The 55,137-nt window shown below is 33.9% G+C and overlaps 4 protein-coding genes and 1 pseudogene across 11 annotated transcripts; 4 read left to right on the forward strand and 1 right to left on the reverse strand.

The window, feature by feature from the left end:
- The first annotated feature begins 8,691 nt into the window (after positions 1-8,691).
- LOC142621620 (protein RGF1 INDUCIBLE TRANSCRIPTION FACTOR 1-like) lies at positions 8,692-11,003 on the forward strand. 8 transcript variants are annotated; one of them, XM_075794920.1, is made up of 5 exons: positions 8,692-9,046; positions 9,179-9,292; positions 9,387-9,587; positions 9,685-9,900; positions 10,260-11,003. In XM_075794920.1, exons 2-5 carry the CDS (start codon positions 9,272-9,274, stop codon positions 10,572-10,574), a joined length of 753 nt encoding a protein of 250 aa, XP_075651035.1. In that variant the 5' UTR covers positions 8,692-9,046; positions 9,179-9,271; the 3' UTR covers positions 10,575-11,003. The 8 variants fall into 8 exon arrangements, with proteins under 8 accessions (XP_075651035.1, XP_075651041.1, XP_075651040.1 ...); XM_075794926.1 differs by having other exon boundaries at positions 8,794-9,051; positions 9,179-9,274; XM_075794925.1 differs by having other exon boundaries at positions 8,794-9,046; positions 9,179-9,274.
- A 20,973-nt stretch (positions 11,004-31,976) lies between these two features.
- LOC142620520 (uncharacterized) lies at positions 31,977-32,519 on the forward strand. Its single transcript, XM_075793903.1, has 2 exons — positions 31,977-32,241; positions 32,362-32,519. Exons 1-2 carry the CDS (start codon positions 31,977-31,979, stop codon positions 32,517-32,519), a joined length of 423 nt encoding a protein of 140 aa, XP_075650018.1.
- A 9,554-nt stretch (positions 32,520-42,073) lies between these two features.
- On the forward strand, positions 42,074-43,064 carry LOC142606208 (uncharacterized). Its single transcript, XM_075777594.1, has one exon. It carries the CDS (start codon positions 42,242-42,244, stop codon positions 42,869-42,871), a length of 630 nt encoding a protein of 209 aa, XP_075633709.1. The 5' UTR covers positions 42,074-42,241; the 3' UTR covers positions 42,872-43,064.
- Positions 43,065-45,437: 2,373 nt separating this feature from the next.
- LOC142620669 (uncharacterized) lies at positions 45,438-49,749 on the forward strand. Its single transcript, XM_075794024.1, has 7 exons — positions 45,438-45,476; positions 46,138-46,284; positions 46,493-46,928; positions 47,817-48,015; positions 48,390-48,575; positions 48,687-49,266; positions 49,414-49,749. Exons 1-7 carry the CDS (start codon positions 45,438-45,440, stop codon positions 49,747-49,749), a joined length of 1,923 nt encoding a protein of 640 aa, XP_075650139.1.
- Positions 49,750-54,423: 4,674 nt separating this feature from the next.
- On the reverse strand, positions 54,424-54,596 carry LOC142622990 (U2 spliceosomal RNA; annotated as a pseudogene).
- Between the last annotated feature and the right edge of the window lie 541 nt (positions 54,597-55,137).

Here is a 55,137-nt window from a genome sequence, read left to right on the forward strand (position 1 = left end):
ACATATACATAGAAATCACAAACACAAAAATTTTAGATTTATGATTTTCCTTTTCAAAATAAAAAACACAAATACAAACACAAACAAAGAAAAAACAATGAGAGACGAGATGAACCAAAAAAAAAAAAAAACACAGCCGTGAGGCTGAATGAGACCGTGAGCTGGAGGGAGGCCGTGAGAGGTAGCTGAGCGAGGTCATGATAGGGGCGATTGAGTGAGGTCGAGAGAGGAGGGCCGGCAGCAGAGAGAGAGAGAGAGAGAGAGGCAAAAGAGATTGAGAGCTTGAGAAAGAGAGAGGGGCTGTTGAGAGCATGAGATTAGGTATTTAGGTTTAGTTTATAGGATATATATATATATATATATATATATATATATATATATATATACACACACACACACTAAGGGAATTTATGAAAATTAATATATTTGAGCTGGATTTGGGTGGGGTTTTATAATTCCCGCACCTGACCTGAACCCGCTATGGGTTGGATTATAAAAACCCAAACCCGACCCTAATGTTTCACGGGTCGAATTAGGTCGGGTTATATTTGCCATCCCTAAAATAAAGTGAGAAAGAGTCTGAAATGATAATCAAAAATAAAAAAGAAAAATGCAGAGAGATAGACAAATATTATTTGCTACAACTGCGAACCAAATTGCTAAGGAAAGCAAAATTGTTGGGACAGTAAAGCCAAATAGAGTATAACTGTCGGCATCGCCAAGGAAAATTTACAACTACAATATTTCTCTTGGTACCCTTTTTTTAAAGGAAATATAAAATTAGAGATTATTTTTATGTAATAGGTTGAACAAGTTACAAATTGAATAATTAAGGATTTTTATTTTGAATAGGTTTTTGGTTTAATAATTTTTTTAACTTCTTGTTATTGTTCTAGTCTTGTTTTTGTTTGAATTATTTTGGTTGTTATTTGAGCTAATTTTTATTATTATTATTTAAGCTTTTTTTTAAGGGGTTAAGAACTAAGTTTTGGAGGCCAGAATTATTTTTGGAGTAATTCTACATGCACAACAAATCTTATACAACAAGTTATTGATATAAATAAAAAAAATGATGTCAGTATTGGGCCCAATTAGAATCAGTAGTAGTTTATCACATAGAGATTGTTATGAATTTATTGTGAATGTGGCATTATTTTTATTTTTGTTAAACCCAAATTCTTGTGATTTTCAAGTCTAACTATTCAACATTTTTATTAAGTGGTCAAAAACTCAAAATAGAATAACTTAGTACATAAATTTTTTTTTTCAAGTATATATATACATTTTTTTTTTGTAAGCCAAGATGACATAAACGTGAAGCATCTACTGAACCCTATCACTAAATTAGTTACCAACGTTTTTGCCTAATCAAAGCCTTTCTTTTGTTTTTTATTTGAAGCCAAGCTATTAAAGTCTTAGAGGTAATCCAACCAACTTATACTACAATCAGTCTAAAAATACTTACCAATATTTATTGGTTCAATTGCACCAATACCCCCTTGAACTTTTGTGTCATTGCACTTGGACCCCCTTATCTTTTTTCTTCTTTGGTCAATTTGGTTCACTAACCTTGGTAATTTACCAAATAAACCCCTTATGTCAAATGCCCCGTCAATTTCAACCAAAGAATGATCATGTGGCGTGTGAACCTTAAATTGTAGAAACAAATCATTTTAAAAATATGGTTTAACCTGCCACTCATTTTAAAACTCTCTCTCTCTCTCTCTCTCTCCCTCTCTCTCTCTCTAAAACCAAACCCCACCTTCCTCTCTCAACCAACCCCAATGGAGTAAAATCACAAACCATTATAAAATGAGCCAAATTTGTGTTATAAAATCAATCAACAAGAGGACAAGTAAGCAAAAAGAGTCAACCCATTTCTATGTTATTTGCCTCCCCTAAGAAACACTCCATTTCAACTTCTACGAATGGGACATAGAAGCAATGCACATCTTAGAGGTTTATGACTTTATTCTCTCCTCTCCTAATCAAGCTAATGTCTCTTAAGCTTTTGGTTAATAAGAGACTTACAAAGACTTGCACCCATTAAGCTTCTCCAGAAAAGCCTTTTGTAGACCAGATTCTTTGCTCTACTGAATACTTCATGCAAATTGCATTCCAACTTGGTAAATTCGGGGACCACAGTTGATCAGCACTAGACTATTGGGCCCTTTTCACTCTCAAATTTAAATTCTACACGATTTTATAAATTTGTTTGAGGATAATTACGAATTTGAAAGTCTTAATGGTTAGAATGTTCTCCAAGTAATTTTTAACTTTTCCTATGTTGTCTAAGGGTTAATTTTAAAAGGTTTTAGCTTATCTCATCCTTTAGTTTAGCTTACCTCCAAGTGGGTTTTAATCTCCAACTTTTATTTAGTTAGTGGGTGATGTGGCAATGTCTTATTAAAATAAAAGGAGATTTCTTTAAAAAAATATTGGAGGTAAGCTAAACCCATTTTAAAATCATACTTAATTATCTTTTGAAAAAAAAAAAAATCTACTAATTGTAATTATATTCTTGTTCTAAAAATTTAACTATCTAATTTGTAACCTCATGCAAATACATGTAATATGTTCACAAATAAGCATAATTAAATACATATGATTTTTTTTTCAAGTTTATATATAATGTTTGTATATTTGAAAAATACAAATAGCTATTCATAAATAAATATAAGTTTATTTAAAACAAATGTACAAAAAATTTGTTTAAATTTTTATCTATCAAATTCTTAATTTTAGTTTGTCCAACAACTATTTGTATAATAATAATAATAATAATAATAATAATATAAGAAAAAATATATATTGATAGCAAATGTTGTTAATTATCATTTTTTTAAAGTTTACATTGATCTAAATTTGGTCTAGATGGGAACGAAACTTAAGCTAAAACCTAAGTCCAACATAAATATAAATTTCATTTTTGTTATTTATTATTTTTATTATTTAATTTTCTCCAAACCTTTCTTTTTCATTTTCATTTTATTTTTGACTCTTTGGCTTTTGCGCTAATAACTCACTTGGCACAATATATATATATATATATATATATATATATATATATATATATATATATATGTGTGTGTGTGTGTGTGTGTGTGTGTGTGTGTGTGTGTGTGTGTGTGTGTGTGTGACACAAAACTAGACTCTAATTGAAACGAATGTAAAAAAAAAAATCATTAAAATTGTTATCTATTAAATTCTTAATTTTAGTTTGTCCAACCACTATTTTTATAATAATAATAAAACTATATAAAAAATATATTGATAGCGAATGTTATTACTTTTTTGTTATTTTTTAGTTTAAGTTGATCTAAATTTCGTCTAGATGGAAGCGAAACTTAAGTTCAACATAAATATAAATTATATTTTCATTGTATATTTATTTATATACTAAATTTTGTTTTTCTTTTCAAAATCAAATCAAATATTTCTGTTTCCTTTTTATTTTATTTTTGACTCTTCGGCTTTTACACTAATAAATCACTTTGTACAAAAATTAAAAAATTACATGGACATGTGACACAAAATTAGATTCATATTGAAAATAAAATAGGATTTTTTTTCCTCAACTTTGGCTTTAAATATATATATATATATATATATATATATATATATATATATATATATATATATATATATATATATAATTTAAGAATGATATATGATAAGATTTTGGCATGCACTCAATTTTAATGAACCTAATTAAAGAATAATGAGAATAAATTGATCATAATCATTGTAAGGTTATTGGACCCAGGAATATGTGTGGGGTTGGCCCAAGAGTATTTCTTTGGGCTAAAGGCCCAATCCAAGGATACAGAATGGTTCGAGGATGTAAGAATGTCAACTCACAAAGCAATACAAATAGGAAAAAATGTGATACTTGAGCAAATATATCCAAGAGGATAGTCCGAGGATGATTATGTCCTCGGCCATGTAAAGCCGAGGTAGGAGAAGGACTGGATAACATCCATAGGCAATATTCTAGAAGACCCTATAGGTAAGGGTAATCATGGTAGATGTAGAAGATAAGAAGAAGGACAGTGAAAATATCTAAGATAAAGCTGTTACCACTGCCCCTACATTGAATGTTCTGCAACTGCTTCTCTGGCCGCATTAATGGAGAAATGATACCTGAGCATCAGAGTTTAGCCTAATACCTACCTCCAAAAATTTCAGGAGAGGTGGATGGGACAAGTATCTAAAAAAGCAATTGAACCCTTACGTGGAAGATGAAAAGAGAAAGAGGGATGATATAAAAGGGAGAAGGGACCTTTAGGATAAGAAAAGAGTAAGGAGAGAGAGAGAAAACATTGTATACATCATCGTCCTTAGTGGTAGTCTATCTTTGAAAAGTAATAAGATAAATCATCATCGGCTTGTGTCCGAGAACTAATTTCTTTCATTTAAATAGTTCCTTGTGTGCAATGTTGTGATCAAGCCCATTATTCTAGTTATCCAACATCACTAAAACCTAGATTTCAAGCCCACTCTCTACAAATTTCATTGTATTAGGCTTTTGGGCCTATTCTCTTCTCACTATTGGGTTTGGGCTTAAATTGTGTCCTTACAATCATATTGTTTAAATCCTAATTTACAAGAATACATATCAACCGTTATAACTTTATGTAGCTTGGTTTTTTGATTGGATGGTCTGATCGTTGCATTCAACATGCCATTTTGATTATCCAATAGTAAAATATGATGTCTATAAAAAATAGAGGATTTAAATGATGATTCTCTTAATAAAGGAGAATAGATTATATCATTTATCTAATAAAAATACTTCTTACCTATTAAAGAAATATGGTAAGCATTTGTATCAACTCCTTCAAAATTTTTCCTATTTTAGTATAGGAGCTTACTTTTTTTATTTTAAATACTTACTTTTCAAAACACCCCACATCAGATTATTTATTTTACATTAAATTTTATTAAAACATCAATTTTTCTTGATTTTTTTTAAAATTGTTTCTTTTTCTTCACATACTATAATTATCATTCACTCTCTTCCTTTATTCTCGAGAGACATAAAAAACTTAAATGCAAAATGAATAGAATCAGTGTAAATTTACAATGTTGCTTGGAAAACACCCTAAGTTTGAATTATCTACTAATTGTAATTATATTCTTGTCATAGAAATTTAACTAACTAGTTTGTAACCTCATGCATATACGTGAGATATATTTACAAATATACATAATTAAATGTGTATGAATTTTTTGTTAAGTTTATATTTAATATCTATAATGTTTGTATACTTGAAAATATAAAATAGCTATTCATGAAATAAATATAAGTTTATATGAAACCAATGTATAAAAAATTCATTTAAATTTTTATCTATCAAATTTTCAATTCTAGTTTGTCCAAATGCTATTTGTATAATAATAATTATTATTATTATAATACTATATAAGAAAAAAAATATTAATAGCGAATATTATTAATTTTTGTCTTTGATGGTGGAATAAGAGATTTGAGGTTCAATTCTCGCCTACACCAAAAATCGATTGGTGTCTTGGTATGATGATAAATGGGGCAATCACTAGAAGCAGACGTCATAGGTAAGAACTCTATCAAAAAAATATTATTAATTTTCTATTATTTTTTTAAAGTTTACATTGATCTGAATTTGGTATAGATGGGAAAAAAACTTTAGCTAAAACCTAAGAAGTCATTAAAATTTTTATCTATTAAATTCTTAATTCTAGTTTGTCCAACCACTATTTTTATAGTAATAAAAATACTATATAAGAAAAAAGTATTGATAGCGAATGTTATTAATTTTTTTGTTATATTTAGTTTACGTTGATCTAAATTTGGTCTAGATGGAAATGAAACCTAAGTCCAACATAAATATAAATTCTATTTTCATTATTTATTTATTTATATTTTAATTTTCTTCAAACTTTTTTTTTTCTTTCTCAAAATCAAACCTGATGTTTCTTTTTCCTTTTTATTTTATTTTTGACTCTTTGGCTATTACACTAATACATCACTTTGCACAAAAATAAAAAAATTATATGAAAATGTGACACAAATTAGATTCTATTGAAAATTTAAGTGAATTTTTTCTCAGTTTTGGATTTAAAATAAATATAATATAATATGATATAATATAAGAATGATATATGATACGACTTTGACATGTAACCAATTTTAATGAATCCAATTAAAGAATAATAAGAATAAATTGATCATAATCACATTGTTTAAAACCTAAATTACAAGAATGGAAATCGTTAAAACTTGATGTAGCTTGATCTTTTGATTGGATGGTCCGATGGCTGCATTGAACACGCCATTTTGATCGTTGAATTCAACATGCCATTTTGCCCTCGAATCAGGGACGGACCTACATGTGGGCTTGGGGGGGGGGGGGCCATGGCTCCCCAAATTTTGAAAAATCACATACTAGCATGTATATTACACAAAAGTTTATAATTTTGTCCCTGAAATGTATATTTTGGCCCCCCTCCCCCAAAATACTTTTCAAATTGACCCATGAAATCAAAACAAAAAGCTTACCTGACCATTACTGCATTCCATTTGCCCAAGAAAAACAAAAACCTTGAGACAATCCTTTGGACAATTCACAAAACTGGATAACAAAAGAACCTTTAGACAAAATCAACAAAACCATCCACAAATTCAAATAGCAAGAAAAAAACCTTTAGATAAATCAAAAATACCAATAAACAAATCACAAATCCAGTCGAAACATAAAAAAAATAAATACTAACAACACAATAAATGTTTGAGCTGATCTTTTCTTCTCTTTGATATCCCTCCTCTCTCTATCTCTTTATGTTGTGGTGTGACTTGTGAGGCTGGGCAGTTGCTCTACCTTTTTTAATTTTTAAGTGATAAAGGTGGAAGCTTTTATTTCAAAAACTATTAGTGAGAGTGATCATAAGTAGCTACAATATCATCAGGTTACTGACAATCCAATAAAAGGGGTGCACCATACCTATAGTCCTTTTTAGTTTTTAGTTTATTTATTTATTTATTTTATATTTATTTTAAAAGGGGAATAGTCCTTTTTAGTTAGAACAAAGTTATTAGTAATGTAAATTAATGTACTGTGGGCCCGTGGCTACTTCAGAACACACCTAAAGTATTAAAATATCTTCTCTCAAAAAAAATTATTATTTAAATATCAGTTATGGCTCTTGATAAATTAACGAAAGACGTTGCTATTATTAGTATTAAAAAAAGAAAAACTATAATCTTTAGTTGTCAATATATCATTATAATGATATTATTATCATGTATATAATAATATGAAAATAATAGTTAATTGATTTTCTTTAAAATTTAATGTGAAAAGATTAAAGAATAATTCTAACCCCAATCCAACCAAAGAACCATGAAGTTTAGAACCACTCAATTTTTAAGATAGTTATAGCAAAAATGAGTGGAGATTTGAACTTTTATTGGACACATTAAGAAGCTTTAGTTGAACTACGAAATTATTGATTATAAATCCATATAATTAATATGATTTTATTTGATTCATAGGTTATGGGAAAGTCAACTATAGTGTTTAATATTTTTTAGAGAAAAAATAAAAATAACACTAATGATGCAACATTGTCAACCTTTAGTGTTGACATACCGATTTTCAAAAAATTTCAAACAAATAATTTTGGCCCCCATAGATTCAAATCCTGGTTCGTCCCTGCCTTGAATGGCTTGAAATTATGATTTTGTCCTTGAGTGATTAACCAATAGTAAAATATGGTGTCTAAAAAAAAAAAAAAAAGATTTGAATCATGATTCTTCCAATAAAGGAGAATAGATCATATCACTTATCTAATTACAAAACTTTAAGAAAAATTGTAGACATTTACCTCAACGTACAAAATTTTGTTTATTTTAGCATAAGAGCTTACTTTTTCTATATATACTAACTTTTCAAAACACCTCATATTAACTTTTCTATTTTACACTATATTTTATTAAAATATTAAATTTTCTTAATTTTTTAAAAATTTGTTTTTATTTATTTATTTACGTACTATAATGATCATTTACTCTCTTCTTTTATTCTTTGAGATATATAAAAAATTTAAATGTAAATTGAATAATATCAGTGTAAATTTATACCATTATTATAGCAAACTTGTAATTTTATATTATTATATACTAATGTAGATTAGTTTTAGGAAAAAATAGGTACATTTTACACATTATTCTATTATATTATAAAAAATGTGTGAGCTTGTAATCTGTTTGAAGTGAGGTTCCTAGATGCCTGCGAAACCGACCTGACGTCCTGTATTGGCGGTTAAGTCTATATGATGATGGGTACCGGGCTTTCTCGAAACCAATGAAATTCATATTGACTTCAAGACTTTGGGACCAAGACGTCGGTAAATTTTTACGGCTGCCCCTATACACACGTGGAAGTTTAGGTAGCGTTTACATCATCAATAATTAATATTATTTTATTATCAATCAAACGGTGGAGATAAAGAAGGGCCGACATACATTAGCGGCGGAACTCAATCATACGGTACAGAGCAAATGTGAAAGCCACAAATTTAATCAGACGGGTAAAAAAGGAGTGAGAATCTAGTCATTGCTGTCTCCATTGAACCCAAAATATATATATATATATATATATATATATATTTAATGATATTTGGCCTTGTTATAAAGTGTGGGCATGTTTCGATTTTCATTGCCTTTTATTACTACTAGTACTATTCTACAATTTTATTTTATTTAATATAGAATTATTATATTTGTCGTTAGTGCTGTTGTTTGTGACCGCCATATAAATTTTAATTAATTTATTTGTTATATACGCAGAATTATATTTAATTGTTTGTTTTTTGACCGCCTTATAAAATAGTGTGCTATTGTAACCTCTGGGGGTTTTTTTTTTCTTCTCTTCCTTAGACTTCTAATTCTTCCCACGCAGCAATATCTAGTCCATTCCTCTGTTCTCTCTTTTTAGAAATACACCCTTTTTTCTTTCACACTTCCAATCTTTGAAGGCGATTTCTCTTCAGCTCACTCAACCCCGTAAGGTTTTTTGTTTTTTCAGTCTCTGATAATGAATTCGATTTTTGTTCTTGCTGATTTTACAGCTTTCGTTTTTTGTTAGGCTAATATGGTATTTTTGTTTTTTGTGTTTCCAGATTCAATCTTGTAAAGTTTTGATTCGTTCCTGCGGAACTGGACAGGCTGACTATAGATAATCAAGAACAAAAAAGTGTTGGGTTTGTCAAGGCCAATCATAAGCAAGTCATGGTATTTGTGCCAAACACAGTTAGTCCTGCTCACACTGAAAAAATCCTCTGTTTCTTTTTCCTGATTTTGTTTGTGATTGTTTTCCTAATTGATTTTTATATTGGATTCTCAGGTGAGTCCGATAAGCAGAATGGGGAACAATGATTTGGGTCCTCCATGGCTTAAACCAATGCTGAGAGCAAGTTACTTCAACCCCTGCTCTATTCATGGAGATTCCAATAAAAGTGAATGCAATATGTTCTGTTTGGATTGTATGGGGACTGCTCTTTGTTCCTACTGTTTGATCAACCACAAAGATCATCGTGTTGTTCAGGTTTTTTTTTTAATTTCTTCTTCTTCATCTTCTTAATTTTATATATAAAACTAAAAATGTGATTTGTAAAATTTTGTTTGGTTGGTTGGTTTTGTAGATAAGGCGTTCCTCGTACCACAACGTGGTGAGAGTCAATGAAATTCAGAAGTACATAGACATATCATGTGTTCAGACATACATTATCAACAGTGCAAAGATTGTGTTTTTGAATGAGAGGCCACAGCCTAGGCCTGGAAAAGGGGTTACTAATACATGTGAGATTTGCTGCAGAAGCCTCCTTGATTCCTTCAGATTTTGCTCTTTGGGTTGCAAGGTTGGTGATTCATTCTCTCTTATCAATAATGTCCTTTTTTGAATTTCATATACCTTCATTTGACTTTGTTTCTTTGTTTTATGTAGCTTGGTCCTCTAGGAATTGTCGCAGCTAGATTAGTTTTTTAATATTATATGATTCAAGAAAGAAGTTTCGATTTCTTGTTGATGTAATTTTGTGTAATTTTTACTCCCCGTGAACTCTGATTTGGTGGGCAATTTCATGACTTCTTTCAATAACATTATTTTGTTTGCTTAGTTCGTCTTTTGCTCTCACCTACTCTCTGTTTCTTTGGTGGCATTAGTATGCTTTTGTTGAATGTTTGAGTTGACTAATGTGTCCCATGTTATTTTTGTCAGCTTGGGGCAATGAAGAGGGGAGTCCCAGACCTCACCTTTACACTGAGAATGAAGCACAATAGGGATTCATTTCATGGTGGTTCAGAATCTGATGAGTCATCTACCCCTAAGAAAAGCCAGAGGACACATATGTTCAACCGTTTGATGGTGGATAGCCCTGCAATTTCATCTGATGGACACTACAACTATGGCGGAGAGAGGTCTTATAGTTCTGGAGACGAAGCCATTACCAACATTTCTCCAGGGACTCCACCAATTTTCAACCACCGCAATGCTAGGAGGAGAAAGGGTATACCTCACCGAGCACCATTTTGAGATTGCTCCCATCATAAAAGGGAAGTGATACTATGTACATGGTCAATAATTAAAGTAATAAACTTTACAAGAATGAATCAATGTAACCAAAAAAAAAAAGAACTAAATGTGGAAAAAGTTATTTAACAAAAAGAAAAAAAAGGAAAAAAGAAAAAAGAAAAAAAAAATGATGTGGGATAGGCTTGCAATATATAATGTCCTGTGAATAGGTAAAGAAAATATAGGTGTGTTTTTTAGTTTTTACAGCTGAGATTTTATTTTATAAATTAGAGAAATTTTAGGATATTTATTGTTAGCCTTTACTTTGTACAGAGGATGACACATATGGGTCTTTTGGTTGTTGAAAAGATATCAATAATGGAGTGGTATAATGCTGGCATATGTACAGAGAACATATTTTGTGCATATAGATAGTTTTGTTTGCAAAAAGTTTATATTCTTCTGTGTGTGTGATTCGTGGTTTATCCCATTTGCGTTTTGATGCATCTTCATGTTGGAGAACTTGTGGAATTAATCATACACGTGAAACTTGATTTGTGGGACTTAGATACATATATTTTAAGGTCCATTAAAGTAATAGCACGAGTGGCCTTTTAATGTGAGTTTCGATCGTGTAGCAATTTGAGTGGAAGTATGAGCTGGCAATTGCATATTTCAAGCATGAATTTGTACTAATTTGGTACATTAAATTTTTGTCAATGGTGCACCAATGTCGTAAAATGTGAGTTAATAATATATATCTTCATACATGTTCATATATAATGAATGAATGATAATTTAATGAATGTAATGATAATGATCCCAGGCATAGTGCTGATTATGATTTCCATTTAAGAAGAAAATATTGTGCTATTTGGACCGGTTTGTGATTCATATTCTTGGTCATAAAGTGGACTACTTTTTGATTAAATGTTAAGACATGGAATATCTAGCCAGACAATTCAATTGTGTATAATTCTTTAAACAGAGAAAGGCACCACCTGAGTCAAATTCACTCGATGTGATAGCTATTCTGATTTTTAATTTTTATATTGTTTTTCAAGATAAGAACCATTATTACTAGTGTTTATCAACTTGGTAGTATGCAGATTACTTTTCTTTGCACTAAAAAATAAGTTGATCTTGTTGTCAATTTAAAGTTCCTTTAAGCTTTACCCCATAAATTCAAGTGATGTGATTTGAATTTAATTTTAGAAAGTTCATTATATTAATAATCAATGAGTGGTTCTTGATTGATACAATGTAGCTTTACGGTCGCGTAGAGTTTTGGCTTGATATTTCATATTAGACTCAAAAAAAATTTCTTAATTTTTATTATTTAAATTGGGCTTGAAATTTCACTATCCATTGCCAAAATTTGTGCGGATAGATCATAGAAATGGTTACATCTAACTAAAATGGGATAAAACAAATGAGCCGAAGGAAGTAAATATCATGTAAAGCTTGGGGGACACGTAAACCCCACATTGGACGAGAACAAAGACAAAAACAAGTAGTCAAGTACTTCTCTAGATGCTCCACCATCTATTTCTCTATCTCTATTAATTTATCTTTGAATATTAGGAGGAGAGTATACAATAAATAACAATTATTAATAAATAAATAAACAAATGGATTATTATGAGAGCCGTGAAGAATCTGAAAGGCTGCGTGTAACTCGATTCTCCTTCATCCTCTCCCATTTATTTTATTTTTTTGGGCTTAATTGTCCATTTATTTCCTACCTTTCCTTTTCTTATCTTTTTCTTCTAGTAAAGGATGATATTATGATAATTGTTTAATGAATTATTGGGGGCCAATTGCTAGGACCTCTTTGAAAACATCGATGAGTATTGGGTGACGTTTCCGATGAAGAACTTAAAGACTAAAAATAAAAAAATCAAACTCAAACCAAAAAAGGTCGATGGAGGCTAGTTTGTCTTCTTCTTTGGTGCTTACATGAGTCAGTCTCCTCTGAGGTGCTGCCACGTGTGATTCATTTCCATTCTATGATGTACACGTTTCATTAAGGCCCCTACATCTTGGATTCAGATCCTCTAGAGTTCCTAGGTACTCTACCAAGTAGAGTTCATTAAATCCTAACCACTCTTTAATGATTTAATGGTTTAGATTCTGCCATGTCAGCATTTCATTAATAATATTCTTAAAATAATAAAATAATATTGTAAACAAAACAATTAAGATGATTGTTAATGAAATCTGGCGTAGGAATTAAATCATTAAAAAAGTGATTAAATTTAATGACTCTCTAATAAATCTAGAACTCTAGATGATCTGAATACCTAAATATTATATATATATATATATATATATATATATATATATATATATATATATGTATTTTGACAAAAAAGGGTTCCATTTTATCTCCTAGAAATTCGAGAACAATAACATTACTATACGTATGTTTTTTGGATGAGATTTGGATTGTATTAGTGGGACACGGTGGGTGGGTGGGTGTCACTGTGGATAATGGAGTCTTTATTCCTCTTTCTTCTCTATTTTTTTTCTTTCAAATTGTTCCATATACTAGTTTTTATTTTATGTGTCTTTTTTAATAAGATAAAAACAAAAATTACTCCACCAAAAGAAACTAATAAAATTAACTACTTTTACCTTATGGCTCAGAGTGTTGATAAGGCTTGCCTGTGGTGCTTGTTTGGCATCAGGCATGTCGTCATTTTTCTCTTTTTCATAACCTATAGACTATAGTTGTGTTGCATTGAATTTACATAAACATCCATTATTTATTGAATGATGATGATTATTGATCAGTGAAACGTCCCTTTACCACATTTTTTTTTCCCTGCTATACAAATAGTCAGATTCTGCCGCATGTTTGTTTTGGCAAAATCATAACACCAGTACTCGGCTTCAAGATAAGCTTCCGGGAAATTGGGACAAATAGGAGTGGAAATAGAATTTTTACTTGGGAAATGAGGTTACACGTGTACCTCAATGATGCGTGGAACTACTCGTGTCGTGTCAACTTTTAAGTTAGTTGAAGAGTACTGTACACTTGGATAGTTCGATCCCACTTTGAATTTGAAATGTTAGGCTTCTCTTATCGGGGCCTTATCCTTTACTAGCGAAGCAGAAGAATACGAGAATAGAGGGTCTGCTTCCATTCTGTTCTTTAGAGGTATTGAGGAGTGAGGACATTCTTTTGAAGCCTATGTACCTTTTAAAATACTTGTTTAAAAAATAATAATAAAAAAAGGAACCTCAAACACATGGATGAAGCCCATATGTACACCTTCCTTAGCTGTGATTGTGCTAGCATTTTCTTGGAATATGCTTAATTAGATGAGCCTATAAAATAACAGCAGTGCAAAAGCTGAGTTACACTAATCTTGCAAATAGTTTTGGAGATAGAAATTTCAAAATTCAGAAGCTCATGAAGAATACACTCTAGAATACACACAGACTCTATTGCACCTGTTAGGCGTGAATTTGTCCCTGTCAAACCACAAACACCTAAAAAAATGTTTTTTTTTTAATATCGCTCAAATTTATCAAATACAGGTTCTCCTTATAGAAGCAAACAGAATCGAACTAGCTCGAACGGATTGCCTTGTTCAATGCAACATAATCTCTCCAAAGCCCACTGCCACCTACAAATTCACTGCCCAAAACCTAATCAAGTTCTCGATATTAGGACCATGTTAGAAACTCCCTTTACCATTGGCTCACAAAATAATGTGGAAACTCCCCCTCACACCTATGCACGTGGATCAATCTTAATTAGTCAGCCAAGGGCTCGGACAAGCTTGGCACATGTTTGGGTTAATTAGCTACAAGTTAGTTTAAATGTAAATTGGGTTGGATTGAGTTAGAGCTCAACTAGGAATACATTAATTACATGGATTAATTCGAGAATAAGTTAAGATGGGAATAAATTTACAAAGGTCGTCCATAAGGCCAACGATCATCCATAGCATTGAATGCACTCAACAAAAGAACAATAACATGTGGGCCCAAAGAATGAATGACAGTTGAAGACAATAAGTGTTTGATGTTAATAAATATTTTACTTTACGAATGAAGGAAAAGGCTAAAAAACCCACATAATGGGAAAGAAAAAGGTACGCACTCTAATATCTACACTCTAGCCATATTATTCTCTTTGATTGATCCTATTAAGTGAATCTTTTCACAATTCTAACTTGATCATCGAAGGACCTTTGAACAATACCACATAGGTGTTCTCTCCCTTTTTCCATTTTCCAACTTTCCTTGTAATTTGATCGTCGCAAGAAGCCTTATCATCATCCATCATATAAGTACAATGGATGATTTTGCATCCTCCAGATGTATAAAATATTTCCATGTAAGAATAATGAAGTTATTGCCTTTGTGCAAGTTTATTTCTAGTATTTTCTTTCTCTTCAAATTAGAGATTAATTGAGGTATTCTCATCATTGAAGAAGGCAGCTCTTTTGAAGAAGTCACAATCTATTCCCTACTCATCATATTCATGCAATCCTTCCTTTAAATTCATCATCAACTAAAAGTCTAAAACCCTAATATTCACTAAACACGGACCCTCATCTTTTCATCATTAAGAACCCTTAAAAACCATACACACATGAAATCCTATAGTTCTTAAGACCAAATTCTAGTAACTCAACCATCAAGAAACTCTTCTTATCATTTTTTTTCTTCCCTTCTCCCCCCTTTTATGCAACTAAGGTATAAAGTATTCCACAAGGTTTGTATAAGTTGTCTAAAAATTCCCCCATCCTTTTTCTCTTATCTCCTCCCCCTTTTATGTAACTAAGGTAGAAAGTATTTTACAAAGTAGAAACTTGACTAAAAATTCCCCTATCCTAACATAAAGGCACACCACGAAAATCACTCAAAAGTTAGGGTAAGTTTTAAAGAATGGTGAGGCAAATTATACTACACACAATATACTGTCTTAAGTAATATATGACAATTACCTTTTTTTTTGGAAAAACAAAAACACACACATACAAAGAAGAGACAATGGATTCTAACACTAAGTATTAGTTGAAACAATAAGATAACTAACTAAATAGAACTCTCCTACACTATAAAACTCCTTGATTTGATACATTACCAAAAATCTAGCATTTCTTATGAAAATGCCATTGGCAGATTATTCCCACAAAAGAGGTTCTTGCTAGTCGTGGTTATATGGGAAATGTGACTTGTCAGCTTTGCAATGGTGAGAGGGAATCAATCATTTATCTTCTTAAAGACTGTCCTTATGCTAAGGCCTTTTGGGAGAGCTCATGGGCTTCTGATTTTGTTCAAAACTTCTTCTCTCTAGATCATCCTACTTGGCTTAAGATTAATGCTGGCAACAAATCAATATGGCATGAGTTTCTCCCATGGATTTTTTTTTTTTTTTTGTTGGAACCTTTGGATTCACAGGAACAAAGTGATTTTTGAGAACAAATCTTTGAGGGGTAATCTAAAAAGAGAAGTTCAAGCTACTGCAAATGAATTCCTTTTTAGTGCTTCTCGCACATCCATGCCCAAGAGGAAGCAAATCCTCTAAGTCAGGTGGTCCAACCTCGAACCTGGATAGGTAAAGCTCAATACAGATGGTCTCTCTATAGGCAATCTAGGGTTGGCTAGTGGTGGAGGTTTAATCTGAGACCATAATGGGACTTGGATTAAAGGTTTCACCAAGTCCATAGGCCGAGCCTTTAGTGTAGATTCCGAGCTCTAGGCGTTGAGAGATGGACTTATACTCTATGTTAATTTGAATTTATTGGCTGTTAAGATTGAATTTGATGCTATCATTATACTTGGTTGGGTCTCTGGTAATCATAGTAGTAATTCACATCAATTCTCCCTTATTTTGGATTGTAGGACTCACACCAACCAAATTCCTCAAGTGAATATGAAGCACTACTACCATGAAGCCAACAAATGTGCAGATGCTCTGGCAAGAATGGGGGCCGGTTCAAACCAAGATCTTTTGTTATTTGATAGTTCACCTGTAGACCTTTCTGTTAGGACATATGTGTTTCACTTGTTTAGAACATATGTCATTCATTATTTATGTAATTGGCTAATCTTTTTTCAAAACGCACTTTACTTGTAATTGGGTAGATTTAGGATGAGGTTAATGCTTCAAGAAACAAGGTTTCAAGATCAAGTGTTAAAGCCATGCAAGTTTGTCCAAGAAACAAGTTGAGAAGTGCTCTTCATTAAAGCTCGAAGTGCGGCAAGTTGCAAGTCCTAGACATATAAAAGGATTATTCTAAGGGCCATCGAAGTGTGACAAGTTGTACAAGTATTGAGAAATCCTTGTTCATGCAAATTGTAACTTGAGATGAAGTTCTTGCCCTAATTCATCTCTTTTGTGAAGAAGTTGCTGTGTCTTTGCACCGTAGGGTTTTGTAACCAAGCATCTCCTTGATCTTTATCGTGTGGATGAATTAAAGAACTTTGCAGCTAACAATTTTCTCTAGTTGGTGATTGAAGTCGCGTACTGGGATCCGCGTAATTGGTTAGTCACATACTTAGGAGCCGTGCATTGAAAGGAGAAACTGTCACTATAGGACAAGTCCAATTGGGTATTGGGGTAAGGGTTCAACTGCAGGTTGGTAAGATACTTGGGATTCCTTTACTTGTAACCGCTTGTTGTAATAATAGTGGAGTTTCGGGAGTGGTGACCTTAAAATCACCCGGTGGGGTTTTTGCTGTGTAGGTTTTCCCCATTCGTAATCAAATCACCATGTCTTTTATTTTCCGCTGCATAATTAGTTTAATTAGTGATTTGTTTGTGTTACCACGCGTTTGCATGTTAATTTGATTAATTAATAAACTTGGCTAATTAATCAATCAATCAATCACAAGGGGTCAATACGTTTTTGGCCTATCACTTTCTATGTTATTATTTTATGACTCTACTGGCATGTATTATGAGAGACCCCAGTCTCTTTATGTAGACGCTGTTTAGTTTTTTTAATGATTATCATTTTCTACCCAAAAGAAAAAACTCCTTGATATTTTTAATATAATACTTAACCAGTGATATTATTTTATGCTTAAACTGTTAAATATATATATATATATATATATATATATATATATTATATAAAATAAACACTAAGTTGCTCACGTGATAACAATGGCATATTTAGAGGAAGTATTTTCACATAAAAAAAAAAATATTCTAAGCATGCACGGACTTATATATTGACTTTTTGGGGGGGGGGGGGGGGGGGTGGGGGACGGTCCCCTAAAATTTTTTAGTATATTAACGGGTACTAATTTTAGTAATTTTATTCAATAAAATTACAATTTGTCCCCCTTAACAATGCCATCAATTTTTTAAAAAGTAATATTATACTACAAACTTTTTTACAATATTTTTACAAACTATTAAGATAGAAAATTCTTATTGTTTCACACACTTGTATCACTTTTTATTTAATAATAACCACTTACCACATTAGCAAAACAATTTGTAGTTTTAGCATTTTCTACACTTTAAAGGCCATAAAAAATTAACATATTAAATCTAAAACAAAAAATACAAGCCCAAAAAAATTATCCCAACAACAAAATTACCACTAATAAAGCTAAAAAAAAAATTAAGTCCAATCAACCTATTTTACCAAAAACAAATAACTTGGCCCTTTTAAAAGTTTTAAACAAAAATCCTTATTGGTAAAACAGTAAAAGTAAAGGTTGGAGTCAGATATTGTTCGCTTTGGGGCCCATACCTCTCACTGTTTTGTTTTCCCCAAAGCACATAACAGTGGAAAAAAAAGACCTCTACACATTAAAGGGAGGTTACTTTTTATAGGCACATCCCTATATGCTTCTCTAGGCAATGTAGGATTCCATAGATTACAAGACCCTCTATCCCCTTTATGGGCACACCCTTTTGGGTCACTACACAGCTCTCATAAGTCTTAACTCCAAGTGCTAGCTTCGTCCCTGACTTTAAGAGAGTTTTTTGTTGCACTTAAAATCCCCAATGAGTTATATGTTACAAAAATAACTGTTTACATACCAAACAATGTCCCAAGGGGTTAAATCTCATACTAAAAATTAAAGGTAGTTTACGAGGAAAAACAGCGTAAGCTTTTTATGTGTTTTTCCCTCGATGTTTCTTGTCTCAGTGTTACTCATCATATATCTTTGGCCTAGCTCTTGCACCTGCTATGTATATAATTTCAATCTATGACACCCTTTCATTCGTATATCTATTGTTTAAGAAAAATTCATTAATTATAGAAAAGTGAAAGTAGGCACAAAATCGGTTTCTACGTAGGTTAGCAAATGCAACTGAAATGTATGAGTATGATCGATGATATGTTGTTGCAACCTTATTGTAATGCAAATCATATTTCTAATAAAAAAAAAAATACTAAGCGTATTTCTAGACTTACAAGTGTGAATCGAATGACCCCGGCAGCTCCAACTAAAAATACCTAAATCCTCCTACCAAATGAGAATACTTTAATAAGAACTAAGTGTCGAAACCAAAGTCCCCACCAAATATAGAACGAGGAATAAAAAAAAGACGTCTATGTTGTTTTCTTTTTGTGAGAATCGGTCCACTTCTCGCAAAAATTAACTATACAAATATGAAAAAAAAAAAATTCTAGCAATCATCAAATTAATACGGGTTGGTATATAATGGTAATGGTATCAAACAACTAAAAGAAAGGGGAACAAAGAACAAACAATTGAAGCTGGTCTCAACAGTTGTATGGCAACGATTCTTTTGGAGTGTTAAAGCTTCAAAGGTTAAGCTTTGACTCAAATGGACTCACAAGAAGTTCCCCCAAAAATATATACATGCATATTGCTTAATAACTTTTCATATATCAGTATACTCATATTGAATCATGTCAGGATAAGAAAGTAATTCCCTAAATTTTAATATCTGTATCTTATGAAGAGGCTATAAAACTACATGAAGTTCGAAGAATTAATATGTAATGGGCCAAATGGCATGTGGATTTTGGGAGAAGTGAATAGTGATTACTTGCCGTTTTGAGGTGTGAGTGCATGCTGTTTATGGAGTCTGAAAACCAATGTAAGAGTTAGTGGGCTAGGCTCATCCTAACATGAAAGGGGCCCTAGTTCATGGCTTAGTTCTTGGGCTACTTCTTCCTTTTTTTTTCTTTTTTTTTTTTCTTCTGAATATTGCTAGCCATCACGCCTCGATTAAATCATGAAAGGTTTGACCCTGATCCAACCATTAAATTTGGATTTTATTTATTTATATATATTTTTCTTTTGGAGAATCAAATAGGACCGGGTATTATTCATTTTCTAGGAAAATCATAAATAACAATATTAAAAATGTATCCAAATTTCATCTAAACTAACAAAGGAAAAGAAAGTCTAACTTTCTTAACTAAAACATGGGTTACAGGTCACAAATAGCTCGTTGCCTATTGTCTGACAACCCACCAGGCCAGTGGACGGCCTAACCTATTGTTGTTGAGGCCCATGGATAGCCCACTAGTCTAGTGGGCCAGGCTGTGGGCTAGTTTTTGTATCCATGGGCACCCAATGGGTAGCCCATTAACCCAACTAGTTGGCTCAGCCCGATAACAAGACTATTTTTTTTTTTCAAAGTAAGCTTTTATTTTTACTATAGTATTTCTTTGCCACCTAGTATGAGAGAATGAATAGTTCACCGTCAAACTAACAATGGACTTTTTGAGGTGTGAGTGCATGCTGTTTATGAAGTCTGAAAACCAATGTAAGAGTTAGTGGGCTAGGCCCATCCTAACATGAAAGGGGCCCTAGTTCATGGCTTAGTTCTTGGGCTACTTCTTCTTCTTCTTCTTTTTTTTTTCCTGAATATTACTAGCCATCACCCATCGATTAAATTATGAAGGTTTGACCCTGATCCAACCATTAAATTTGGATTTTATTTATTTATATATATTTTTCTTTTGGAGAATCAAATAGGACCGGGTATTATTCAATTTCTAGGAAAATCATAAATAACAATATTAAAAGTGTCTCCAAATTTCATCTAAACTAACAAAGAAAAAGAAAGTCTAACTCTCTTAACTAAAACATGGGTTACAGGTCACAAATAGCTCATTGCCTATTGCCCGACAACCCACCAGGCCAATAGACGACCTAGCCTATTGTTGTTGAGGCCCATGGATAGCCTATTAGTCTAGTGGGCCAGGCTGTGGGCTAGTTTTTGTGTCCATGAGCACCCAATGGGCTAGCCCATTAACCCAACTAGTTGGCTCAACCTGATAACAAGACTATTTTTTTTTTCGAAGTAAACTTTTATTTTTACTATAGTATTTCCTTGCCACCTAGTATGAGAGAATGAACAGTTCACTATCAAACTAACAATGGACTTATCATATGGCTTAAATTAACTTAAACAAATAAATTTATATAATGTGGATTATTTTAATTACTCTCTAAGAGTCTGTTTGGGAACAACTTATTTAGCATAAACTGAAATTTTTTTGCTAAAAGTACTGTAGATAAAGCTAAAAATTAGTTGAAATAGTACAGTAGAACTCATGAATAGTACTAAAAAATGCAACAAGACTCATATATAGTAGTAAAAATAAAACTAAATAGTAACAAAAATAAATTAAATAGTAATAAATAAATAAATTGCATTTTTCAGCAAATGACAAACGAAACATAAATGCTTGAACCAAAAAATTCCTAATTGTGCAAAGTAGTTGTTGGACCACATTAACATCCATATCATACAAGAGAACTTGTGCTTTTTTCGGTCATATTTCCAGATTAAGTGAAGGATGAACTTGGACAACACTTTGTCTTGACTCTTGAGAGCATGGAGAGACCTCTTTCACTGTAACTGCACCTAACTTCAAGTAGTACTCCTTCACTTTCCTGTATCAATGTATCATCTTTATCCTCAGGTTTGCTTCGTGACTTTTTGGGGTTAGTTCTTTTTATTTTTTCTTTTTTTGGTAAAATACGAGGATAATTATATTAATCATAAGCAATTGGAGCTCGAATAAGACGGGTACAAGGTACAACACTAGAGTAAAAAACAAGAGCCTCCATAACAACAAAAGGAGGCGTTACATAGGACATAACCGATTCAGATTGGCAGCGGCCAAACTTTGCAAGCAAGTCAGCGGCTTTGTTAGTTTCCTCAAAGTAGTGCTGAATGCGGTACTCCTGGAAAACTTGGAGCATGTTCCTGCAATCATCCACGATAGCCGATAGGTTGGGTTAGCCGGTTAAAATAACTTGGTTTAGAGAAAAGGTTAATGACTTTAGCAGCATCAACATTTATAATAAGTTTGCCAATGTTGAGGCTTTTGGCCATAGCAATGCCATCTCTTAAAGCCCATAACTCGGCAAGAAGGCAACTTGAGGCGCCAATTAATCTAAAAAATCCCTTGATTCATTAGCCATTTGATTCTCTTAGAAGCCCACCCCCACCAGCACAGTTTGTGGATTGTAGAACAGATGTATCCGTGTTTAACTTATACCATCCTAGGTCCGGTTTGGTCCAAGAAACAGAGTGCTGGATTTTTTGGGGTTGAGTGTCAGATCCTTGAATAAGGAAATGAAATTCGGCAGCTTCTGCAATACAGTATTTTAACAATAGCGAGATTGGATTGCTTTCCATGATAAGCCACAGAGTTTCTATTCAGCGATAGGGTCCATAGCCAGAATCGGAAAAGAGTTTCCCCAGGAATATGGAAATGTCTCGAGGTGAAGCCACAGGCCAAATTGGCCATTTACTATTTTTTGCAAAAATTATTAGCGACATACCACCGTTTACAAATTAAGTAGCAATACACCACATTTTTTAAACTCGAGTTCTTGAAACTTGAGTTTGTTGTGTAAATAAAGTTTTAAACACTTGAGTTTCATAACAAAAAAAAAAAAAACACTTGTGCTGACGTGGATTTTTTAATTGAAAAAATGCCACATAGAACTCAAGCTTGGTAAACTCGAGTTCCATGCAACACAATACTCGAGCTTACCAAGCTCGAATTTTTTGTAAATACAAAACAAGAGCGTAATGCTCTTCTTTTTTTCTTCTTTTTTTTTGTTTTTTTTCCTTCTTTTATGGTACTCAAGCTTACCAGGCTTGAGTTCCTTGTAATATGGAACTTGAGTTTGGTAAACTCAAGTTCCTTATACTTGTTTTTTTTATATATATATAATCAACAAATAATCATAAACATCAAAATAGCTATTTTTTTTTCATTCGAACGCACAAGCATATGTTTTTATTTATTTAAATAAAATCATTATAAAATATAGAAATTTTAATTTCAAAATATTAATTTTTAGGCCACTCATACCCCTTGTTCATTCATTTTTAACACACTCATCAATTTCTAACTTCTCGGAAGCATTATGGTCAAATTGGTTGAAATATTGGGGGTTACAATGAGAAATTAGAACAACATGTTAAAGAAAAATCTCACTCCATTTTTAGCCACGAGCACACCGAAAGAAATTTAAGCTACATATTATTACTTTATTAATCTTGTTTCGATTTACTGTATGGTCAAATGATTGATAAGTATTGCCGAAAGAGTGGACCACTTGGATATAAAGAACTTACATCTTACCACGTCTGGATATGTAAGTTCTTGACTTGCAGTGTTTCCAAGAAAAAAATTGTTAAAGCAAATTTCACATCATCAACCAAACATTTAGATATACAGAAAAAATCTTTCACATTCATCTTAGAAACACTACAAGTCAAGAACTTACATATCCAGACGTGGTAAGACGTAAGTTCTTCTTTATATCCAAGTGGTCCACTCTTTTCGCAATACTTATCAATCATTTGACCATATAGTATTTTGGAACAGGATTGATAAAGTAACAATACGTAACTTAAACTTCTTTTGGTGTGCCCATGGCTAAAAATGGAGTGAGATTTTTCTTTTACATATTCTAATTTCTCATTGTAACCCCTAATATTTTAACCAATTTGACCATAACGCTTCCGAGAAGTTAGAAATTGAAGAGTGTGTTAAAAATGAATGAACAAGAGGTATGAGTGGCCTAAAAATTAATATTTTGAAATTAAAATTTATATATTTTAAAATGCTTCTATTTAAATAATAAAAACATATGTTTGTGCGTTCTTACTTATTTTTATGTTTACGTTTATTTGTTGATTATCAGGAAAAAAAAAGTATAAGGAACTTGAGCTTACCAAAATCGAGTTCTATATTACAAGGAACTCGAGCTTGGTATGCTCGAGTACCATAGAAGAAGAAAAAAAAAAAAAGCATTACACTCGAGTTTCAAAAAAGTGGTATATTGCTATTTATTTTGCAAACAGTGGTATGTTGCTAATAATTTCCGTGAAAAGTAGTAAATGGCCGATTTGGCCTAAAGCCACAAGTGCTGTTAAAATACAGCCAATCCAATAGGGGAAGGCCAAAGGATTAAACGGCTTTTGTAGGAAGCCAATCCAATAGGGGTTGGTTCTTTTTCATTTCTATATTTCGAAAACTATTTTGGGGCTGCTCATGCTTTAGCAACTCATACTGGGGCCTAGTAAATAGTGATCTTTTTCAACAAATCAATGGATGGAAAAGCAAAAGGCAAAATCAAAGCCTAAGGTGCACAATACATCATTATTTTTCCGCCTTTTTTTGGGTTCATACATTTAAACTGAGATAAAATTAAATTTGAACCTAAGCAATCGAACTGGGTCGTGATAAACTGTATGCCTACCCAATGTACATAGCTCGGCCCAAGGAAACTCAAGGGCATAATCGTAATTTCAATAGGAGGGGCAAAAACATTAATCCCAAGGGCATAATCATAATTTCAATTGTTAGATATTCAAATTGGGACACAAAACAAATCTTGATTTCCTAACAATCATAACAATATGTCATGGACCTCAATTGGATCACCCAATCAAAAGATATCATCAAAACAATTATCCACAGTTGTGAATTGTGATGCACTCACACAATGGACCTACAATCACATATGATTTTAATCATTTAATTTTGATTGGTTCCAATAAGAATTAATATAAATATAATTAATGGTACAAACTTGATTGGATTTTGCTTTTAAAATTCATGTGGATGCATACACCGGTATAATAAAATTGGATCAATTTAAGACAAAGTTATTATTATTATTATTATTATTATTATTATTATTTTGTAATAAGCTAGTTACGCTAGCATCAAATCTCATAGTCTACTCAAAAGCATTTCACACTCGTAATATGTTGTAATTCATAAAAAATATACATATGTTGTTGTTGGAAGAAACATTGTAATTCAAGAGTTGGCTTTGGGAGGAAAAGGTAATTAACATTGCATAAAATCAAATACCTACAAAAATTCATTCGAACGATTCTGGTAAGATCATCAATCCATCTTCTATCTAATATGTGGTTTTCAATCCATAATTATCTCTTTATCCTTATTGTAGTTGTGGAGGGCCCGAGGACAAAGTATGTACTGAAGGGTGGGCTGAGGATCGAGTATGTACTGTGGGGGGCCCGAGGACGGAGGAGGAAGTTTAAAAGTCACAGTATGGAATGCCAATGTCATGACCCACGGGCCACGGGCCCGAGGAAAAGGGCTGCTCATGTGGATGAAGAGATACGTCAGAAATACTTTGAGGCATACCAAGTAAAAACCAAAAGTTAAGAGAAGACTTTCTGATTTGGGATAGCCTATAGCCTCCGCATTAAATGCCCTGCGCTTGGCCTCCTGGCCGCATTAAATGGTGGACAACAACTTTATTAGCTACATTGATGAGGAAGTGACCTGAACAGTGCAAATCACAGCTATGCAGGCTCACTCCACTACCTTCTTCAAACAGAAAATGTGACAAGTGTCACGAGAGGAGACTGGTTAGGTGAGAAATAAATGGTTGAGATGCGAGGAAGGGATGAGTATATATACAAGAAAGAGGAACTGTAGCTAGGGAGGAAAAAAATATCAGAAAAAGAAAGAAGGGGAAATAGGAAGAACATGCTGAGAATAGTGTAATGAACAGTACTATTTTGTTGTGCCTTAAGCCTCCTCGAGAAAGATTTAAGGGAGTGATTGACTCACTTAATCTAGGGATTTTGTTTTTTTCTTCCTTGTCTGACCCTCAGAATGGGCCAATTCTTTGTTGTGTCGTTATCTCTCTACAAATTTTTTGTTTTGGGCCATGAATGAATTGATTCAGCCACTGTTCTAAGTAAGTCGTGGGCTTCAAGAAATTCTTGTCCTTACAGTAGTCTCGAGGGAAAAATCAATATCAAATATAAGAAGCTAGAAAAAGACAATCAATTGCATAAAAGTCAAATTGTCTTTTGACGTACCTTTATCTCTCTGTTAGGAATGCCACCTTGATCTCTTCACATTGTAGAACACAAATAACAAATTAAAAAAATACATAAACAAATTAGAATTCACATTATCATAAGAAAATCATAACCAAAACCAATTCAACCAAGAAATGTGGCTTTATCATAAATGAGTTTTTCCTAAACAAGTTCTAAATCTTGTTCCTAGGCACAGTATGGGTATGTTTCCTAAAATATGGCAGTAGTTTTTAAGACTCCCATTTCTCATTATAGAAAATGACCTATAAGCTTAGATGTGACAAGATTAGAGCTTATTTAGAAAAAATTCTAAAATAACTATTTCTAATAAACCTTTACATTATTGTCTTGTCTTTAAATTCCTTTATTTCCCAAGCACTTTACATTACTGTCTTGCCTTTAATGCTCTGTTTGTTTTAATGGAAAATACTGTGTAAATATAGTTTTTCGTGTTTTCCAGTATTTGGTAGCATTAGAAAAAATAAGTCAAAAGAAAATTATCTTTGGTTAACATAAAAAGTATGGATTATTTTTAGAGATTGTTTTCCACTATTTTTTTTTTTTTTTTTGGAAAATAACTCTATCTCATAGTAAGCTATATAAGGAAAGTTAAAAAATTGTTTTTCAACTCATTAAAAGTTACTACCAAACATAAGAAAATGGGATAGTTTTATAGAAAACATTTTTTGAAATATGACTCATTTTTTGAAAAATGACTCATTTTTTTGAAAAATAACACAGTTTTTAGAAAATTGCTCATTTTTTAGAAAACATTATTGTCGAAACAAATAGAGCATCCTTTACATTTCAAGCACTTTGTTTTATTGTCTTCCTTTACAAATTGTTAGGGTACATTTTTTTACACCTAATATTATTTAAATAACACTTATTTATTTTCAAATATCACCCACAAGTTATTGGGCTTTCCTAAATATTTTTTGACTATTATCATGCAAGCCCACAACCATTCTTCTTTCCATCACAAAATTAGGTTACAAATATAAAATGCCATAAGTCCCAATATTTTTGTAAAGCCTAATCCCAAATTATTTATTTTATTAAGCAAGTTAAAATCTCGTTCCTTTTTTAAAGCCCAAAAACTTTTACACCTAGTAATATTTGAAAAGCTCATAATTCAAATGTAAGGCAAGACAATTTTATCAATGGAATTCAAATCCATAATTAAAGCCCATTGTCAGGAGTAAAAATGCTTAAATGCACATTTGGGCCTTAGGCCTGGTTTGTTGGTATAAGTCTGTTTAATCAGAGTCTTCGAGGCCCACAGGCCAGTTCGCGCTACAAGGGCAGAGGAATTATCCGAGGAAAAGTATCTTCTCGGACGGGCCCAGTAAAGGCCATGGGACGTGCTAAAGGATTTAGAGAAAAAATTCTGGAAGATCTGTTGGGTAAAAGCGTGATCCAAGCACTCGTTAGAAGGAGGAACATGTGAGAAATATCTGAGGAAAAAAGCTGCTACCACCGCATTAAAGGCCCTGCATCTACCTCTCTGGCCACATTAATGGAAAAATGACATCTGAACAGTAATATTCAGCATTCCAGCTATTATTTGAAGACTTCAAGAAGGTGGTGGATGGGACAAGTATCTAAGAGGAAAATATGTGCTACACGTGGGAGAGAAAGAATAGAAGAAGAGGGATATAAGAGGAGAGGAGAGATATGAAGAGCGGGGAGGAGGAAAAACTTGAAGACCAATTGTAATCTTTTGCTTAGAGAAAGAAAGACAATACAAGTGATCCTCGGCTTACGTCCGAGGAGAGTTTTTTGTCATATTCATCTATTATTTGCATAGATTGCGGCATTCTAGCCTGTTTATCAACTCTCCAATATCCCTTAACCTAGATTTCAAACTCATACTCTACAAATTTCATTGTATAAGACTCTTTGGGCCTGAATTCATCTAGTGATTAGACCGGGTACAAATTGTGCACTTACACCCATGATTCAAATACATGGCAAAACAAATTTATCAATGGAATTCAAATCCATAATCAAAGCCCATGATTCAATCTCATGGAAAATTATTTATCAAAAATCCCAGTTCTCATTAACAACATCAAAAAGCTCAGTTCTCACTAGCAACATAAAAAAAGTCCAGTTCTTACTGGCAACATCAAAAAGCCTAATCTTCACTAGCAATATCAAAAAACCTAGTTTTCACTGACAATATCAAAAAAACCCAGTTCTCGTTGGCAACATAAAAATAAGTCTAATTCTCACTGGCAACATCAAAAAGTCCAATTCTCACTGGCAATATCAAAAGCCCAATTTACATTGGCACTATCTTATCAAAAGCCCAAGATTATTAGCACTTGGCAAAAAACACAATGTCATAATTATTTCACTTAAAAGTCCAATGATAAATAATGTTTTAATTTCTTAAAATAGCTATTATCTCAAAAATCATGGCAATCATCTTATAAGAGCTCATGGAAAGTTATTTATCTTAAAACTATGATATTTATCTTAAAACTATGATATTTATCTCATACTATATTATAAACCCATGGAATTTATATAGAACCCATGGTCACTATTTATATCACAACATACATAATGTTTATTTTCAAATCTCATGGTAACTATTCATTTTACAAGCTTACCATTTAAATTATGATGTGAGTATCAGAAACCATAAACATTACTTATGATATGGAATTCATCATTTCAAAAATAGTAAATTTTATTTACAAAAGCATTTTGAAGTAATTAAGCTTGTAATCTTATTTTAAATATTACAACTTATTGCCCATTACAAATATTCATCAAAACCTAAAATATTTACTAATAATAAGAGTCCATGAGGGATGAAACCCATGGCAATATGTGTCATTGATGTCTATTTTTGTAGGGCCAAATATATTATAAAAAGAGAACAAGAAGGAAGTGGTGTTTTGTATTCCAGGTCGACCTAAATTTGTATTTCATGGGTCAAGAGAGAGCATGCCTAATATTATTTCTGCCATTCATGCTAATAAGTTATTTAGAAAACGTTGTAAAGGTTATCTTGCATATGTGGTCGATAACCAGAAGGAAGGGATTAAGATTGATGACATTCCTATTGTGAGGGACTTTGTTGATGTATTTCCTGAGGATCTCCTTGGGTTACCGTTTGATAGAGAGATAGAATTTGCCATTGATTTAGTGCCAGAAATTACACCTATTTCTATGGCACCATATCATATGGCACCTACAGAGTTGAAGGAGCTTAAATTGCAATTGCAAGAGCTTTTAGAAAAGGGATTTATTCGATCCAGTGTATCTCCTTGGGGTGCTTCTGTTCTTTTTGTAAAGAAAAAGGATGGGTCTATGAGATTATGGATTGACTATAGGCAGTTGAATAAGGTCACTATGAGGAACAAATATCCTTTACCATTTAAATTATGATGTGATTATCAGAACCATAAACATTACTTATGATATGGAATTCATCATTTCAAAAATAGTAAATTTTATTTACAAAAGCATTTTGAAGTAATTAAGCTTGTAATCTTATTTTAAATATTACAACTTATTGCCCAAAGTCCCATTACAAATATTCATCAAAACCTAAAATATTTACTAATAATAAGAGTCCATGAGGGATGAAAACCCATGGCAATATGTGTCATTGATGTCCATTTTTGTAGGGCCAAATGTATTATAAAAAGAGAACAAGAAGGAAGTGGTGTTTTGTATTCCAGGTCGACCTAAATTTGTATTTCATGGGTCAAGAGAGAGCTCATGCCTAATATTATTTCTGCCATTCATGCTAATAAGTTATTAAGAAAACGTTGTAAAGGTTATCTTGCTTATGTGGTGGATAACCAGAAGGAAGGGATTAAGATTGATGACATTCCTATTGTAAGGGACTTTGTTGATGTATTTCCTGAGGATCTCCTTGGGTTACCGTTTGATAGAGAGATAGAATTTACCATTGATTTAGTGCCAGAAATTACACCTATTTCTATGGCACCATATCATATGGCACCTACAGAGTTGAAGGAGCTTAAATTGCAATTGCAAGAGCTTTTAGAAAAGGGATTTATTTGATCCAGTGTATCTCCTTGGGGTGCTTCTATTCTTTTTGTAAAGAAAAAGGACGGGTATATGAGATTATGGATTGACTATAGGCAGTTGAATAAGGTCACTATGAGGAACAAATATCCTTTACCTAGGATTGATGATTTGTTTGATCAATTGCAAGGTGCTAAGGTTTTTTCGAAGACTGACCTTAGATTAGGTTATCATCAACTCAAGGTTAAGCAAGAAGATATACCTAAAACTGCCTTTCGTACCCATTATGGACACTACGAGTTTTTGGTGATGCCATTTGGAATGACTAATGCCCCTACTGCCTTCATGGATTTAATGAACTGTGTGTTCAAGCCTTATTTGGATCGGTTTGTTATTGTTTTTATTGATGATATTTTAGTATATTCTAAAACTCAGGAGGAGCATGAAGAACATTTGAGGATGGTGTTGCAGGTCTTGAGGAAGCAAAAATTATATGCCAAGTTTAAGAAGTGTGAGTTTTGTTTAGATGAGGTAAGGTTCTTGGGGCATGTAATATCTAAGGATGGAATTTTTGTGGATCCTAAAAAGGTGGAAGTTGTGGTAAATTGGCCTAGACCAACATGTTTCTTGGGTCTTACAGGTTACTATAGGAGGTTTGTTGAAGGTTTTTCACATATAGCAGGTCCCTTGACTAGGTTGACCCAAAAGAATGCTAAATTCTTGTGGAAAGATGAATGTGAAAAGAGCTTTCAAGAATTGAAAGACTGGTTGGTTTCTGCTCCAGTTTTGACATTGCCAACGGGTTCAGGAGGGTTTGTAATTTACAGTGATGCTTCACAGAAAGGTATTGGTTGTGTGCTTATGCAGCATGGAAAGGTGATAGCATATGCTTCTAGGCAGCTAAAAAGGTATGAACAGAATTACCCTACTCATGACTTGGAGTTAGCAGTAGTGGTCTTTGCATTAAAGATATGGAGGCACTACTTATATGGGGGGATGTGTGAGATTTACACTAACCATAAACGTTTGAAATATTTGTTCTCTCAAAAAGAATTGAATATGTGGCAAAGGAGATGGATTGAGTTGTTGAAAGACTATGAATGTACAATACATTATCACCCTGGTAAAGCAAATGCGGTGGCTGATGTCTTGAGTAGAAAATCCTCTGGTAGGGTGGTAAGTATAATTTCGAGGAAAAGATTTTTTTTTTTTTAAGAGTTGAAGGAGATTAATGTGGAGCTCCAATTTAATGAGTCAAGGGTACTCCTTGTTCATTTTCAATTGCAGCTTACCTTAGTTGAAAAGGTGAAGATTGCTCAAGGATCTGATCTTAATTTGGTAAAAATTATGGAAGAGGTAAAGGAAGGTAATCGAGCTGAGTTTGAAATTCATGGTGATGGTGTTTTACGATTTAGAAATCGATTATGTGTTCCCAATAATGCTGAATTTAAAAGGGAAATTATGGAGGAGGCTCATAAATTTGCATACACTGTTCACCCAAGTAGCACCAAAATGTATCGAGATCTCACAGAAGTGTATTGGTGGAATAATATGAAAAGAGAGATTGCAGATTTTGTATCCCAGCGTTTAATTTGTCAGAAAGTTAAAGTTGAACATCAAAGGCCTGCTAGATTACTTCAGCCTCTCAGTATTCCGGAGTGGAAGTGGGAACATATCTCCATGGACTTTATGACTGGATTACCTAAGTCAGTTAAGGGTCATGATGCTATATGGGTAATAATGGATAGATTGACCAAGTCTTCCCATTTTTTACCAATGAAAAAACTATGTTTTCATTGGATAGATTGGCTCAATTATATGTTATGGAAATAGTGAAATTGCATGGAGTTCCTGTCTCTATAGTTTCTGATAGAGACCCTCATTTCACCTCTAAGTTCTGGAATAGTTTACACAAGGCTATGGGAACCAAGTTAGATTTTAGTACAACTTTTCATCCTCAAACTAATGGGCGGTCAGAAAGAATGATACAGACACTTGAAGACATGCTAAGAGCCTAGGTGTTAGACTTGAAAGGTAGTTGGGAGACTCACTTGCCTTTAATTGAGTTTGCTTATAATAACAGTTACCATTCTAGCATAGAGATGGCTCCTTTTAAGGCATTATATGGCTGGAAGTGTAGGTCACCTATTTGTTGGAATGAAGTGGGTGAAAGGAAGCTGCTTGGTCTAGAACTAGTTCAATTGACTACGGAGAAGATTCAGTTAATTCGTGAAAGACTCCTAGCTGCTCAGAGTAGGCAAAAGAGTTATGCAGATAATAGAAGGCGCGACTTAGAGTTTCAAGTTGGGGATCATGTATTCTTAAAGGTGTCTCCATCGAAGGGTGTGATGAGGTTTGGGAAGAAAGGCAAGTTAAGTCAAAGGTATATTGGTCCTTTTGAGATCTTGGATAGAGTGGGCAATGTATCTTAATGGTTGGCATTGCCACCAGTTTTGTCACATATTCATAATGTATTCTACGTATCAGTGTTACGAAAAAACATGCCTGATCCATCACATGTTTTGGAATATGAGCCGATCAATGTTAGAGAGGACTTGTCTTACGAGGAGCAACCAGTGCAAATTCTTGATAAAAAGGATCAAGTGCTATATTCAAGGAGTATATCCTTAGTGAAAGTGTTATGAAGAAATCATGCAGTTCAAGAAGCGACATGGGAAAAAGAGGAAGACATGAAAGAAAAATACCCCCATCTATTTTCTAATTGAGGTACATCAAGTTTAGAGGACTAAACTTATTTTAAGAGGGGAAGAATGTAATACCCCACATACTTTTATTTGAGGTTATTATTAAATTTTAGTTTAAATATAATTGATGGGTCATAGGTATTCTTTTTATTAGTAACTGCAGCCCGCTACCCCACTAAGCCCACATCTCTAATACGAACTACAGGGTAGAGGAAGAGATACCCAGGGTTTTCATAAAAAATGTTTTATCAAAGAGGCTAAGAGGTTTTTTCTTGGAGTTTAAAGCACATACAAGTGAAGAGGCAATCAGATTATTCAAGGTATGATTTCTCACCGTTAGAAACAAAGAATTAAGGAGTTAGAATTTTATCATAGAAAACTTTAGTGATGTGTAAATTGTTGAATTGATAATTTCTTAGATTACGATTTTACGCTGCTTCAATAATGCTGGAATCCTAGGTTGCCACTATTCGAACTCTAGAACAAAAGCCGAAATTGTTGAATCCATGTATAATGCTTACGTTGCTTTATGGTCTATAGGAACTTTTGGGCTGTTGATCTATGCCGTAAGGTTAATTATGATTTGCTGGAGAATTTGCACCCGACCCCACACATGTTTCACTAGCTAGCTCTCATTTTGTCAAAGTCCTATTTTCTCTTATTGATAGCCTCGATAGTCTATGCCTAGGTGTTGACTATTTCCCTAACACAATGAACCATTAGGATGCAACACATATACAATTCTTTCAAAGGATAAGGGCAGACTTGTTTCTTTTATCCAAATTCTAATTACAACCCCAAATGCTTAGATATTAAATACATTAGGGTCAATGATATTAAGTTCATGAACAAGTCATATTAGTTTTGGCCAACGGTTTTCATTGGGGTTATATATTAAATCCTAGGTTTGCCCATAGTGTGCATTTTAGAACAAAGTTATGGTTATAGAGCCTAATTCATGTTTAAGGTTTTACTTTTGTTTATGACATATATTAAATCCTAAAGTATTGGCTGTTGGCTTTGAGTTTTGATAAATTCAAGGAAACATATTCTTGGGTAAAGATGCTTTGCATTAGTGTTATCTTTTAGTTCAACAAAGTATAATTTTAGTGAGTCAATTTGTATAATTCAATAAGATTTATATTTTGTGGAGGATATTAAGTAATTTTTATGATTGAATACAGGTCTTATTTAAGAGTGTTTTGAGGCTTTTTGGAGGTTGTTTCGGCTGCACTTTCAGAGTGATTCAAGTGTTGTAAGTAATTATGCATAATATGCACAAGCTTCGTTATTTAGGTTCTTAGCAGTTAAGATTTTCAAAAGTTATATTTTTTTTAAGCTTACATTTTTAAAAGTTTATCAAAAAACATTCTTACATCATTGAAAGAGAAACTTTGACCTTTTTTTTAAAAAAAAATTCGAATTTTAAATAACGTTTTGAATGTCCAAATCTCATCTAAAAGATGATTTATAAACTAAACTATTTTCCGAAAATAATTGAGTTTCAAAGTAAGTTTTCTAAAAAGGTTCTTGTTCTTTAAATTTGTTAAAACCAAGTGATTTCAAAGTCATACTTCTATTCTCCAAATGGTATCTAAAATGTTTCTTTTAGCAAATAGAATTTTCAGATTTACTCAAGAATTGTAATATATTTATATAAACTCCTCAGTTTCTTATTCATTCCCTAAGAGAGTCAAGCATCCTTTGATTCGGTTTCAATTCAATAAAGTGATATTCGATATGTCTCTATATTTGGAATAATTGTTAATATTAAGAAAATTATTCTATTTTGTATATATTTTGTTTTGTGAATGTGACTCAAAATAGATGTTTTATAGAATTGATCAGATATATGTGTAAATCCACTCACGAAATTGTATGTAAGAATACGTGTTGATCCCTCACCAGCAGGGGTTAGATGTTAGTATCTGCTTACAGGATTGTATGTGAGAATATATGATGTGTATATGTGACACTATGCTCTGATCAATTATATGTATGTGTTTTCTAATGATTTTAAGATGCGATTACATATGTATTAAGTGATTTGTTATATGTTTTGGAATAATTATTTTTGATTTCATTGAATGAGTTTGTGAAAAAAATCAAAATATTCGTGTCTTGCTTGACTCTATTCCGTTGTGTATTCTGTATAATTGCTTATTAGATGTGTGGCTCACCCCATCAATTACTATTTTTAGATTAAAGTGTAGTTGGGAATATAGAACCATTGGATCGCTTTGTAAGGTGCAAGGTAGAACGTGGAAGTTGTAGGTGACTTCAATATTACTTGAAGACTTACAGAATTTTAGTTACCTTTATTTTGTAATTCATGTTTTATATAGTGGAGATTATTTTTGATTTTGTGGAGTTTAGTTTGTTGTAAGAGGTTTTTAAGAGTACTTGTTTCTTTGGAGTTTTAAATTTATTTGGATCAAGTATGTTTATTGGGTTATATAAGTTCAGCTAGTTAGTCATGCATCTAAATTCATATTCCTTGGATTCGAGGCACAAGTTATTAAACAACATGAAAAATACTTGGGTCTGCCTTCTCTGGTGGGGAAGAACAGGACAAACTCTTTCAAGGAGATCAAGGAGAAACTAGCCAAAAAACTGGCTGGTTGGAAGGAAAAACTACTCTCAAAAGTAGGAAAATGAATTCTGATTAAAGTAGTAGCCTAGACAATTCCAACATATGCTATAAGTTGTTTCAAGATTCCAGATTCACTCTATGAGGAGATGACCAGTCTTATGAGGAATTTTTGGTGGGGGGCAACAGAAGGATGAAAGAAAGATGGCCTGAATTAGTTGGGACAAGCTTTGCACCCCCAAATCTCAAGGTGGTCTAGGGTTTAGATATCTAAAACAGTTCAACCTTGCTTTGTTAGCAAAACAGGGGTGGAGGTTACAATTGGGTGGAGATTCACTGTTGTATAGAGTTTTAAAGGCTAAGTATTTCCCTAGATGCGATTTTCTCCAAGCTAGTTTGGGTGCAAACCCTTCTTTTGCTTGGACGAGTATAATGGCTGGGCAAAATATAGTAAAAAAGGGCATATGGTGGCAAGTAGGTAATGGTGACAGCATTCGGATTTGGGTGGACAAGTGGATCCCCATTCCCTCCACGTATAAGGTAGTCTCTCCCCCCGTTGGTTTACCTATGGAGGCTCGGGTTAGTGAATTAATTGACCCAACTTCAAGGATGTGGAGAACAAAATTAATCCGAAGCATCTTCCTCCCACATGAAGCCAATGAGATTTGTTGTATTGCTTTAAGCTCTAAGCTACCCGAGGACAAGCAGGTTTGGGCACACACAAATAATGGTAGGTTCAGTGTTCGTAGTGCGTATAAAATAGCAATGGAGTTGGCCTCTGAAAATGTTGGTGGGGCTGCCTCAGATGATAGTTGGCAGGGGAAGTTTTGGAAGCTCCTGTGGAAGATTAACACTCCTCACAAGGTCCATCACTTTGCTTGGAGGGCATGCAAAGATATTCTTCCCACTAAAGAAAATTTAGTAAGGAGGAAAGTGATAACTGAAGGTACCTGCGAGATGTGCCAATCGGGGTTAGAGACGTCTGGCCATATGTTTTGGGAGTGTGAACGGGTACGTGAAGCATGGGCCCTGTTGAAGATCTTCCCTGCTCATACAAACATCCAATTTCACTCTTTCATGGATTTATTATGGTATGGTGTTTTTGAGGCAAAGTGGGACGCTCTGCAGTTAGAGAATATTGTCATTGTGGTGTGGGCTTTATGCACTTCTCGAAATGAAGCTCGGACTGGTGGTGTGAAGAAAAGTGTAAGTAAGATTGTGAATGATGCGTTAGAGTATTTGGCTGAGTATCAGGCATGTGTCAAAGAACATGATATGCCACGGATTGCCCAGCCTGCATGCTGGCAACCACCACCACTGAATAAGTTCAAAATTAATATTGACGGGGCAGTGTTCACTTCTCAAAAAGGAGCTAGTGTGGGTGTCGTGGTTTGAGATGCAGGTGGCAATACTATTGGTGCTCTTAGCAAGAAGATTTGGGCCCTTTTAAAAGCGGTAGAAGTAGAAGCAAAAGCGGTGGAGACTAGATTGCAATTTGCGAAAGACCTCCTCATTCAAGACTTCATTCTCGAAGGTGATTCCCTACTAGTGATCAATGCGTTGAAGGAAATTTCACCCCCTCCCTCGTCTATGGCTGCCATTGTATACAGCTCCCTATCAATTTCAAGGGAATTTCGACAGGTTGAGTCCTCCCATGTCGGTAGGTAAGGGAATAAATCGGTTCATTTATTAGCAAAATATGCCCAAGGCATAGATGATTTTTCAGTTTGGTTAGAAGAGGATCCTTGTTCTATTGTACAAGCTCTCCTACAAGATGTAAATTGTATTTCTATAGTTCAATAAAAGTTTTCAGTATTTCCCATAAAAAATATATATATATATAGGTCAAGTGATCATTTTCTTTTTTTAATTCTTTGGGTCAACTTTTAATTTGGAAGGTCAAGTTTTCAAAAAGAAACTTTTTGAAAGAGTAGTTTTCAATTTTGGGGGGCCAAAATATAAGGATTCTGTATCTTTCTTTCTTTCTTTTACTTTTAATCATAAACGGTAGAAATTTATTGCAATATAAAGTTAATGATAATGATACAAAAGAATAACAATTTTAGGATGAACACCCCAGCTATACAATTTCATAACAATAACCCAACAAACCATTCACACATATAAGACCACGTTATCAGATCCAAAAAAAAAAATAAATTACATAAATAAATAAATAAGGCCACGTTATCCCCCTTCATTTTATCCATCACTTGACATGTGTTACTTATCAATTTCCTGGCTCCTTTGGCGATAGCATCAAGTATATATATATATATATGGGTCAAGTGATCATTTTCTTTTTTTAATTCTTTGGGTCAACTTTTAATTTGGAAGGTCTAGTTTTCTAAAAGAAACTTTTTGAAAGAGTAGTTTTCAATTTGGGGGGGCCAAAATATGGGGATTCTGTATCTTTCTTTCTTTCTTTTTCTTTTAATCATAAACGGTAGAAATTTATTGCAATATAAAGTTAATGATAATGATACAAAAGAATAACAATTTTAGGATGTACACCCCAGCTGTGCAATTTCATAACAATAACCCAACAAACCATTCACACAAATAAGACCACATTATCAGATCAAAAATAAATAAAAATAAATAAATAAGGCCACGTTATCCCCCTTCATTTTATCCATCACTTGACATGTGTTACCTATCAATTTCCTGGCTCCTTTGGCGATAGCATCAAGTATTTTCCTTTAAATATTATATACTAAGTGTGTGTTTGAATACCGTTTATTTTACTGAAAATTAAAAACTTATTGTTGAAAACAATAAAAATTTTTTTTTTTTGAGTTACTGTTCAATCTTGAAAACACTGTTTAACACTGTTCATTTGCCTTAATGCACTGTTCATGTCTCATAAACAGTACAAGAGGCGTTGGTAAAAGAAAAGGCAAAAACGGCAGACGCTAAAACGCAATTAGCTATCCAAATGCATATTAAGGTTTTTTAAAGAAATTCCGCCAACAAATAGCTACGTCACTGTATTATTATTATTGTTGTTGTTGTTGTTGTTGTTGTGAAGAATGAAAAATTTAATCATGTGAAGATAAATTCAATACATCTTCAATTAAGGAGGTTATCATTTCTGGGTTACTGTTCAACCTTGAAAACACTATTTAGCACTGTTCATTTGCCTTAATGCACTGTTCATTAAGTGTGTGTTTGAATACCGTTTATTTTATTGAAAACTAAAAACTTATTGTTGAAAAAAATAAAAAAAATAATTTTTGAGTTACTGGTCAATCTTGAAAACACTGTTTAGCACTGTTCATTTTCCTTAATGCACTGTTCATTAAGTGTGTGTTTGAATACCGTTTATTTTACTGAAAACTAAAAACTTATTGTTGAAAACAATAAAAAAAATAATTTTTGAGTTACTGGTCAATCTTGAAAACACTGTTTAGCACTGTTCATTTGCCTTAATGCACTGTTCATGTCTCATAAACAGTACAAGAGGCGTTGGTAAAAGAAAAGGCAAAAGCGCCAGATGCTAAAACGCAATTAGCTATCCAAATGCATATTAAGGTTTTTTAAAGAAATTCCGCCAACAAATAGCTACGTCACTGTATTATTATTATTATTATTATTATTGTTGTTGTTGTTGTTGTTGTTGTGAAGAATGAAAAATTTAATCATGTGAAGATAAATTCAATACATCTTCAATTAAGGAGGTTATCATTTCTGGGTTACTGTTCAACCTTGAAAACACTATTTAGCACTGTTCATTTGCCTTAATGCACTGTTCATTAAGTGTGTGTTTGAATACCGTTTATTTTACTGAAAACTAAAAACTTATTGTTGAAAACAATAAAAAAAAATAATTTTTGAGTTACTGGTCAATCTTGAAAACACTGTTTAGCACTGTTCATTTGCCTTAATGCACTGTTCATGTCTCATAAACAGTACAAGAGGCGTTGGTAAAAGAAAAGGCAAAAACGCCAGACGCTAAAACGCAATTAGCTATCCAAATGCATATTAAGGTTTTTTAAAGAAATTCCGCCAACAAATAGCTACGTCACTGTATTATTATTATTATTGTTGTTGTTGTTGTTGTTGTTGTGAAGAATGAAAAATTTAATCATGTGAAGATAAATTCAATACATCTTCAATTAAGGAGGTTATCATTTCTGGGTTACTGTTCAACCTTGAAAACACTATTCAGCACTGTTCATTTGCCTTAATGCACTGTTCATGTCCCATGAACAGTGCAAGAGGCGCTGGTAAAATAAAAAAAGGCAAAAATGCCAAATGCTGAAACGCAATCAGCTATCCAAACGCGTATTAGGGTTTTTTAAAGAAACTCCGCCAACAAATAACTACGTCACTGTATTATTATTATTGTTGTTGTTGTTGTTGTTGTTGTTGTGAAGAATGAAAAATTTAATCATGTGAAGATAAATTCAATACATCTTCAATTAAGGAGGCTATAAGCGAGTCTAAATTTTCTATACCACTTGTTATGTACCACTCTATGTTCCACCAATAATTACTTGTCATGTTTTCATTTTACTTTCCTTATAGAATAACTGAAGTTTAAAATGGAAAGTAATTATACACATGATAGATAGTGATTGGTGAAACATAGAATGGTACACAAAAAATGGTATAGATGATTTGCATTCGCCATAAGCATACAAGGTGAATCTTCTACCCAAACTTCAAAAGTTTTTTTTTTTTTTTGGGCAAGAAGGATATGCCAAATTAAATAATCCTTTTTCATGTTTATTAATCCAAGCTCCATCAGTGTATTTGGTATCTATTGTGTTAATTAAATATTCAAGCATATTTTAACACAATTAAGTATCTATTGTGTTAAAAAAAATATATATATATATATATATATATATATATATATATATATATGGGTTGGGTTCAAGTTACACTTGGTGTAACTCTAAACAATGTTACACCACTCAATATTTTTTAATTGGATGCGAATACTGACAAATCCACCATTAGATTACATTATCTTCGTATATTCTTCATGCTTGCAAAATTTCGAGGTGATCAAAGATTAATAGCCATGTCATCAATCAATTGTTAAAATTCAAATTTTTGTAGTTTAAAATAATGCATAAAATATGAGTTTATAGATCAAATGGTAAATATCATCTTATTGATATGAAAATTGGCATGCATATTAAGAACATATAGAACATGAAATTCAATGGTTGGATTTTCAAAATATGAATTCAATAATAAGTTATTGGGTGGTGTAACATTGTTTAGAGTTACACTAGGTGTAACTTGAACCCAACCCTATATATATATATATATATATATATATCTATTCTAGCCAAAGGTCTTGTAGCTGAATTGGTATCTCTCTATGCACAAAGTGCTTAGGAGTTTAGAAGGGAAATGGTTTGAATTGCGGGGTTAGCAACATATTGTAATTATCTTTTAAAAAAAAAAACTTTCTATTTTAGGAGTGTCATTTAAAGAAAATATGTTGGCTCATGATTCAAATAAAGGGTTTAAATATGAAATAGAATTTACATTCAAATTAAATAAATATATTTTAAAATAATGATGTATAAAATTATGAGGTTTTAAAAATTTGTATAATATAATATTATGAGGTTTCAAAAACTTATATAACACCATATAGAGGGCCGGAACTACTTAATGTGTTGTGGGGGTCATGGCCCCCTAAAATTTTCAATAATTAAAAAATCACCCTTAAATTTATTTTAAAAATTAAAAAATATTTGGTTTCCCCCCCCCCCCCCCCCCCAATTTTCACATAATTCTCATATAGTATTCTTAAATTGAATAAATTTTATTTTTGTTATTACTTTGGTCCCCTCACTCTTAAAATACTAGTTCTGCCCCTAAGCATATATGAGGTCAATTAAAACTATTTTTTTCTTCTGTAAAAAAAAAAAAAATGATCTTATATATTTTATATTATAGATACATAATAATAATAATAATAATAATAATAATAATAATAATAATAATAAATAGATAAAATACGCAAATTGTGATATGTCAACTGTTATATTTGATAATAAGTCATGAATATAATGATATTACCGAAAAGAATAGTTCTAGAACCACAAATTATTTCACAATTTTTTGTCACAATACTTTTATATAGATACACACTCTGTCACATTGGAATTGTACGGAATAAGTTTTCTAATTTTTTTTTATACGTACTCTGTCACAATACTTTCCCTAAGTTTCACAATTCTCTGCCGAAAATAAGTCAAAAAGTTCATACCAGCAGTGATGTACCGGTTGCTTGCGCCTTCTCCTTAGCCGGCGAAGAAGAAAATAAAAATAATCAAAGCGTAACGAAGTTAGTTGTACGGCACAAAATTCCGATATTCAGTTATGCTGATGCTCTACGTACAAAATGTAGTACAACAACAAGTTTCACACAACACCACTTGTACGTTGTAAGCTTGAAGTCCAAGTTTCATCCCCTAATTTCCGGTTTCCACGTAGCTTCGTATTAATGCAAGTAATACTAAGACCATAACTTTTTTTTCTCACAATTTTTGTTATTATTTGTTCACGCAACAAATGGTAATCTTAAGTACCGAGTTGTGAGTGGTATAGTTATTAATCCACCACTTTTAATTTACTATTTATAACTTACCATTTGAACAAATTAAGGCAAAAATTGTGAAAGAAATTGTAGTCCTATTATTTTTCTATTAATACCGCGGTCCCTCTCCTCCATTACAAGCACTCAAGCAGCGTACGCGTCATCGCTTATGGCTAAAAAGTAAAAACGCTCTCTTTCTCTCTCTCCTGTCTATTCGTTTTGGACAATTTCCACAACAGAATTCGCTGCTGACGGCTTCGCTTGCGTCACTCGTTAATTACTTCCCAAGTACCTCCACATTTAAAGACCAACGCACGCCGCGTACTTTTCGTATTGTCTCATTTCTTCCCTCATTTCCTCTGTCTATCTCTCTCCTGCTCCTGCTCTTGCTCCTGCTCCTGCTCCTGCTCTTGCTCTTTGTGTTTGTGTTTTGTTCTCCATTCACACACCAAAAGAAAGAAAAAAAAAGAATTACTAATTTTAAAACCTGGGTTATTTATCGAAATGGGTGCTTGCTTCTCTTCAGTGAAGTCTCAGTCTCAGCCATCTCAGCCATCTGCTAAGGTAATCTCCACCAACGGTATTCTTCGCGAGTATCCTGTCCCTATAAACGTGTCTCAACTTCTTGAATCCGAGGATTGCTTGTGTTCATCGTACTTCGTTTGCAATTCCGACCGTTTGTATTACGAAGATTACATTCCTGTCTTGGATTTGAATGTCGAACTTGAGGCCGACCAGATCTACTTTGTTCTTCCTCTGTCTAAGCTTCAGCAACGTTTGACTGCTTCTGATATGGCCGCTTTGGCTGTTAAAGCCAGCGTGGCTATACAAAACGCCTCCACAAAGGACGGTTATCGCCGCAAAAAGTCTCGCATATCTCCGGTCCTTTTGGTTAATCGATCCGCTTCTTCAGAAAATTATAGCAAGATTAATGATTATGGGTTTGAGTATAATAGTAATATGAACAAGCCCCTTGTTGTTGATGCTAAGACTGTGGGTGTAGCCGGTGCTGGTAAATTATCTCGAGCTGGGTCAGTCAGAAAGTTGCCGAGATTTAATTCTAAAAGGGCTAAGTTGGCTGTTCGATCGTTTAGACTCAGATTGAGCACAATTCATGAAGGCACGGATGTCTAGAATTTTTTTATTTTTTAGACTGTCCTATTTGTAACATACCCTCCCTGTAAACAAAAACAGAGGTCGGATTGAGAGTGTGATTTTTGTAATTGTGTTTATGGTTTGATTATTCATCTCGGAGATATTTAGAGTTCATATCTATCTCCTCAATGTAATTATTCAATTATTCAAATCTGGGTTTCCCTTTTGCAAATTTTCTTAACTTCTCAGCAGCTCTCTCTCTCTCTCTCTCTCTCTCTCTTTTTCATTATTATTACAATAGATACTTTTAACAATTTTTTTCCCTTTCATTATTAATTTTGAAGAAAATAAGTTGTCTTTAGTCTTCTAGATAAGGTACAGTATGTGCCTATGTGGTATCCCATTGAGGAATGAGATAACAAGCGAGCGCGTGTGGAAGCGCTGACTTTTTTTACAGGTTGAGCCAAATGTGAATCAATCTCAGACACTTTAAATTCCTGGAAACCGGAAAAGCATACAGATTTAGACTGTGAAAGCTATTCCACACGTATTTCTCTTCTAGAAAAAACCGAAACAATGGATTACAACAAATGTCAGAATATTTTTTACTATAATTGAGTTGAAGTAATAAGTTTTTACTAATTACTATCATTTTATAATTGAATTGAAGTGATAAGTTTTTACTAATTATCATTTTGGTTAATTATGAGTAATATTTTTTACTTATTATAAATGGGTTTAGTTAATAAGTGCACTTTATTAATTTAGAAGAATATTTATTGTTAATTGATTATTTTAAGAAAATTTTGATACAATTTTTATGAAAAAAAAAAAATTAGTCTATTTTTTATTTTTCCATATATTTTTTTTCTTTTTCAACTTTTAATAATTTGTCATATGATACGTGTTAACAATTGCAAAATTTTTTTATTATAACTATAGACTTTTTCATAAAACCGATCAAATATGGCGTTCCTTCTCATTTGGCAATTGGCTCGTCTCCTTTCCTAAATTGGGGCATACAGTTCATGCATTCTGCAATCAAAGTCAAGAGTTGTAAAAAAAATAGTATATTTTTTATTTTCTCAAACATTTTTCTTTTTCAACTATTAATAATTTGCCACGTGATACGCGTCAACAATTGTGAAATTTTTTTGTTTAGACTATAGACTTCATAAAACCAATCAAATTTGGCATTCCTTCTCATTTGGCAATTGGCTCGTCTCCTTTACTGAATTGGGGCATACAGTTCATGTGTTCTGCAATCAAAGTCAAGTTGCAAATTGCAATTCCTTTGTTGACCATTTCCTCCTATCATTGGAGATATTATCTGTTTAGTTCAACAAAAATATAATAGTTTGACAAATATAATTAGTGGCTAAATATTATTTTTGACTAATTGAATCAGACTCCTAAAAGGTAAAGAGTTGCAAATCCCTTCGTTGACTGTATCCCCCTATCATTGGAGCAATTATCTTAGGCCAAAAAATAATAATAATAATAATTTAACAAAGGTATCTCAAAATTATGTGACTAATTAAATCAAGACTTAGCCTAAAAGGCCTGTTATTTTAATCTTGTCTGATGTTTTCTTATCAATTTATATTCCCCTTAACGAGAAATGACCAAATGCATCTGTTTCAATATAACGGGTGTCCCGTGACCTCTTTATTATAAGGTTTACTAGATATTGCCTCCACTAGACAAGTTTTGACTTCTTTTTTTAAAGTGAGATTGACATTTATTTAGTTATAGCTAGTTGTAATTTGATTAGTCGCTGCGTGACTTGTGGTGGATTGCTTGGACCGTCATTTTTACATGTCCAAGTATATAATATTGTTTTTCTCAACAAAAAAAAAAAAAAAGTATATAATATTGGAATGGGACTGTGATAAAGTGTATATAATTAAAGAATGAATACACATGTATCCTATGGATACTTCAAATTGTCATACTAGATTACAAGTTGTGCGTACGATTTACTTAGTCAAGCATGTCAAATTGTCACCATGGAAGATGATAACTGTACACTCTCGCACAGCTACGTGAAAGAGATAAGCATTTAAGATCCACGTGATTCTACCTAGCCGAAAACAAAATCCAAGTCATTCCTTACTTGGGAAATGAAGCTTTGATGCTCTCTTAGAAATCAACGCTTTCACATGAACATGAAACATGCATGTTTTCAAAACAAGAAATGTTAGATAGACCGTCTTAGGCTGCGTTTGTTTCGGCAGTAAATAGTTTCCGGGTGTAAAATGATTTCAGCTGAAAACATTTTCGGGAAAAGAAAATATTTTTAGGTGTTTGGTAACATTTGAAAAAATACTTTGAAATTTTTTTTCAGGTGTTTGGTTGTCATCTTGAAAATATTATAAAAAATGCATTTTGTATTTGTTGCTCACATTTTCTCACATTTTCTTAGCTTCCAATCAATATATAAAAATCTTTTCTCAGATAAACACAGAACAATCAAAGCCAAAAAAAAAAAAATCATCAACTTTGGGAGAGAAGAAGGAAGAGAGAGAGAGGAGAGATCGCGCGATCGTCACGCGGCGGAGGCTTCGATCGCGTGATCGACGGCGGCAGAGGCTTCGATCGCGCGATGGACGGCGAAGGCGAGATCGCGCGGTGGACGGCGAAGGTTTGATCGCGCGGTGGAGGCTTCGATCTCTGCTTGATCGCGCGGTGGGGATCGATCTTTGCTTGATCGTGCGGCGTTGGATCGATCTTTGCTTGATCGGCGATGCGAGGCACGGCTCGGACGGCGAGATTGCGCGGCGTTTGGGCTGGCCGGAGCTTGGCTGGGCTGGCCGGAGTTTGGCTGAGGTGAGCTTGGAGATGAGTTTTGGACTGTGTGAGGAGTGTGCTGAGCTCTCTCTCTTCAGGTGTGATTTCCGGAAATCGTTTGAAGGTAAAATCAAAGTGGAAACGATTTTCCGTTAGAAAGGGCTGATTTTCCGGTCAAACTGGAAACGATTTTCCGTTGACCGAATTTTCCGTGGCTGCCAAACAGAAGGAAACGCGTAAAATGATTTCCTGAAACTGTTTTCAGTCCAAACAACCGCAGCCTTAATTGAAAAGACACATTTCATTAGATGGAGTGCGAGTTTGGGTCACGTGAGAGGTCTGGCGACGAGGAGGCGGAATTGCAACGTAGTACTAAAAAAGTTAAAAAGGATTAGCTCTTCGGCTCCGCTCAAGTTGGCGGAAAGGGGGGCATAGGTGCGAGTGGAACGCTGTCATACAAGGCCAAACTGGTAGGGGATATCCCTGGTGCTTATGTCCAAGCTTTTGAGTTTCAGATAGACGAAGAAGAGGAACCTTTATCCGATGAAGAGGTGGATGATCCCCCAGAAGGAACTGTGGCCATCAAGCTGTCAAAAAGGACGAAAATGAACATTAGGGCCAAGTGGGCGCACTCCCTCATTGTCAAAGTCTTTGGACAGACTGTAGGGTTCCATTTTCTACATTCTAGGATCATGCATCTCTAGAAACCAGCAGGGAGACTAGACTGCATTGATTTGGAAAATGAGTTCTATCTTATTAAGTTTGGGTTGGTAGAGGATTATGAAAAAGTACTAAAGGGGGGACCGTGGTTCGTCGGGGAACATTACCTCACTATTCGTGCATGGGAGCCCTATTTCAAACCCACAGTAGTGGCATGCTCCAAGGTTGCTGTTTGGGCTAGACTTTTGGGGGCTGCCCATTGAGTTTTACGATCTGGAAGTCTTGAAGGAGATCGGACAGGCTATCGGACCTGTGCTTCAGATTGACGCCAGCACTGCTGGTGGCACTAGAGGCCGATACGCTCGGCTTTGTGTCCAAGTTGATTTAGACGCCCCCCTGCCGAGAAGCATTCTCATTGGAAGATTCAGGCAAAATATTCTTTATGAAGGGATTGGGTCACTCTGTTTTTCGTGTGGCAGATTGGGGCATCGGAAAAACCTTTGCCCGTACACGGTCAAAGAAGTGGAGGTGGAGAGAGATAATGCCGATATGAGTGAGCAACGGAAACAAGATGATGAGGTGGCAAAAAGCACCAATCCTGATGGACAAGTCGTGGGAGAAGAAAGGGCTGATTACGCCCTTGGATGTTAGTGGGGCGCAAGAAACAAGCCCCAAAATCTTAGGCTACTCGCACCCAGCCCATCAAGTCAAAACTGGAGCATATCTCAGCATTAAATGCTAAGGATTTGGGCCGATTTAGAAGGTTTGCTCCAGAAATTAGTCCACCTACTAAGCCTCCCTTAGACTCGCCAGATGGTAAGCGTAAATTAGGGAGAGTTGACAACACTAGTTTAACTGATGTTACCCTTCCTCACAGCCACAAGATAATGGCGTCTGATGCTGTCCATAGTGAACTGCCCAAGGTAACCTATAGCCCCTCGGGTTTGAGACGATTTGACCCCATAGGTACTCATACTTCTCCTGTTTCAAGCTCTGTTAGAGCATCCACAGCAGTGGAGCTAAAAAATTAGCTTTTTAGCTCCACCAAAAGTTACTTTATCTATTTTACCTATACATATCTATACACATGCTACAGCAGTGGATCTATTTTAGCTTTCAACACAATAAAATAATATAAACATCACAATAAAATAATATATCCCACAACTCAAAAAACATTCACAACACCAATTACAATAAAATAATATTTTTTTTGTTTAGCTCTCATGAACAGTGCACATCTATCTATAGATGTGCACTGTTCATTAAAGCTAAAAAAAAATAGATTTAGCTCCACTGCTGGATCATACTTTTTGGTGTTTGAAGAGCTAAATAATACCAATATACCAATATACCACAACTGCTGTGAGTGCTCTTAGGTCCAAATCAACCAAGCCCATCCCAAAAGGTAACAACAAACCCAAGCAAAAGCTCAGCGTTGCTTCGGTGAGCCATAAAGAACAACCCTTAAAGGCGTTGGGTAATAAGCCTTCACGGAAAAGTAATGACACTATCACCGTTGTTCATTCAACAGATTTGTGCGTCTCCAACCATGATCTGGGGGTGGTTCGACAAGGAGCTTCTTCAAGCATGAAGCCACATATTTCCATTAACGCCAGAAAGCAAAGTTCGGGGTTTTCTGCCGCTGATAGACCCGGCATGGTTAGAATGGGAAACCCCCTGGTGGAGATTCCTAACAGACACTCTATCAGTGGCAGAAGGGATGATTTGGGGTTGGAGGGCACTATCGCCAATTTTGCTGGATCAAATTTTGCCCAAATCCACTCTTTTGGAGGGGGGTCCAAATAAGGAAAATCTTGGCGGATGGACTAACAGCAACAAGTTTAGTGGGGTCTTTAGAAGGAATCAAGGTGATTCAAGTCTGTGGGAGCTACCCGTAGTTAAACCTCTTGATCAATTCGAGCGAGTAGCCGTTGGAAGTGATGGAGCATGCAATATGCATATGGAAGAACAAGGATGTCCTTAAGTCCAGATTGAGAGAGTTGAGCTAGAACTTGCTATACCAAGCAAGGAATCGTTTTCAGATTAGTAGGGACCCGCCCACCCCCTTCCCAGTATCTATGAATATTATCTGCCGGAATTGTAGAGGGACGTTTAATCCCCGTTTCCAAACTACTTTGGATAGTCTAATGAGCAAGTATAATCCCTCCCTGGTCATTGTGACTGAGACCCATGTTGATGGAGTGCGGGCAAAAGATGATCAGCTTCCTTTTGATGGAGTCATTCACACAGATACGATTGGGTACGCAGGAGGGCTCTGGCTACTCTGGAAGTCAGACGTTGTGGAAGTCACCTAGCTAGCAAAGACTGATCAGGAAATTCATGTCATTGTGAAGGTACTTGACTCAAACCTTTCCTGGATTCTTTCTTGTATTTATGCTAGTCCTAGATTTGCCGAACGTAAACTGCTCTGGGAAAATTTAAGTAAAGTTTCGGGTTTGCATAATTTAGCTTGGACAATGCGAGGAGATTTTAATGAAGTTCTATCTAGTGCTGATAAGTGTGGGGGAAATCCTATTAACATGAGAAGAGCCCAAATTTTTAAGGAGTGTTTAGATGAGTGCAATCTGATTAATCTTGGGTTCCAGGGTTCGAAATATACCTGGGTAAATAAACAGGAAATTGGGCACTTTATTCAGGAATGGCTTGATCGAGCCTTTGCAAACCAGGATTGGGTTAATTTATACCCAAAGGCTTCAATTACTCATCTTACCAGGGTGCATTCCGATCACTGCCCCATTTTACTTTGCCTTGACAAGCCTCCTTCCCTTAGGCTAACCAGACTCTTCAGATTTCAACCTATTTGGATGTCCCACCCTCTTTTTACAAACTTGTTGTCAGAGAATTGGACTAGCGACCTCAGTCTCAGCACGAACCTTATAAAGTTTACGGAGGCAGTAAAAATTTGGAATAAGGAGGTGTTTGGGAATATATTCCATAGGAAGAGAAGGGTGGAGGCTCATGTAGCAGGCACTTAGAAAGCCCTAGCAAATAATCCTAATGCCTATCTACACGCTTTGGAGAGACAGTTGAGGGAAAAATATTGGGAGGTAAATTAGCAGGAGGAGGAGTTTTGGTCTATTAAATCTAGATTCAACTGGCTGATTCAGGGTGATAGAAATACAACCTGTTTCCATACTTCAGCTCTAGTCAGAAGGAAAAGAAATAGGATTTCATGCTTAAAGGACAGTACGGGGAATCTGACCCGTAATGGGGAGAATATTGCTTCAGTTATTAAAGAGGGTTATATCTCCTTGTTCACAACATGCAAAGTCAGTGCTCCTATCTCAATTTGGAATGTCGCTAGTTGGACTAATAGGTTGTCTGGTGAGGATGGTGAGATAATCAATGGTCGGGTTATAGGGAAGGAGGTTAAAGATGGGCTTTGGAGTATGAAGCAATTTAAGGCTTCGGGCCCTGATGGAATGCATGCGGGGTTTTATTAGAGAAATTGGAATGTCGTGGAAGATGTGGTTATGAGAGAAGTATGCTCAATTTTCAACACTGGTGTCATGCCTAGCCACCTCAACCAAACCCTTATCACCCTCTTACCCAAGTGCACAGGAGCGAACAACCTTGGTTCATACAGACCTATTAGTTTGTGTGATACTATCTACAAGATTGTGACAAAGATTTTAGTGCAACATCTTAGGCCCCTTTTGGACAAGCTGGTTTCCCCTTTACAGGTTGCTTTCGTTTCGAGAAGGAAAGGGATTGATAATATGATCATTGTGCAAGAGATGATACATACGATGAGTTCAAAAAAGGGTAACCATGGTTACATGGCAATAAAGATAGACCTTGAGAAGGCATATGATAGGCTGGAGTGGCACTTCATCCGTGATGTCCTTACTCTTTACAACCTCCCTTAGGATACTATTAAGCTTATAATGAGTTGCATTTCGGGTTTGTCTATCTCAGTCCTCTTGAATGGAGGAAAATTGGATTCTTTTCTTCCCTTAAGAGGTATCAGTCAGGGGGATCCTCTTTCTCCCTATATGTTCATCCTGTGTATGGAATTTTTGGGGTTTCTAATCACTGAGCAGTGTACTTCAAAGCTTTGGGACCCGCTAGAATCCTCTTAAAGCAGGCCATACTTTTCACACCTATTCTTTGCGGACAACCTGGTTCTCCTTGCAAAAGCGGATGTAAAGAACTGCCGTAGCATTCGGGAGACTCTAGATACTTTCTGTGATCTCTCTGGTCAGAAAGTGAATATGGCGAAGTCCAAGGTTTTCTTTTTCTCAAACACTAGGGAGGAGACCCGCGAATCTTTGTGCAACATTCTTGGTTTCAAATCTACTCCTAATTTGGGAAAGTATCTTGGGTTTCCCACTCAGCACAAGAATTCTTCTTCTCGGGATTTTGATTTCGTTTTGGAAATGGTTCAAAATAAACTTCAAGGCTGGAAAGCTTCTATGCTCTCCATGGCGAGTAGACTAACCCTGACAAAGGCAGTGCTATCCGTCATCCCATCCTACATGATGCAAGGGTGCATTCTGCCCAGTAGAATTAATGCCAACCTGGATAAGATTAGCAGGAATTTCTTATCGGGTACCACAGAAGACAAGAAAAAGCTCCATATGGTTGGCTGGTCCAAAGTCACCAAGCCGAAAAATAGAAGGGGGCTATGGTTACATGCTACAAAGGAAAGAAACACCACACTCGCAGCTAAGCTATGTTGGAGAATGAAGGAAGAAAGTGGCAAGCTCTGGTCTACAGTCCTGAAACAAAAATATAAAAGGAGGTCCATCACAAGCACGACATCAAAATCTAGACCCTGGAAGGCAGTGCTCCACGGTGTTGTGTGTGAATTGGGGTCGAAATGGTCCATCGGTAATAATAGCCAATTGTCCTTTTGGGAAGACAAGTGGCTTGATGTGGGCACCATCAAAGAGTGCATTGAAGGCCCATTGCAAAGGGGAGAGGAAAACATTAGGGTATGTGATGTCTACTTTAACGGTATATGGGAGTTGCATAAGCTTTCTTCCCTTTTTCCTCCTCCCATCAACCAATCCATCAAGGCAACGCCGATAAGAACCGCGTCATATAGTGAAGACCACTTGTCTTGGATCTCTAGTGCTAGAGGGGAGTTTGACTCCAAGAGTGCATATCTTATCACGTGTGGAGTTAACACCAATGACGAGTGCTTCCAGGGTGCATGGATTTGGAAGCTCCAAACCATGCCAAAAATCCACATGTTTATCTGGAAGTGTTACCACAATAGTATTCTAGTTAAGTCTGTCCTGGCACATAGGGGCATCCAATTGTCAACAGCTTGTGATCTCTGCTGTGATCAGACTGAAACTTTAAGCCATATGTTACGTGATTGTAAGGTAGCTCAAGAATTCTAGGTAGAATCAAGCAAGTTGGCTGAGATGCATCAGTCTTTTGGTATGGAAATTATGGAGTGGATTAGAATTAATGCTCGCTGCTCAATGCTTGCAATGGGTAAGAGTTACCCCTGGGCTCAGTTCTTTCTTTTTGGCATTTGACATTTATGGATCCGTAGGAATAAGAGAGTATTTCAACCTTCCCACACATCTCTGAATTTATGCAAATTTGTGGAGTCACAGGTATATGAATTTTGGTTTTGTGTGCTAGATCAAGCTATTCCCAGGTCTGGTGCAGTTGTTGCTGTTGGATGGGTGAAACCATCTGTTAATTGGGCTAAATTGAAGACCGATGGTTTGGTACAGGGAAGCTCAAGACTGGCAGGGGGTGGCAGTCTCATTCGGGACTGCCATGGGAACTGGATCTCGGGATCTGCTAGGGCGATTGGCCTTACGTCTAGCTTAGCATCCGAGCTCTGGGCTGTACGGGATGGATTGAACCTGTGCTGTACTCTTGCCCTTGAAGCGATGGAAGTTGAATTAGATGCTTTGGTAGTGGTTACCTTGTTATCCCAAGTCAATCATTCTAATGGTGAACTTTCCTCTCTGATTGGTGATTGCAGGAACCTAATGAAGAACATACCACAGGTCCGACTGAAGCATTGCTTTAGAGAAGCTAACCGTTGCGCGGACGCCCTTGCAATGTTTGGAACTAATATGGAAGATGATTTTGTTGTGTTTGAGTCCCATCCCCCTTTAATTGTTAGCATTTTGTACTCGGACAAGCTAGGCGTGACCCAAGCTCGTATTTGTAATTTGGTGGTAGCTACCACTTAGTTTGTTTTATATATTATCCAGTTTACCAAAAAAAAAACAAAGTTATATAGACACACTTTTCGCAACAAATTTCAAGAGTTAGATTATTATAAGGTCAAATGCAAAACTGACCCTCTAAATTTTTTTAGATTTATTTCAGTCTTTTAACTTTGCTTTTGTTTATTTCAGTCCTCTAACTTTCAAGTTTATTCAATTAATACTTTTTCATCAACTTTTGTAATATGTTGTGATTAATTTTTCAATTTTATAAAATTTTCTTCAAATTTTTAAAATTAAAAAAATTCAATTAATGATTGAAGAATATTTTCCAGATTTAAAAAAAAAAAATTAACAAAAGTTAACGAAAATGCCTTAATTGAAAAAATCTAAAACTTAGAAGACTGAAATGAACGAAAGTAAAATTAGAGAACTTAAATGAAATCTGAAGAAAGTTAGAGAGTTAGTTTTGCATTTTAGCCATTATTATAAGGTGGGTAAAAAAAATAATTTCAGTAGTGAGATTAAATGATGAGACATGCTAACAGATGCCCTTAGGGTAGTGGTTAATAATCTATTTAAAGAAAAGTTTTATGAGAAAAAAAAACAATTAATATTTTGACAGCTTTTTCCATATTCCATAAAAGTGGTGTCAAAACATTCATAAAATAAATTGTTAGCCATTACCCTAAGGGCACCCATTAGCAACTAATAATAACTTACTATTTATTATTTGTTATGAAAGTTTTATAAACACAAATTGGTTGTGAGAGTGTGTGTGTGTGTGTATATATACACAAAATTTAATTACAAAACTGGTTGTGGTCTAAGGTTACAATCTTATTCAATATTTTTTTTTTATTGAAAGTGAATTTTGACAAATCCATCATTAGATTACATATTTTTCTTATATCTTCCTTACTTACAATATTTTTAGAAAATTAAAGATTAATAACTATGTCATCAATAAATTGTTTAAATTGCAAGTTTTTGTAATTTAAAATTATGTATGAAGTATAAGTTTATTGATCATATAGTAAATAATATTAAATTAACACAAAATTTAACATATATATTAAAAGCATAAAAAATATGCAATTCAATTGTTAGATTTTCGAAATATAAAGTAATGTTTATTTTATTAAATAAGATTGTAACCTTAGGCTACAACTAATTTTTTCACTTAAATTTGCCTTATATATATATATATATATATATATATATATATATATATATATATATATATATAACAAATTAAATTTTTTTAAAAATGTACCCCCAATCAAGAACAAGAGACATAATAATATTTAAAATTAAATTTATTAACATTTGCTATCCGTATGCTTAGAGGCACTGTTTTTAGACTCGAACTAAACCGAGAGGTCGGATCGTAAAAACCAGGAACCAAGATGAAAACCGATTTTTCAAGTATAAAGAACCGGAGTTTTTGTTAATTTTGTGAACCCCTAAAACCAGGGTTGGACCGCATGAACAGGTGGCAAGAACCGTGCGGTCCAACCTCTTAGCAATTTTTTTTTAACAAAAACAACTTAACACAATTTTATTCTACTTAATTAAATTATCCATCTCTTACAATGAATAAAAAAAATTCTAATTAAAATCCTTCAAAGATATTCAATTTTACTTCAAAAATTAATCATAAATTTTAATGTTTTCACGGTTATTATTTTATTTTATTAACTTTCTTATTTAATTATTAAATATATTCTTGAAAATCATTAAATTGTCCTCACATATATAGATATATTAGTCAATTTTGCTAGTTTTATAAATTTAATATCTATATTTAGGCTTTAATTAATTATGACATCATCACGGTTCGACTCCGGTTTAACCTCGGTTCGACCTCAAAAACCTTAAATTTCTCCCTTTTACGGTTCAATGAACAGTTTGGATTTCAAAATCATACTTAGAAGCTCTTTCATATGTGTGTTTTTATTTTAATCAAATTTTTTCCTTTAGACAACTTCAACGTTTATGCATTTGTACATTCATCATCAAGTCCCAAAAGTAATTACCAATTAGATATAAAAAGTTTCCACAAATTAACTTTCAGTATAATGACTAATGAGTCTGCTAAGAATAGAAACTACACTTGATCTTAGCCAAAAGGCCGAGAAAGGTATCCAAACGCAGAGTTTGTCACAGAGAACGTTGGCCTCTCACAAGTCACAAGCGGCACTCCTTGCAGAAAATGCTCCCATCACAACAGTCTTTTGCAAAATTTAATAAATACTATTTAAAAAATATTGATGATCCAATGTTTTTTAATTGCCTTTCTAATTGTTTTCCAGTAACATTTGGCATTAATTTATTTTTTATTATTCTCCAAAAAAAAAACTTGTTTTAAAATTATGAAATTTAATAATATATAAAGCGTTGGTACAAATTCTTATGCGATACATTGAGTGTCTCTAATTAAAATTCAAACACATAATTGCATTGATTAATGAAAAAAAGCAATTTTAACTTCTTTTTTTTAAAAAAAAACAACTAAAAATCAATATAGCTATATATTTGAATTTGATTTAATAATCGTTAGCATATTAGAGCATTCACATCAATCTGTATATAATATAAAAAAATCTGTAGAATTTACACAATTTTTTCTAAAAATGACCTACATCAGTTTGTGTATAATTGTGTAAATTACAAGTTTGCTACATC

The sequence above is a fragment of the Castanea sativa genome, chromosome 1, assembly GCF_040712315.1.
Source record: "Castanea sativa cultivar Marrone di Chiusa Pesio chromosome 1, ASM4071231v1".
NCBI lineage: Eukaryota > Viridiplantae > Streptophyta > Magnoliopsida > Fagales > Fagaceae > Castanea > Castanea sativa.

What these genes read in the sequence shown, in the direction of transcription:
- LOC142621620 (XM_075794920.1), top strand. Translation starts at nt 9,272, where the DNA reads ATGGTATTTGTGCCAAACACA. An exon ending in TGGTATTTGTGCCAAACACA is followed by an intron (nt 9,293 to 9,386) that starts GTTAGTCCTGCT and finishes TTGGATTCTCAG; the next exon opens with GTGAGTCCGATAAGCAGAAT. An exon ending in AAGATCATCGTGTTGTTCAG is followed by an intron (nt 9,588 to 9,684) that starts GTTTTTTTTTTA and finishes TTGGTTTTGTAG; the next exon opens with ATAAGGCGTTCCTCGTACCA.
- LOC142620520 (XM_075793903.1), top strand. Translation starts at nt 31,977, where the DNA reads ATGGCTCCTTTTAAGGCATTATATGGCTGGAAGTGTAGGTCACCTATT. An exon ending in GATGAGGTTTGGGAAGAAAG is followed by an intron (nt 32,242 to 32,361) that starts GCAAGTTAAGTC and finishes TCTACGTATCAG; the next exon opens with TGTTACGAAAAAACATGCCT.
- LOC142606208 (XM_075777594.1), top strand. Translation starts at nt 42,242, where the DNA reads ATGGGTGCTTGCTTCTCTTCAGTGAAGTCTCAGTCTCAGCCATCTCAG.
- LOC142620669 (XM_075794024.1), top strand. Translation starts at nt 45,438, where the DNA reads ATGGACGGCGAAGGCGAGATCGCGCGGTGGACGGCGAAG. An exon ending in GGCTGATTACGCCCTTGGAT is followed by an intron (nt 46,929 to 47,816) that starts GTTAGTGGGGCG and finishes TTCATTCAACAG; the next exon opens with ATTTGTGCGTCTCCAACCAT. An exon ending in GGCAGAAGGGATGATTTGGG is followed by an intron (nt 48,016 to 48,389) that starts GTTGGAGGGCAC and finishes CCGGAATTGTAG; the next exon opens with AGGGACGTTTAATCCCCGTT.